The following is a 70,952-nucleotide window of genomic DNA, read 5'->3' on the forward strand; positions in this document are numbered from 1 at the left end:
CGTGGATGATACATAATCGTGCTGCAAGGAAAAAGGGCGAAGTTTTATTTACCTTATTTTATCCACATCATGTATTTTTCTTTGATCTGCTACGTCATTTTAGGGAAGAAGAGTTGGAGGGGTTTAATAGGTTTTTGGGATTGGATAAATGGAATGATGTGGACATAGAAATCACATGTCACTCACCAGATGTGTCCATAATTAACTGTGGTATTTATGTCGATAAGCAACAAACGAACATGGAGAATGTACAGTTCAAGTCTTCTGATCTGATTTCCATGAAAACTTCAAGAACTTCACTGAAACGAAGAGCCATAGCTTCTCATCCTAACGAACCACCCAACAAGCATCTAAGAAGGTTCCAAGAAAAGATCAATAATACGAGAAAGAGGACAAGGTGAGCCTCTACTTCCTCTTATTAACTGTCATTTCGTGGTTTATGATTATTGTTGATGTTCTCGCCTTTCATGTATTATTGTAGGAAAAATAAACCTCACCAGATTTTTCATTCACAGTTGAAGACAAAGATGGTTTTTCCTTTGTCTAAGCATCTTTGCAGAGCTTTGTATTCTTAGGCATCAAAATATTACAATTTGTAGGAAATTGTTAGTTAATAGAAAGGAATTCTGTATGATTGTTTTTTTTTTTTTTTTTTTGGTAAGAGGAATTCTGTATGATTGTTAATTCCGATGTGATGATTAATTTCATTTATCATATATATATATAGAAGTGGTTATATAAGTAATATGTTTACGATGTAAATATTATGGTATATCTTGTGTTCAATTTGTTTAATGACAACTGCTATAGAAATATCATTATATATCTTCAATTTTTATTTTTTTGAAAAGTTATTATGAATAGGGATATTTTATTTTAAAAAATATATACTTAGGTCAAATTTTGTATATCTATTATGTTAAATTCTCCTATCACATTAATCATGTGTTTCATTTTTTTATGTAAATTTATAATTAAATATAATATTTTAAAAATAAAACACATTGAATAAGATATGATAATTATGAATTAAGTTGTTAATAAGATACCTATGATAATTATGAATTGTGTTTAATATTCAAAATTTTTATTTTCAATTTAGAAGTTTAAATAAACTCAGCAAAGAAGTTTAAATAGTTCTATAATTTGGCTTTTTTGTTTTTGCATTATTACTCTTAGATTTACTTAAATGATATAATTCAAATAACAAATACTTATAATTTAAAAAAAATTAGACATATAGAGTGGAGGGATTAAAATCATAGAGAGCTAAAAGATCATAGAAATATAAAACAGAATAATATGTGGCGATAATTATCTTCATAGTAAACAAATTAACTTTTCCTTTTGTAGATACCAAGATGGATTTATTGAAAGTATCGTTGAAGATGCATATGCTAGGCTCCTCCTAAGCGCTACCATAACGTTGATTACATCGTCGGACTTGAGCCTTGTATAGAAGAAGTGATGTCACTTTTGGATGAAAGTGATGAAAATAGAGTTTGTATGTTGGGAATTTATGGAATTGGTGGGATTGGCAAAACAACCCTAGCAAAAGCTGTCTATAATTCAATCTTCTACAATTTTGAAGGTGCTTGTTTTTTGTTTGATGTTCGAGAAATATCAAAGAAATATCAAGGTGTTGTTAGCCTTCAACGAACACTACTATCAGAAATTCTAGATGAAAACAAGATTAAGTTTTGTAGTGTTGACGAAGGAATATCAAAAATAAAACATCGGCTCTCTCGCAAAAAGATTCTATTGGTTCTTGATGACGTTGAAGAAGTTGAACAGTTAGAACAACTTGCAGGAGGATGTGATTGGTTTGGTGGTGGAAGCAAGATCATTATAACAACAAGAAACAAGCAATTACTAATTGCATGCAATATTACAAAGACATATGAAATGAAGGAGTTAAATGAGCGTTACTCTCTTGAGCTTTTTTGTTGGCATGCATTTCGAAAGAGCCAACCTCCAAAAGTATACAAAAGTATGTCCATTGGTATTACACATTATGTACGTGGCCTTCCTTTGGCTTTAAAGTTGATAGGCTCCAATTTGGCACACAAAGACTTAGAGGAATGGAGATATACATTGACACAATATTATAAAATCTCAAGAACAACAATATATGAGATATTGAAAGTAAGCTATGATTGCTTACAAGATGATGCTAAGCGTGTTTTCTTGGACATTGCTTGTTTCTTTAAAACGGAGACATTGGAATTGGTTGAAGAAATACTAGGAGCTTGTTACTATGGGACAAGGTTTTATATTGAGGTTCTTGTTGATAAATCTTTGATAACTATTGCTGATAATGGTCTCTTGCTGATGCATGATCTAATACAACAAATGGGTAAAAAGATTGTTGAGCAAGAGGCACCCTCAAATCCTGGTAGACGTAGCAGGTTATGGTATTACAAAGATGTTCTTAATGTGCTGCGTAAAAATTTAGTAAGCACTGAAAATTTATCCATTTCCTTGTATACAATAAACTATGCAAATTTGGCAAATATCTAACTATATTACTTTTTGGAACTTGTTGTAGGGAGAAAATGATATTGAAGGAATAATACTTGATCCACCTGAACAAGAAGAAGTGAAGTGGAATGGTTTAGCCTTTGAGAAAATGGATAATCTTCGCATTCTCATTGTTCGAAATACCCACTTTTTAACCGGTCCCAGGTATCGCCCCAACAGTTTGAGATTGCTTGATTGGGAGGGATATCCTTCTATGACTTTACCGCCGGATTTTTCTCCTCCAAAACTAGTTTGCTTCAAGTTATGTAGAAGTCTTTTCAGATTTGAAGCGCCATTCCAGGTACTTTATTCACTCTTTTTTCGATGATCAAATTTCTTGAGCCATAATGTTCTTCTAAGAATTCGAGAATAAATTACTTTTAACTCTCATTGAATTTTTATTATCTTCTATAGAATCATCAACTATTTCACGATCCAAAGGAGATTTGTTAAAGATTCAGTACGAATAAGATTAGACAAATCAAAGGGAGGCTAGAATATTCTGTTCAAAAGATAATATATTTCTTGACAACTGTTATTAATTAAATAATGTTGGTTTTCTTTTGCAGAAGTTTGAATATGTGACACATATGAATTTCTCGCGGTGTGAATTTATAACAGAAGTACCTGATATGTCTCATTTTCAAAACTTAAAAACATTAAGCTTTCGCGAATGTCGCAATTTGATCAAAGTTCATGATTCAGTGGGATTTCTTTGCAAGCTAATCAAATTAGACGTTGGTAAATGTACCCAACTTAAAAGCTTTCCAAGTGAAATCAACATGCCATCTCTTGAGATGCTCGTTCTTACTGATTGCAAGAGTCTTGACTACTTCCCAAATATAGTTGGAAATACGGATGCACTTGGAAGTATTTTTGCAGATGGTAGCGCTATGAAAGAGCTTCCAAATAGCTTATTCACGCTACAAAATCTTAGCTTACTTATGCTGGGAGGCCTTCGATCTCATGGTAGAAAATCTTTGAAGAAACTACTGCAAGAGAGCCAACCATTTGTCAGTTGCACTAACCTAGAGTGCTTGGATCTCGGAAACTGCGGCCTATTGGATGAAGATGTTTACCATACTCTGAAATGTTTTCAGAATCTGCAAGACTTGGATCTATCAGGAAATCATTTTGCATCACTTGCTGAGTGCATTAAAGAGTGCGATGATCTAATGATGCTTGAAATAAATAATTGTAAGAGACTAAGAGACATACCAGAGTTGCCATCGGGGTTGCGCCACATAAAGGCAGAGAATTGCGCAGCATTAACAACCGAGTCAATAAGCCGTTTATGGTTTCAGGTTTTTCTGATTTTCCTTTATTTTGATAATATTCATTTGTCATGTTGGATTTTAAAGCTTTTGCAGGTATGAACCACTAGAAATCATGTCATAATTAGAGCTTATTAGTGTGGGTTAATAATATTTCGGCATCCAACACCCTAATATTATTTTCAAGTTGCATTTAACACCTAACTCATATTTATGATGCATCTAGCACCTTGATGTTATTATTTAATTTTTTTTTTTTTGTGTGTTTCCAGCACACTAATCCCTGTTTTTTTTGGGTGCATCTAACACCCTAATTCATAAATAAAATTAGGATATCGGATGCAACTAGAAAATAACATCAAACGTGTAGGATGCACCACAAAAACAACATTAGGGTGCCAAATGTTACTTTATCCCTTGATTTTTTTTTTGCCGGATACCCCTTGTTATGTCTTATCTATGAATAACATAAATTTCAAGCATTATTTTATATGATATTCTCGAATCTGAAAAAGCCTCTCCTGTTTGGTATTTCGATAAATCAGGCAAAAACCTTCTTTACTATGCCAGCAACAACATTTCCTGATTGGTTCGACTACTGCTGTGAAGGAGACACATTGTCTCTTGGTGTTCGTGGGAAAAATTTCCCTGCTCTTGTCATTGCAATTGAATCGGGCAAAGCTAAGGCAAAAAGGAGTCGTCTCACCTTCCAAGCTTTTATCAGAATTAATGACCGTAAAATGTCATGGACAAATCACGATGTTCCTTATGCTCTTGGTCAAAGTAGAGAATGTGATGCGTTGGTTTTCTTTGGTAAGCAAGGTCAAGTGATTTCATTTGATTTACTCCAGAATTATTTTGATGAAGAAGAATTGGAGGAGCTTAGTAAGTTTCTAGAATTGGGTTGGAATTATGTGGATATACAAGTTATGTGTGACTCGCCAAATATCTCCATAATTAAGAGTGGAGTTTATGTTGATAAGCAGCAAACAAGCATGGAGAATATTCGTTTTGTGTCTCCCAGGGCTTTCATGAATAATGCTTCAAGAACTTCACTGAAACGAAAAGTCATAAGTTCCCCTCTTAATGAACCAGCGAAGAAGCTCTTGAGACATTTTAAGGCTACAGATAAAGGAAAACTCGATAACACCAAGAAAGGGACCAATGAGCCTCTATTTTCTTCTGCAAGTTGTCGTTTATTTATTTCGAGGTTTTGGCTTATTATTAATTTTGTCTGCCTTGTATGAATCGTAGGAGAAGAAAACGACACCAAGTTTTTCGTTCGTGGTACAAGACGCTCTATCCAAGGGGCAAGCATTTTTGGAGATTTCTTTACTATTAGCTCTCTATAATTTTTGTAAATACTGTTTCTTGAATTTCTAAAACTTCAGCTTCCCTCTGCACGCCTCTTCTCTTCCTAGACATTATGAGATAGGGTGACTCTTCACCAGACAGAGCTCGTCACATAGGTTGGTTCTTCCACCTGCAAGTGTGTTTTTTGGGAATGGGTTAAGATGCAATTTTAATCTTGATCTTCGGAGTAAGATTGTACAAAAAAAAAAAAAAGAGAGTCAAAATTGCATCATTGAAAAGATTAGAGGCATAATTGCACTTTAGTTCTTTGGAAATCGAATGTCAGCTAATTACTCCTTCCCCCAACACTTGTTGGTGTTTAACGCTCCTTTATTTATTATTTGGTACTCTTTCCGTTCCTTATTATAAGAGATGAATAACCGACTTATATTGATCAAAAAACAGTTAAAATTAATTAAGAACAATCAATGTATAAAAAGTATAATTTTTTTTCAAAAATGCTCTCATTAATAAGGAGAGAGAGCATGAGAGAGAAATTAAATTATTAAAAGAAAGAGAAATGGGAGGGGGAGAGAGTGTGAGTTGGAGACAATAAATATGAGTAAAATAGAAAATCAATACAAAAAAGTAAAGACAACTTTTAAGTGTCTCTTATATATAAGAAAATGTCATAAGCATCAAATGTCTCTTATAATAAGGAACGGAGGGAGTAGTAAATATAAGTCATTTGAAGGGACGATTTTTTAATTTTATTCTTAATTTTTGTTGGAATAAGAGAAAAGAATAAATGTGAGAATAATTTGTAAATATAAAGAGAAATTTTTTTAATAAGAATAAATTTAAAATATTTTATCAATTTAAGACATATTTAATAACTTAGTTCTCATTTCTTAGCAGTAAAATGAGCGTGAACCGGGGTGGTCATGCCCAAAACTAATTTTTCTTGCCTTTCATTCTAAAATCAAGTTTCCTTCGCTACCTGCAAAAATAATTTTTTAGAAAAAATAGTATCCAATCATGAATATTCCTCCAATCACATAATGCTTGCTTAATTAACAAAGGTAACTAAATTAATCAATTCTAACAAAATTGACATGATTTCTTTGAAATATTTCTATACTATAGCATAAGATTATACTACTTCCACTTATTAATATAAAAGCTAATTGAAGGATTGTATTTAATTTTAAATATAAGATCTTAATTCATTTTGTTTTTTAAAATTTATAACTTTTTCTCTAAAATATTCTTATCGTATTGATTGTAAAGGTTTTCCATTAAAGATAGAAAATAGCATAGTTTAAGGAAATCAACACATATTTGTTACAATTAACTTGCTTAACCAATTTTTTTAATTTATTTAAATTATTTATTTAACTCTTATATTAAGAACAAGAGATAGTATGTCAATTAATAAATTAATTAATAAATTAGAGAAATAACGTGAATTAAATTATTTTCTTTGGCACCCGAGTAGAAAGCTTCATAAAAAATTCTTTTCAATTTCATGAACTCGCCTGCTGGCGCGCTGGAAACTCGAATTCCAACGGTAGGTATGACTTTAAATACTTCCCAGATAATTAAATAGATCACACAAAATTCCAAAGATGCAATTGCAAGGTTGGCAATTTTTTTTCAAACTGAAAATCCAACGCTGCAATCCCTCCACTCATGGGGGGCCCAAAAAAAAAAAAAACGCTCTCCCCACCTGCCTGAGCAAAAAAACGGAAACCATCAAAGGCTTGCTCTGCCTTTGCTGATTCATCGTTTTTGTGTAAATTTCTCTTCCAGGTTTGAGTATTCAAATCCCAATACATCGCTAGCATTCTGTGATTGTTGCAGCCACGGCCATTCGAATGGCAGCACCATCATCGGCTGTCTTCGCCGGCAAATCCAAGTACAGATATGACGTTTTCCTCAGTGTCAGAGGCGAAGATACTCGCCACTCCTTCACTGTTCATCTCTACGATGCTCTGCGTCGGAAGGGAATCAACGCCTTCATTGACGACAAGAAGCTTGGGAAAGGGGAGCGGATCTCACCTACGCTTCTTATGGCCATTGAGAAATCCAGAATCGCGATTATTGTGTTCTCTAGGAATTATGCAACTTTCACATGGTGCCTCAATGAACTCGCCCGCATCATTCGGTGTAAGAAGGAGAAGAACCAACTGGTTATGCCCGTATTTTACAATGTGAATCCGATGGATGTTCAATATCAGAGTAACAGCTTTGGAGATGCCATGGCTGCTCTGGAAGATAGGTTCACAGATGACTTAAAGAAAGTGCGAAAATGGAGATCTGCTTTGTCTGAAGCTGCTAGTTTGCCATCAGCATGGCTTTTGGGAGATGGGTGGGCTTCTTTATAGTTGTTTCTAATTGCCTTCTGCCAATGAAATATCCAAATTCTTGCTTAATAACTAGTGGTTGCCGATGATATGACACGCTTTTGAAGATTTATGAAATTTTGATCGGCGTCTATTATTCTTGGATCTCTGTAAACTTGGGGCTTCAACATTTTGGCTTTAATAATGCTCAAGTTTCAGATATTTTGACATAAAGATTTTTAATTTAAATCTTAACTGCAAATTTTTATTGATTTTTTTACTTATATTTTATTTTGTAACGTTCAAATCCTGATGTTACTTCTAATTCTACTTGTAACACAACACTATATAGGAAAAACTTTTTTTTTTTGGGGCTCATGTACAAGAAGAGTGAAATATTCTATTTTTTGCTTGTTTTTTATATATTATATATTTGGCCTTGATGATGACTTTTTTAATTTACTTAAAAGGCAGTATTATTATGGTCGCATATTTCTCATAATTTTTTAATTTCAAATATAAATACTTTTATATAGTGAACGGATTTAAAGATTAAGAGCTAATTGAGATTGAGGTTACCTTTGAAGAATTAAACGAGATTTTACTTGAAAGAGTTATGATAAATGAGAAAAAGAATAGAAAATGGCATTTTGCAACAATCATATCCACAATAACCAGAGAATCTACACTTTTGTAGATATGGATCTGGGTTTATTGAAAAGATTGTTGAAGATGCATTTGCTATGTTACCTCCTAAACGCTTGCATTGCCTCGCATAGAAATGATGATGTCACTTTTGGATCATTCTAATGATGGCATTTGTAAGTTGGGGATTTATGGAACTGGTGGAGTTGGAAAAGCAACCCTTGCGAAGGCTTTGTATAATTCAATCTTCTACCAATTTGAAGGCGCATGTTTTTTGTTTGATGTTAGAGAAGCGTCAAAGAAATACCAGGGCATTTTTCATCTTCAGCAAACATTATTAGCAGAGATTCTTGAGGAAAAGAAGACAAAGTTTGGCAGTGTTGATGAAGGAATATCTAGAATAAAACACCGGATCTCTCACAAAAGAGTCCTATTGGTTCTTGATGATGTTGATGAGGTTGAACGGTTGGAAAAACTAGCAGGTGGGCGTCATTGGTTTGGTTGTGGAAGCAAGGTCATTATAACAAGAAGAAATAGACAGTTGCTAGTTGTGTAATGTTGAGAAAACATATGAAATGAAGAGGCTAGATGATCATGACGCTCTTGAACTCTTTTGTTGGCATGCATTCCATTTGAACCAGCCTCCAAAAGGCCATGAAAAAAATGTCCATACGTGTGATGAGTTATGCAAAGGGCCTTCCTTTGGCCTTAAGAGTGATTGGCGCCAATTTAGGAATGGAGGTCTATATTAGAACAATATGAGAGGATCCCAGAAAGAACAATTCTAGACGTACTAAAGATAAGCTATGATTGCTTACAAGATGGTGCGAAGGGTGTTTTTCTAGATATTGCTTGTTTCTTTAAAGAGGAGGATTTGGAATCTGTTGAAGAAAAACTAGCAGCTTACGATTTTGGTGCAAGGTTTTATATTGAAGTTCTCGTTGACAAGTCTCTTATAACTGTTGCTGATAACGGTAACTTGGGCATGCATGATTTAGCACAACAAATGGGTAGAGAGATTGTTAGGCAAGAGGCACCGTCAAATCCTTGTAAACGCAGTAGATTATGGCATTACAAAGATGTTCTTAAAGTATTGCGTGAAAATCTAGTAAGGATCTAATTCTTGTCTTTTCTTCATATAGTCATATGCATTAAATCTATTGTGCGATTTTGCAATATCTAACTGTTATGCCTTGGACTTCCATTATAGGGGAGTAGTAATATTAAAGAAATAATGCTTGATCTGCCTCAACAAGAAGTGGAGTGGAGTGGTATGGCCTTTGAGAAGATGAGTAATCTTAGGATTCTTGTGGTTCGGAATTCACAATTTTCAACCAACCCAAAGTATTTTCCGAGTAGTTTAAGATTGCTTGACTGCGCAGGATATCCTTCTACTACCCTACCACCAGACTTTTCGCCTAAGAAACTAGTTTACACCAAATTACCTGGTAGTCTTTTTAGATTGGAAGAGCCATTCAAGGTATTTTGCCCCCCCCCCCCCCAATTTATAACTGCTTCAAGAATAAACTACTTCAACTTTCCTTCTCTACATATTCATTGTACATCATATGCAAACCTCTAATCTATTTCATGGATCTGCACAACTATAACGTCATTTTTTTATGAGAAACTTTGCTGTTAATTAAATAATTTAGTTTTTGTTTTGCAGAGGTTTGAATGTGTGACATATATGAATTTCTCACACTGTAAATTCATAACTAAGTACCTGATATGCATGTCTCAATTTCAAAATTTAAGAAGACTGTTGTTTACAAGGTGTCGCAATCTCATCACAGTTCGCGGTTCAGTGGGATCTTTGTCTAAGCTCATTGAATTAGATCTTAGTGTGTGCAGCAGTCTTACAAGCTTTCCACGTGAAATCAAGATGGCTTCTCTTCAAAAGCTTCATGTCAGTTATTGCAGGAGTGTTGACTACTTCCCATGTATAGTGGGGAAGATGGAAGCACTGAGGACAATTTATGCAGAAGGCACTGCTATTAAAGAACTCCCACCTTCCATCGGAAATCTTCCAACACTTGAATCTTTAGCTATAAGCTCCCACAAAAGTATCAGGGAGCTTCCAAGCAGCTTATTCACACTGCAAAACCTTAGTTGGCTTAATCTATGTGGTATTCAGCCTCCAAGCAGAAAATCTTTAATGAAATTAATGCAAGAGAGCCAACCTGTTATCAGCTGTGCAAACTTGGAGACATTAAATCTCGAAAATTGTTGTCTAACTGATGAAGACCTTCACCTAGCTTTAAATTGTTTTTGGAATGTTCAAAAGTTAATTCTTTCAGGGAGCAATTTTGTTTCCCTTCCTGCGTGCATCAAAGAGTGTGCTAATCTGCAGACACTAGCGCTGAATAACTGCAAGAGGCTTAGAGACATACCAGAGTTGCCGTCAAAATTGGAAAATATAGAGGCAGAGGATTGTACTGTACGTCATTAACTCCAGAGTCATTAGGCCATCTATGGTCTCAGGTTTTGTCATCCCTTTTGTATACTCGTTTTCTGTTGCTATTTTGAAGATTAAACAAATTAAATGCTAGCGTAATGGTCAGACGGATGCTGGTGATTTCCATTTGGGATATGGATTTCTCTATTTTCTCAAAGAAACCATTAATTCATTTCTTGTCCATTGACCAAAACTTTTTCGCATGAAATCCTTCTATTATCTAGTCAGATTAATTGTTTCACATTACAAACTTTTTTGCACAGAATCCTTCCTTTTCCCTTTTTTCCCTTTATCTATCCACAAAATAATGTACTAGTCAATAGATTGCTGAGTTGAACTTTTCTGCTTAGACATCACCAGTTTGAACTGTTTCATGAACGCAAGTCATCACTGGAGCTTATTATCAGTGAGGGCTAAGAACATATTGGCATTCTGTTGGCCGTTCTGGTTATGTAGGCTACCTATGGTGGTTCAATATTATAAAGGAGTATTAAATCCATTACCAACTTTCCATCCAAGCTTAGCAGTGTTTTAATGGATTTCCCAATGTAGGACTTAGATGAGCGGTTTCATATCCCATCATCATGCTAGACGCATGAGTGGTTACTTCTCCAATTGCGTTTCGTTGGAGTGAATTTGTGGCTTTAAATACTTAGGAATTCCAATTGCGTTTTGTTGGAGTGAATTTGCACTTTAATCTAAAATTAAAATCTGAATTACATACTTTGACACATCTTGATAGATCAGCATTTTAAGAACAATTTATTCATCCCTCCCAACTAGAAGTATCAGAAAATATTTCAAGGAGGATTCAGCAATGGTGAGGCTAGAGAAAGGGTATAGAAGGGAACTGCCGAAAAAAAGGGAGGAAAATTAACAAAATAATCCATCGCAAATTTACTTTGCGACGAACTATTACATCATAAATAATTTTATCTAGGGGATTGAAAGTTTAATGAAAATGAGAAATAAAAGTTAAAGATGGAACTTATAATTGTCAGTTACGCTGTCACCGTATCAAATTCAAACCCTGTTGACGAAGACTCAGCTAATCATATCCGACAAAAATTTAAAACCAAAAAAAAAATAATAATAATAATAATAATAATGGCAAACAGCGCGGGGGTTGGGTGCATTTCCAGAAAGTAAAATGTATGTGTAGTGGTTGGCTTTAATTCTTCTCATGAAAAAACAAAAGGGAGTCAGGAGAAGCTCGCGTGCGAGGAAGAAGACGTGGAAATTGGGAGAGCTAGATTAGAATAAATAATGATTAGGCCGTAGGTGTTGGGAAAGGGGTCTTCCCCCGTCCTTTTTTTAAAAAAAAATATTTTCCTCCACTTATTATCTCAACTACTTTTCAAATTGCAATTTGAATAGATTTCATATTATGTAAAATCATTTTATAAAAGATTGTTATTATTTTTTTAAATTATCATAGCCAAAATTTAATAACTTAATTTTATTTTTTTAAAAAAATAATTTATTCTTAGTTTTATAACATATAAAATTTGGATCGTTTCAATTACAATCTTATGGTTGAAATGAAAAGCGAAAAACGAAGAGTCGGGGGATTGCTTTCCTGTCGGTGTCAAGGCAGAGTTTGTCGAGATATTCCTTTTCTGTGAAAATTTTCTTGACCCCTTCGAGAAACTTGTGCACCTTTTCTGTTTTCACTTTCTCTTTCTGTTGAGCTGGATGTTCTGATTTATAAATTATCTTCAATATATTTTATTAAAGTTAAGAAAAATATTAAATCTGTTTAACATACCCTACTATTCCGGAAAAACTAGAGGTACATCTATTTTGTGATTTCAATTCAAGAGCTTTTATGCATTTTCAGACCCCTTTCAGGCCTCAAAAAATAGACAAACTCTTTTTTTAGAAACACATACAAGATTCGTCATCATAAAAAAGAAAATGGTAACCACACTATTAATATTTTAACTTTATTTATATTTAATATATATGATATATAATAAAAACCGTCTACCGCATAAAAAGCAGGGCATTTTTTTGGGTAAACTTTAATAGACATAAGGATTACTGGAAGAGAAAAAAAGTTAACATTAAAAACTGGCTTATTTGACTTCCAAGGACGCAAGACCACGCATGATGCCCCCCCACTCACTCTAAATAAATATATAAATACATAAAAAGAAACAGCATTAAAAGACTCATTCTCTCCGCTTACTCACTTTTGAACAGAAAATTCCTCGCCAAGGTTTTAATTAAAAAGTCCTAAAATGTTCAAGAAAGACTTCACGGTGATTTTATATGATGTGCCGCGCCTTCCTGACGCTCAAATAGGACATTGCAATGTCTATTTTGGTATTAAAAGGCTCTATCCGCAATCAAATGCTAGGAGGCACTTATGTTTTACTCCCTCCAATCCTTAGTATAGAGATTAGATAGATAGATGGTATACTTTGATAATAAATTTAATATATCAATTTATTTTGCCTTTTATATTTATAATTTTTTTTCAAAATATCAATATTGATAAAAAGGCAATTTCAGTGTGCATAATTATGGAGGGTATTTTGATAAATCAACACACATTTGTTATAAATGATTAACTTAACTAATTTTTTTAACATTGATTTGTGAATTAGTTATCTATATCATATATTAAGGAATGAACAAATTATATTTTATTTACTAAAATATGGTTCGATTTTCAGTATGCATTTTAAAAAAATAATCACAAAAAGAAGTTTGAAATTATTAAATTTCAAATCAAGTTTGGTTCCAATACTTTAGTAGGTTTTCACAACAGTAAACTTGTAAATAATAACACCTTTTTGTAGGAATTTCTTACTGTAAATTTTGTAATTTTCAGTTTTTTTGTAGAATTTTTCCTTAAATTTAGTAATCCCAATAATGTGTATGACTAAGGAGGGTATTTCAGTAAATCAATACATATTTATTATAAATAACTAACTTTAACTTTCTTAATATTCATGAATTAATTATTTATCTCCTATATTAAGGGTCGGATGAAGTATATTTTATTCATTACTACTTCCCATGGACATTAAAAAAAAAAAAAATTCATTCCATGAATATGCGCCATTCCACTTTTGAGTACAGATTAAAGGCAAGGGGTCATGGATCACCAAAGTTTGATGGAAATGAAGACGGTGCTTGCTGCGAATTAGCACGCTCGCGCAAATGGCCAAGGTCGTCTTTTCCTTTTTCTGCTTTATCGCTTTTTTTTGTAATAATTAAATGTTGAAGCTTGATGCAATTATTGCAAACCAAATAAAAAAAAAAAGAAAAGATGATTACATTATTAGATGGTGTGACACAGAGTAGTTGATTTATATTTTCTGGTTCAATGCATGGGAATATATGATTGTTATGAACACAAATGATCCAAAGTGAAAGCCCATAAAAAACACTTCTCTTCTTATCCTTTATACTATCTCTTATCCTAATTATAAGACCTCGTTTATAAACTATAAATAAAGTCTTATAATTAAGGCCTGAGATAGTATTTTTTTTGTCCGGTGAGATGTGTGAAAAGCACACTTCACCGGCGGAAGGTAATCACTATGATCACTCTTGTGTGCTGACGGGTAAAAAAGTAGACTTATCCTGAGTAAATTGGCCAGGTCATACACGTATAATAGTGAGGATTCAAACCTCTAAACACTTGGTTGAGTAACAAGAGCTCGTATCACTCACAAATTTCATATGAGTAAAACATTTTCTTTCATATTTTTACACAATTTAATAGTTTTATATAGTGGAGATAATAATAGATATTGGAAGAATAGGGACATCTTTAAAAAAAAAAGCATTTTAACTAGATCTTATATTAAGCAACAGAGGTAGTATATAAATATATTTATACACATGCATATATATAACTTTATTTTTGGTATAACATTCTGCTAACTCAAATTTAAGCATTAATATAACTAAGATAGGGAGACCTAAGTCACTTTAGATTTGAGACTAATCTATGTCAGGCCGGGAGAACGTTAAGGTTAAAATCCTCCTAATAAGTGCGCTTCTCAGGATTCAAACTTGTATTCTTCTTTTTGTTGGCTAATGACATGAACTTTACTTTCAAAGGGGGAGCATTGTAATTATACATAATGTAAAAATCCTATATATTTTATGCTGCAACAGTCCATTTCTTATTTGCCTTTTTTTTTTTGGGTTAAATTTCATTCTGTATTGTGTCCTGATACATAAAAAATAACTTTCATAAAAAGATTAAAGAAAATAATGATGATCCTCGACTTGTTTTTTGGAGGCATTAGAAAAAGAAAACCGTCACGCTTTCTTCCTCCGCTTTAATAATCCACTCTGACTACACTTTCCAAATTCCAACTTTCGGAGAAATTTGTTAATGGAGGATCAAACGCGGTGTTATGCTTTTTGCCGATTCACCACTTTTGTATAAATTTCTCCGCCTCGTTAGAGCAGTCAAATCCCCATACCTTGCAAGCATCCACAGATTATTGGAGCCATGGCTATTCAAGTTTCATCCCATAGCTTCACCGGCCAACCCAAATACAGATTTGATGTTTTTCTGAGTTTCAGAGGCGAAGATACTCGCCACTCCTTCACTGTGCCTCTCTACGATGCTTTGCGGCGTAAGGGAATCAACGCCTTCATTGACGACAAGAAGCTCGGCAAAGGCGAACGGATCGTACCTGCGCTTCTTAAAGCCATTGAGAGATCGAGGATTTCCATTATTGTCTTCTCCAGCAACTACGCTACGTCTACATGGTGCCTTGATGAACTAGCGCACATCATGTGGTGTAAGAATGAGAAGAACCAGCTGGTTATGCCTATCTTTTACAAGGTGGATCCAATGGCTGTTCAGTATCAAAAAGACAGCTTTGAAGCAGCCATGGCTGCTCATGAAGATACATTCAGAGATCACCCAGAGAAAGTGCAGAAATGGAAGTCTGCTTTGTCTGAAGCAGCTTCTTTGTCAAAGGCCTGGCTTTTTGAAGATGGGTATGTTTGATTATTCTATTCTTAATTTGCTGCTGATGAAATTTTAGAATTCTTTATCACCGGTATTACTGGTTGCTCATGATATAACAAAATAATGTTGGAGATGTTTGAAATTTTGACTGGTCACTATTGCTCTTACCTAATGATTGATCTACTAAACCTGGGGTCTTAATTTTTTTTCCGTGAATATTTAAAAAAAATTTTTGGTCCCGAAAATAATTTATAATTTAAGGGGTTTTTTTAAAACAATTGTTGATAAAGCTTTCAGCTGTAAAATTTTATTAATGTTTCTTAACGAAATAATAAAATTAAAAAAAAATAGTCATTGCTAATGTCATAACTGGATCCATAAAATTCGGCGATGAAAAGTTATCCTTCCACGTTATTTTTGCGTGATTTTGTTCTTAAGAATGGAACATGTAGACGCATAAATTTCTATATTTAAGTTCCCAATCGATTTCTTACTCATAATTCGTCATTACAGTACAGATCTATCCATTGCACGAAATCTGACGATTGAGTTCCATTGTTTGTAGTAGCTATTTAGTGTTTTTATATTAGATATATATACACACTATGTGTCACTAATTAGGATTATGAACAAATTCAAAATGTTTTCTTATATATTGTGTGGAATCTGAAGAATGTTTTGTGTGGCTTGATATAGACTTTATATTTCAAATTGACTAAAATTTTTTATTCAATATTAATATTTAATATTTTAATTTTGTTCTAGTTTTATTCTTAGATTTATTTTTCTTTATGCCTTAATGGAGATCATGTATATAAAAATATAGAGTAAAATACTCTGACCTACTTTGTATTTTGGTCTAATTACGCAGACCTCCTCTTTATTTTAAAAACATAAATACAATTAAGTCCAAACTGCTAAATCTATTAAGAATATTCTAAAAAATAATTTTTAAATCAAATTTTATATTAAAATATTTTATTTACTAATTTACCTTTCATAGTACTAAATCCCTAAGTTTTGGTTTAAAAGTTCTGTAGAATTTAAAATTTTGGGAAAATTAGAAAGAAGGCCCAAAAAAATAATATTTATCGGGAAGGATCTTAAAAATTATGATTGTTTACAGGGACCAAATAGTAAAATATAAATTTAAAAATAACAAATTATCTCTAATTAGATTCCTACATTTCCTCTTATCATACGTCAATTTAATATATTTTTTATAATCTTTTTAATTTATACTAAAATTCTTTATAGTTTGTTCTCATCAATATTTGGAAAAAAAAGTCAAATCAAATAAAAAATATTTATTGGTAATAAAAACTATTTTATATAACTAAACAAACAATTAAACGAAATTATTCGTCAACATGAATAATGCTAGCAATAGTTAATTTTCATTTTTGCCCTCGTGCGGCTTTTAATTGGACTTTCCTCTTTCTTTAAATATTTCTTTCTTTATTTTTTAATAAATTATTGCTATATATATTTTTATAAATATATTTAAATGTCAATAAACATATTTTAATTTATTTAATAAATACAATTGAACAGTTTATAAATATTTTCTTAAATTCTTATTAATTTTAGTTTCTTAAGATATTAAATTCTTAGATATATAATATTATTCAGAGTTATTTTTATATCTGAAAATTTCCATTTTCTTAATTTTAATAACTTCTATTTTTATTATGATTTACCTTAAGTGACATATCCAGATAAAAAAACAAAATTATGAAAAATGATTAGGGAGAAAAAAATTAAAACCATAAAAAATTTTATGAGTATCGCTAATCAATTTGATTTTTATGTTTTTTGGATTTCACCTTATGTCTACCTCAAAAATGATATGAAACTAATTTTTTTGGTGAAATATAAAATACCAACCTGTGGAGCTGATTTTTCTGTTTAACTGTTGATTTAGGTGAAAGTGATAAATTTTTACTTTTGATCCAGTATCGTTAAATTATGAAATATAATGTGTATTATAGTAGTTGATCCCCAAAACATAGAATACATGTGAGATGTGATTAGAGAAAATTTAGGGATTTAGTTAGGGACAGTTTAGTATTCTTAGACTTATATTTTGATATTTGGTCCCTCTAAATAATTATAATTTTTAAGATCCTTTTGAATAAATATTGGTTTTTTTTAGGTCCCTCTCTTCAGTTTTCTCTATAATTTCTTTTTCCTTAATTTTATTTTTTAATTTTTTAATGTTCTTATCATATTGCCATAGAAAATTAAGTAACTTAGCTAATCTAGCCAGGAAAATCTTGAATAGAAATTTTATTAATTCTTTAAATAAATATATAATTGACTAAATAAGTTACAAATGTTTCTAACAAAATTTTTATTTAAAATTTTTAAATCATGAATTTAAATGATTCCTATAATCTCTCAAGCTTAGATGATTTATATTATATGATAAAAAATATGTATTTAATATATGTTTTAGCCATTTAAAAGAAACCTAATAAACAAGTTTCAATATATGTGATGAAAAAATAAAATTATAAAATTTTACAATATAATCAAAATTAATTAATTTTATTATATATTACAAATTTTGAAAATACATGTATGAAAATTATTTTTTCTTGTATCAAAATTATTTTTTTTGATAAATATGAATGTTTAAATAACTTTTATATCAATGAGGGGTATTTTGGTCCAAATAAAAAATTAAAAGTCATACTTAATGGTTAGCTAACAGTTGAATGGATTAAAAATGAAATTCAAATATACAAGCTAAGAGAGGTTTGTGTAATATACATTTTAATTTTAATGGAGGTTTATAATTATTTTCAAAGTAGAAAGGAGGTTTTTGTAATTTAGCTAGGTAAAATAGATGGGCAGTTATTATATTTTACTCAAAAATATATGATAAAAAACAAAACAAAAGAACGACAAACATTTTTTTTTTTTGCATGAACCATCTTTGTAATACAAGAGAATTTGCATTTTTGTAGATACGAAATTGGGTTTATAGAGAGGATTGTTAAAGATGCATGTGCTGTGCTGCCTCCCAAACACTTACATAGCATTGGGTACACGGTTGGACTCGAGCGTCGTGTGGAAGAAGTGATTTCACTTTTAAATCAATCCGATGAGAGAGTTTGTATGTTGGGGATCCATGGGATTGGCGGAATTGGCAAAACGACCCTTGCAAAATCCGTATATAATTCAATATTCTACCAATTTGAGGGTGCATGCTTTTTGTCTGATGTCAAAGAAGCATCAAAAAAATACCAAGGCATAGTTTGTCTACAACAGAAACTTCTATCAGAGATTCTTGAGGAGAAGATTATGAAGATTGGGAGTGTTGATAAAGGAATATCAAGAATAAAACATAGGCTTTCTAAGAAGAAGGTTCTATTGGTCCTTGATGATGTTGATGAGGCTGAACAGTTAGAACAACTTGCAGGGCAGTGTGATTGGTTTGGCTGTGAAAGCAGAGTCATTATAACAACAAGAAATAAGCAAGTGCTAATTGCACGTAATGTTGAAAAAACATATGAAATGATCAAGCTGAATGAGTATGACTCTTGTGAGCTCTTTTGTTGGTATGCCTTCCATATGAACCAACCTCCGAAAACCTATCAAGAAATGTTTAGTTGTGTGATAAGTTATGCACAGGGCCTTCCTTTAGCATTAAGAGTAATAGGCTCCAATTTGGCAAATAAAAACTTAGAGGAATGGAGTTCTATATTGGAACAATATGAGGGGATCCAGGAAAGAACAATTCATGATATCCTAAAGATAAGCTATGATTGCTTACAAGCTGGTGCTAAGCGTATTTTCCTGGATATTGCTTGTTTTACGGATAAGGAGATGTTGGGATCTATTAAAGATATTGCTCGTTTTACTAATAAGGAGGTGTTGGGATCTATTAAAGAAAGCATACAAGCCTGCGATTTTGGTGATAGGTTTTGTCTTGAAGTTCTTGTTGATAAATCTTTGATAACTTTAGCTGCTGCTGGTGATTATATTATCATGCATGATCTAATACGACAAATGGGAAGAGAGATCGTAAGACAAGAGGCACCATTAAATCCTGAAAAGCGTAGCAGGCTATGGTATTACGAAGATGTTCTTAAAGTATTACGTGAAAATTTAGTAAGAATCTAAACCATGAATCTTATTGTGATACAACCCCCTCCCCCCAAAAACATATGGTGAGATCTATTAATGTTGTTTTTTTTTTCACCTGCATTGTAGGGATGCAATAATAATGAAGGAATAATGCTTGATCCTCCTCATCAAAAGAAAGTAAAGTGGAGTGGTATGGCATTTGAGAAGATGAATAATCTTAGAATTCTTGTTGTTCGAAATGTCCAATTTTCAACCGCCCCTGCCTATCTTCCCAACAGTTTAAGATGGCTTGAATGGGAGGGATATCCTTCTACAACTTTGCCAAGAGATTTTTCTCCGTCGGAACTAATGTGTTTGAAGCTAACTAAAAGTCCTTTTAGACTAAAAGGGCCATTAAAGGTACTTTTTAAAATAATTCTTTATATTATTTTTCAGTCAAATTTCTTTCTCTTTTTCTTGCTGGCCTGCCAAATTTCTTCAGCTGTAAATTTTCATATAGTCATGCTCCGTATGATTCTGGTTTAAGCAAGTCTCACATAGTTGTTATAAAATTGAATAGTTTATTTTGTTTTATAATTTCCTCATATATGTATATTCCAGAAACCTATAAATGTCATGTATATTTTGAAAGCATATATGTTTTAATTTTTCATTTGTGAATAATAATTATGAAGCGCATTTCACAATATTTTGTGAATTATTAACAATCCATTATGGCCCTTGAAACATTGCTGTTAAAAAATGTATCAAGTAAAACAAATTTCTAACACTCGCTATAAAAATTTCGAGGTGCAGTGGTGTGAAAAGATCTATAATTAAATGTTGAATGCATGGGAATATATGAGTATGAAAAAATTAAAATAAAATTTGAACTGTCTGGTTTCCAACCATTCGATCCATATGGATTTGCATAATTTTAGTAATTTGGACAATCTAATTAAATAGTATTGCATTTATTTTGCAGATTTTTACCAGCCATGTGACACAATTGGATTTTTCATTTTGTGAATTCATAACTGAATTACCTGATATGTCTCAATGTCAATGTTTACGAAGACTGGATTTACGATACTGTGACAATCTGATAAAAGTTCATGATTCGTTGGGATCCCTCTCTAAGCTGATCAAAGTAGACTTTAGAGGATGCACCAAACTTTCCATTTTTCCGCGTGAAATCAAGATGGCATCACTAAAAACGCTTTTTCTTGAAGGATGCACGAGTCTTGAGCACTTCCCACATGTAGTGGGAAAGATGGATGCACTAGACTTCATTTCAATAGAGGGCACTGCTATTAAGGAGCTCCCACCTTCAATTGGGAATCTCTCAGGTCTTCAAGAGTTATTTATGCGCAGCTGCTATGGTCTTAGAGAACTTCCAACCAGCTTATTCATGTTGCCAAATCTTGAGACGTTTGGTTTAGATAGCCCTCATCCTTATTACGGCAGAAAGTATTGGATGAAGTTAATGCAAGATATCCAACCAATTATCAGCAGCTGTTATATGAAGAGTTTGAGTCTCGAGGATTTGGGGCTGTTGGATGAAGATCTTCACCTAATTCTGAATAATTTTCGAAACTTGGGACAGTTAGATCTATCAAGGAATGATTTCGTCTCTCTCCCTAAATGCATTAAGGAGTGTACGAATCTATGGAGGCTAGCAGTGAATGATTGCAAGAGGCTAAGAGACATACCAGAGTTGCCATCAAAATCGTATATGATAGAAGCACGGAATTGCACATCATTAACTGCAGAATCATTGGACAACTTATATTCTCAGGTTTTTCTCGTTCTTTTGGATCTATTCTCTCTTTCTTTTGCCATTTCAAACGTCAACCAAATAAAGTCAGTCCCACCAACCAAACACTTTACCTATGCAAGATAATGATCCATAAAACTATGGGTGAACTTTAAGGTACTGTTTAATACAAAACAAGGGTAAGGATTGGGATTGGAATTCAGAAAAACTATTAAAAAGTATTTAGTGTAAGTAATTTTTTATTACATAGGAGTAGGCAATCGTATGTAGGTGAGATTGGGCAATACCACCTTCCCTCATGATATTTCCCAATGCCACATAGATGGATTTATCCAATCTCAGGTAATAAGCAATTACTCACACTGAACACTCTTAACATATTGTTTCAATCCCAATCTCAATCATTATCCCTCATTTTCAATGTCTTGTACCAAACAGGACCTAAATGCATGGAAGTGATGAATTTCTTGAGAACATTTTAGCACAGTCTCATATTTAAAATCTGAGAACGCATTTGATCTGTCTGCTGTTCTGGTAAATCAGGCCAAAAAGGAGTTAATTATGTTGAGGATGAGTCTGCCGGCGGTAACAACATTTCCTGATTGGTTCCACTGTTGGAGTGAAGGAGGCACGTTGTCTTTTCGCGTTCGTGGGAATTTTCCTTCTTTTCTTCTTGCATTTGAGCTTGCGGGGAAAGCGAACATGAGTAGGAAACAGGACTTCCCCATTTTTATCAATGGTCTCCAAATAACGAAACATGATGTTGGTGCATTAAAAAAATACCATTGCGATCATAAACTGTTTATTCATACTAGACTGGGTAATTTGTCATTTTTAGGCGGATTTTTCCAGTTCAGGGAAGAAGAGAGAAAGCGCCTCAACAACTTTATAGGGTCTGATTGGAATGACGTGGAAATACAACCTATGACTGACTCACCGGGTACATCCGTAGTTAAGTGTGGAGTTTATTTCTACAAGGAAACAAACATGGAGAATGTGCAGTTCAAGTCTTCTCATGCTTCAACAGCATCACTGAAACAAAGAGCGATGATTTCTCTTCCTAATTTTGAACCACCCAAGAAGCTCCTGAGAACTGATCAAAAAAGGAAAACTCAGTAACACAAAGAAAGGGTCAAGATGAGCCTCTGCTTTATGTACTAATTGTCGTTTCATGAATTCTCTGTTTTATTGGTAATAGGGAAAATTAATTATTTATAATAAGAATGGGATTTTTGTCTTCTGAAAATAAGAATGGGTTCCAGCTTAAATGAATATGAGACTCGAATGTATTAATGAATGGAAATGTGTTGGTACTGAAAGAAAAGCAGGGATAAATGAGGAGTGACATTTTTACAGGGATGTGCCTGGTTAGTGTTTTAGGACAGGGATGGATGGGGAAGACACGGTAAACTATGAGTATTGAATCGCGATGAGTCGAATTATAGGTACTGAGTCACAAACTCGTTGAAAGTATAAGGATTAAATAATTAATTTTTCCTTATTAATATTACTATCCCTTTCATGTATTGTAGAAAAATTAAATAACACCAAACTGTTCATTATATTCATGCTACAGGAGAAAGATGGTTTTTCCAATTAATAAGCTTGTTTGGAGATCTTTGTATCCTAGCTATCGAATAATTGTAAGCCAATTGTTAGTTATATGTGGCACTGAATGCTAATGCAAATGAATATAATAAAGAATTTATGAATACTCCTTCCGGTTTTATGCAGATGACATCTTCTAACAGATGATTTTCATCCTTTTCTTCAAGACACTTGACAGTTTTTAGGAATATTAAATATTTTAAGAGAGGGAAAATTTATATGTTCCTGGAGTTTAGTGTAACTCATACATATAATATGGAAAACCACTAAAATTTTATATTAATTAAGGTTAATGCTTTCGACTTTTTTTAATACATGTAAATTAATTAAAAATTACTTATACAAGACATTGTAGAATATATGAATAAATAGAATATTTTAGGCTGGGTAGTTAATTATTGAGCTACTATTGGGCCTCATATCTCATATGCATAATGTATATGAGCTTATTTGTGTCTGTCTTAGCAACTCCCTTCGTATGTTTATTTACAACCCAAAAAAGGAACACTTATCCTTGCTCTAAATTCAAACAATCTGAGGCTTTGATAACTTCTTGAAATTCCCATCAATTTGGCTCATTTTAATACTCTTTTGTGATTTTTCAAAACTAAATATGCATGCTTACTCCCATTAAGTAGAAAAATATAATTTAAATGTGTGAAGATTGGTTTGAACTAGTTTTTGGGGATTATTAGTGCAAATTCTTCTAAGGTTTGTTATGCAGAAAGAAGCAAAAGTCAGAAGATGAATGACAAGGGGAAAAGCTTAGCTTGTTCTAGCTTATTAGAGGAAGATCATGGAAGCAAGGAGAGGAAAGAATGAAGTTCCAAGTTGCAAAGGTTGTAATTGCATCATCTGCCGTGGCAATGTTCTAATTCAGCATAGCTTCTCAGCCAAAAAGGAAGGAAAGTTAGAAGATGAATGACAAGGGGAAAAGCTTAGGTTGTTCTAGCTGATCAGAGGAAGATCATGGAAGTAGAGAGAGGAAAGAATGAAGTACCAAGTTGGAAAGGCTGAAATTGCATCATCTATCGTGACAATGTTCTAATTCAGCATAGCTTCTCAACCAGAAAGGAAGGGAGACCTTCATTGTCAAAGGCACCTCTGCCATAGCGCCTGCCCATTTCTTAAAAGTGCATTCTCTATGTAATCCGCTGCAATGTCTATTCCTGCGCCTTTGCTCGTTTTGTAGGGGTGTTTATCAAGCCAGTTGGCCCGATGTGCCCGCTCGAGCCTGAGAAAACATCAGCCAGCCTAGCCCAAAAACACAGGCATTTTTGGCCTGGACATATCACAGGCAAGGCCGGGCTGCGGGCGCAGTATGCTACCCTATCCATTTGGCCCTGTCCATGATATATATATTTATAATTTTTTTTGCCAGGAATATATATAATATATATTATTCTCCCCTCTTCTATTTGCCCTAGCCCCCACTCCTGCCGCTTTCTCCTTCCTCCTCCTTTTGTTCTCCCCAGTCGCTCATCGCTCCCAGTCTGCTCTCTCTTTCAGCTCTGTTTGGTTGGAGGGTTGTTGAGGGGAGGGGAGGAGATAAGTGTATTTGGTTGGGAAAAATAGAGGGGAGGGGAGGAAAGAAATTTGTCTTTTAGTGCTCCCCTCCCCTCCCTATACTCCCCTCAAAATTTGGGGGTTTTTGGACGGGAGAGAAATATTATGTCTCATATTAACCAAACTACCCATACTAACTTTTCAATATTTCAACTGGAAACGAATTTTTTTCCTGATAAAAAATGTTTAGTTGAAGTCAATCCTATCTGATAGGTACTATTTGCAATTGTGATTGTGTTAAATGGCACAACTTGAACTAATGACTAGTTTAGATGGTCAAGAATAATTAAATTTCTTTTTTAATTGGAGTTTTAATAAGACCTCCTCTACCTATTATGCAAATAAGAAATTGTTTGATGCATTCCGACTAGTATTCTCCAACCTTTTTCATATTTTAAAATAAATTTCAATTTGCTTTTCCTTACAAAGTTGTGACTATTTTATTTCTAGATTGGTGATGGTATCATTTTAGTGAAAACATTTGCATATTTTCATCACAGCTTGTTATGTTATTATGTTATTATAATCTTTTGCGCAGCTTTTGACTTTCAAGCACTTGTTATGTTATTTGTTATGTTATCAAATTTCATATTATTGTGTAATGTTATTCTCATTAGTAATTTATTTGTGTTTTATCTTTTTAAAGCTATGGATATTCAGCAATCACAAGTATGAGATCATTTTACCAAGTTACCGTTGGAGGATACAAATAGAAAGATTAGAGCTGCATGTAACTATTGTAATACATATTTTGCTTGCGGCTCAATAAAGCAAGACACAGTGTCTTTAAAGAGACACTTACCAAGTTGCTGCAAGAATCCACACAAACCATCATGTTATGTTATACTTGAGAATCTTGTTTATTCAGTTGCTGCAATCACATGCTTGAAAGTTTCATTGCACGTTGTTGTTGAAGGCTTTGGATTGTTTTTTTTATTATTATGTTTTTCTAATTTTGTTTAGTATCTTTTAGTTAGTTTTCATTGTTGGTTGCTATGCAAAATCAAGCTCATTTTGGTGTTATATTAAAAGATATATTGGTTTAAAGCAAATCAAAGCTATTGCTTTGTTGAATTTATTATTTATTTAAGTATTCATTTCTTCATAGTTGTCATAAGATTACCTTGCTTTGACTAGAAAATTTTTCACCAAGGCATCACCATTTAGGCTTGGAAGCTGTCCTGCCCAGTCTACTATTGCCCAGCCCAAAATGGTTAGGGCTTCCATGGGCAAAGTTGCAGCGTGCTCATCTTTCGGCTGAGCATCGGATAGTAGGCATACCTTGCCCAACTTTGCCCATGAACACTCTCGCATTTCGTGCTTTAACTTAAAAATTAAGACATATAAAAGAGGAAATCCAATGCCTACCTTTACCATATAATAATAAGGTTAATATAATGATTGTGAACTACTGATACCAAGTTTCTGACTTGGGAAAAATTGAGCCAAATTTTTTTTTAAAAAAAATAACTTTTCAAAACTAATATTTTTAAAAACCAAATTCCAATACAGGAATTGAGCCTGTAAACAACATTGGAATTCACTTTTTAGAAATTTATAGCTTTCAAAAATCCTGGCTAGTGATTCACAATCAAGCCTTATCTTCAACTGAGTAATAATAAGAGACTTGGAATGATTATTATTCACAATCAAACCCTATTTTCAACTTGGTTTTGACTTGAGAAAGCTTAATCAATATTTTTAAACCTTGGGCTAACTTAATTTATCATTAAGCACTAATTGAGAAGTTGCTAACCAAGTTTTATGAAGTACAAGAGTGAGAAGTAACTCTAGATCGTTATTTGTCTCCAAATCAAGTTTATTTTGTTTCGATTCTAATCTTTATTTTCAAAGTACATTAAACAACTTCATTTATGACAATTATTTTACTTAAACTAATCATGAGCATAATTGTGATTTTTAACTCGACTACCTTAATTTATGAAGGAACGATAGTTTTTATACTACTTGTGACTCATACACTTGTAGTCAAGCTAAATGACGAACAACAAGACTTTAATTCACTTTGTCTTTCAAAATTTATAACTTTTTTCCTTCAATATTCCTATTATATTAATTATAAAGGGTTTTTACCAAAGATAGTTTCAATGCATGTGATTAAACAACGTAGTTTGGATAAGTCAACACATATTTGTTATAATTAACTAATTTAACAAATTTTCTTAATCATTTTAAATTAATTATTTAACTCTTATATTAATAACTGGAGGTAGTATATCAATTAACAAATTAATTAGAAAAAAATTAATAAATTAGAGAAATAATATAAATTAAATTATTTTATTTGGCACACGAGTAGCTAGAAAACTTCATGAAAGATTCTTTCCAATTTCATAAACTCGCCTGCGGGCGCGCTGGAAACTCGAAATCTCGAACTCCAACTGTGGCTGCTGGGGTACATGACTTTGAATACTTCCCAGATCATTAAATAGATCACGCAAAATTCCAAAGATGCAATGGCAAGGTTGGCAATTTTTTTTTTGTTAAAAGAGAAAATCCAACGCTGCAATCCCTCCTCCGCTCATGGGGCAAAAAACAATGACGCTCTTTCCACCTGCCTGAGCAAAAACGGAAACCATCAAAGGCTTGCTCTGCCTTTGCTGATTCATCGTTTTCGTGTAAATTTCTTTTCTAGGTTTGAGTATTCAAATCCCAACACCTCGCTAGCATTTTGTGATTGTTGCAATCACGGCGAATCGAATAGCAGCACCATCATCGGCTGGCGTCGCCGGCAAATCCAAGTACAGATATGACGTTTGCCTCAGTTTCAGAGGCGAAGATACTAGCCACTCCTACACTGTTCATCTCCACGATGCTCTGTGCCGGAAGGGAATCAATGCCTTCATTGACGACGAGAAGCTTGGCAAAGGGGAGCGGATCTCACCTACGCTTCTTAAGGCCATTGAGAAATCCAGAATCTCGATTATTGTGTTCTCTAAGAATTATGCGACTTCCACATGGTGCCTCGATGAACTCGTCCGCATCATTCAGTGTAAGAAGGAGAAGAACCAACTGGTTATGCCTTTGTTTTACAATGTCGATCCGATGGATGTTCAGAATCAGAGGAACAGCTTCGGAGATGCCATGGCTGCTCTGGAAGATAGGCTCAGAGATGACTGGAAGAAAGTGCGAAAATGGAGATCTGCTTTGTCTGAAGCTGCTAGTTTGTCATCAGCATGGCTTTTGGAAGATGGGTAGGCTTCTTTAAAGTATTTTCTAATTGCCTTCTGCTGATGAAAATTTCAAATTCTTGCTTAATAATTAGTGGCTGGCTGGTTGCTGATGATATGACACGCTTTTGAAGATTTATGAAATTTTTATTGGCGACTATTATTCTTGGATTTCTGTAAACTTGGGGCTTAAACATTTTGGTTTTAATAATGTTCAAGTTTCAGATATTTTGACATAAAGATTTTTAATTTAAATCTTAACTGCAAATTTTTATTGATTTTTTTTACTTATGTTTTATTTAGTAATTTGCTATTATAATTATCACTGAATGGGTGAAGTGCTGGAGACAAACAGTATCTAACTATCTATTGTCAAGCCAAAGAGGGGGGAAACTATCTTTTCTTACCGTCAATTGCTCACAAATATTTTTATTTTTGTAATTTTCAAGTATATTGGACATTCATATCTGACTACATAACGAATACTCTTTTGTTTTTTTGTTTTTTTTTTGGCTTATGTACAAGAAGAATGAAATATTCTATTTTTTGCTTGTGAACAATGTAGTTTTTTATATAATATATATTTGGCCTTCATGATGGTTTTTTTTTTTTTTTAATGTACTTAAAAGGTACTATTATTATGGTCGCATGTATCTCATGATCTTTTAATTTCAAATATAAATGAGATTGAGGTTATCTTTGAAGAATTAAATGAGATTTTACTTGAAAGAGTTATGATAAATGAGGGAAAAAAAGTAGAAAATGGCATTTTACAACAATCATATCCACAATAACCAGGGAATCTATACTTTTGTAGATATGGATGTGGGTTTATTGAAAAGATTGTTGAAGACGTATATGCCATGTTACCTCCTAAATGCTTGCATTGCCGTGAGTACATGGTTGGACTTGAGCCTCGCATAGAAATGATGAAGTCACTTTTGGATCATTCTAATGATGGCATTTGTATGCTGGGGATTTATGGAACTGGTGGAATTGAAAAAACAACCCTTGCAGATCGGCTTTGTGTAATTAAATCTTCTACCAATTTGAAGGCGCATGTTTTTTGTTTAATGTTAAAGAAGCGTCAAAGAAATACCAGGGCATCGTTCATCTTTGGCAAACGCTGCTAACAGAGATTCTTGAGGAAAAGAACACAAGATTTGGCAGTGTTGATAAAGGAATATCTAGAATAAAACACAGACTCTCTCACAAGAGTTCTATTGGTTCTTGATGATGTTGATGAGGTTGAACAGTTGGAAAAAATAGCAAGTGGGCGTCATTGGTTTGGTTGTGGAAGCAAGGTCATTATAACAAGAAGAAATAAGCACTTGCTAGTTGTGTGTAATGTTGAGAAAACATATGAAATGAAGAGGCTAGATGATCATGACTCTCTTGAACTCTTTTGTTGGCATTCATTCCATTTGAGCCAGCCTCCAAAAGATTATGAAAAAATGTCCAGATGTGTGGTAAGTTATGCAAAGGGCCTTCCTCTGGCTTTAAGATTAATAGGCGCCAATTTGGCACATTAAACTTCAGGGAATGGAGGTCTATATTAGAACTATATGAGAGGATCCCGGAAAGAACACTTCTAGACATACTAAAGATAAGCTATGGTTGCTTACAAGATGGTGCTAAGGGTTTTTTTCTAGATATTGCTCGTTTCTTTAAAGAGGAGGATTTGGAATCTGTTGAAGAAAAATTAGCAGCTTACGATTTTGGTGCAAGCTTTTATGTTGAAGTTCTTGTTGACAAGTCTCTGATAACTGTTGCTGATAATGGTAACTGGGGCTTGCATAATCTAAGACAACAAATGGGTAGAGAGATTGTTAGGCAGGGGCCACCATCAAATCCTTGTAAACGCAGTAGATTATGGCATTATGAAGATGTACCTAAAGTATTGCGTGAAAATCTCGTAAGGATTTAATTCTTGTTTGTTTCTTCATATGGTCATATGCATTAAATTTATTGTGCTATTTTGCAATATCTAACTGTTTTACCTTGGACTTCCATTATAGGGAAGTAGTAATAATGAAGGAATAATGCTTGATCCATCTCAACAAGAAGAAGTGGAGTGGAGTAGTATGGCCTTTGAGACGATGAGTACTCTGAGGATTCTTTGGTTCGGAATTCACAATTTTCAACCAGCCCAAAGTATTTTCCAAGTAGTTTAAGATTTCTTGATTGGACAGCATATCCTTCCGCTACTCTACCACCAGATTTTTCTCCTAAGAAACTACTTTACATCAAATTATGTGGTAGTCTTTTTAGACTGGAAGAGCCATTCAAGGTATTTTTCCCCCCTTTATAACTACTTCAAGAATAAACTACTTCAACTTTGCTTCTATATATATTTATTGGATATCATATATAAATCTCGAATCTATTTCATGGATCTGCAAAACTTTAACGTCATTTTCTTCATCAGAAACTTTACTGTCGATTAAATAATTTATTTATTTATTTTTAGCAGAGATTTGAATGTGTGACATATATGAATTTCTCACGCTGTAAATTCATAACTGAAGTGCCTGATATATCTCAATTTCAAAATTTAAGAAGATTGATGCTTACAAGGTGTCGCAGTCTCATCAGAGTTCACGATTCAGTGGGACCTTTGTCTAAGCTTGTTGAATTAGATCTTAGGGAATGCAGCAGTCTTACAAGCTTTTCACGTGAAATCAAGATGGCTTCTCTTCGAAAGCTTCATCCCAGTTATTGCAGGAGTCTTGATTACTTCCCATGTATAGTGGGAAAGATGAATGCACTGAGGGCAATTTATGCTGAAGGCACTGCTATTAAAGAGCTCCCACTTTCCATTGGAAATCTTCCAAGACTTGAATCTTTAGCTATAAGCTCCCACAAAAGTATTAGGGAGCTTCCAAGCGGCTTATTCACATTGCAAAACCTTGGTTGGTTTAACCTAAGTGGTATTCAACCTCCTCGAGCAGAAAATCTTTAATGAAATTAATGCGAGAGAGCCAACCTGTTGTTGGCTGTGCAAACCTGGAGACATTAAATCTCGAAAATTGTTGTTTAACTCATGAAGATCTTCACCTGGCTTTAAATTGTTTTTGGAATGTGCAAAAGTTAATTCTTTCAGGGAGTGATTTTGTTTCCCTTCCTGAGTGCATCAAAGAGTGTGCTAATCTGCAGACACTAGTACTGTATAACTGCAAGAGGCTTAGAGACATACCAGAGTTGCCATGGAAATTGGCAAATATAGAGGCAGAGGATTGCACATCATTAACTACAGAGTCATTAGGCCATCTATGGTCTCAGTTTTTTGTCATCTCTTTTGTATACTTGTTTTCTGTTGCTATTTTGAAGATTAGTCAAATTAAATGCTAGTGTAATTGTCAGACAGATGCAGGTATTTTTCATTTGGGATATGGATTTCCCTACTTTGTCAAAGAAACCATTAATTCATTTCTTGTCCATTGACCGCAACCTTTCTGCATGAAATCCTTCTACTATCTAGTCAGATCAATTGTTTCACATTACAAACTTTTTTGCATAGAATCCTTCCTTTTCCCTTTTTCTCATTTATCTATCCACAAAATAATGTAATGGTCCACAGATTGCTGAGTTGAACCTTTCTGCTTCGATGTCGCCAGTTATGAACTATTTCATGAACCCAAGTCATCACTGAAGCTCATTATCAGTGAGGGTTAAGAACATGTTAGCATTCTGTTAGGTATAAAATTGAAGTTTTGAAAAGGTTAAGTTATTTGAAAATATTTGTAAGTGATTAAATTATAAATGCTCCTATCTGTTAGGGATGAAAATGAGAATTCTCCTTTTATTCTTTTATATGTTGTTTTCAAATCTGAAAATACCTTTGGCCTTGTTGTTCTGGTACATCAGGCGAGAAAGGAGTTTTCTCACTTGAACATCACTATGCCATTAACAACATTTCCTGATTGGTTCAACGAATGCTGTAAAGGAGGGACACTGTCTTTTGAGGCTCGTGGGAATTTCCCTCATGCTGCCTTTGCATTTGAGTTGGGGAAAGCAAACACCAGTTCAAAGCACTTGCTCCATGTTTCTGTGAGCGTCAATGGTCATAAAACACAAAGGAGACAAGATGCTGCAAATTATGGAACTAGGCAAGGCCATCTTTTTTATTTGATCTACAAATGGCTATTGAACCAGAAGAGTGGGAGAGGCTTGATAGTTTTCTGGAACTGGATTGGAATGATGTGGAAATAGAAGTCCTATCTCTAATCCCCCGCAAGAGAAAAAAAGTGATAAAGTTAACACCAGAAATGCCTGTAGTGAGCTGTGGAGTTTATGCGTACAAACAACAAACAAACATGGAGAACGTCCGGTTCAGTTCTACTATGCCTTCCTTGAATGCTCCAAGGACTTCACTGAAGCAAAGAGCGGTTACTTCTCCTCCTAATGAACCACCCAAGAAGTCATTGGGAATGTTCAAGGTTGCTGATTACTCAATAACAAAGAAGGGGATAAGGTGAGCTTCTACTTCCTACTAGCTTTCCCTTCATGGTTTTCATCATCATTTTAATTAAATTTTCCCCTTTCATGTATTGTAGGAGAATTAAACGACACCAGATTTGTCATCCGTCTTGCAAAAATAAAGTTGGTTTTTCCGCTAGGTAAGTATGTATGCTTGGAGATTTTTGTAAATTATTCAACGAGACGAATGGTTTATGATGAAATAAATGTTTACGATGGAAAAAATGTCATGTCACCAACTGAGGCATGCCTTAGTGGCTTTATGATGTATCTGAAACCACAAGAGCTTGGGTTCGACAATGGCATTTATTATTGAAACTGCCAGGGGCAAAAAAAAAAAAAAAAAAAAGGCCTCTGGATTTGCATGGATCACTGCAAAATCTAAACCATATATTTAGCTGCAGGTGATAATCCTACAGTAGTGTTTTAGTTAGGGGTTGAGTAGTTTTAATTTAAGAACTTTCCACATGAATCATTGACTTCTATGTCGCACATGCAAAGACCAAATGTTCCCACAATCTACACAGCCTCTTGTGGCACGTATTGGTGGACTAACTTTATGTAAGCTTGTAAGTTGTAACCACCTGCCACCAAATAAACTCTTTTGTTGCTCTGCCAAATGAGTTTGATCCTTCTCACTAGTCAATGAGAATGGGATTTCTAAAATGAAACCTTCTGCATTGCTTGATTAGAATAATTTTAGGTGCTCAGTACGTCAATCATGAAATGTGTGTGTGTGTGTGTGTGTGTGATCGCCCACTGTAATTAAGATTGTCGGGCGTTCTGGTTGTTGTGACGGGGGAAGAGATTTGAACCCGTTAGGCAATCCAGTGGGAAGAAAAGTGAGGTAGATGTCACATGCGCATAATATCCAGATATAATTGGATACTGCTTGTAATTATTAAATTTGAGCAGCATTACACTGTTGTTCCATTTGTTACAAAGTATTAAAAATGAGATATAAGTATGAGTAATTATTTGTTATATAGGATTAGGTAAACCCATAGAGTGGGCTTGGAGAATACAATTTCCTCCCATGATATTTCTCATTTCTACATACATGGGTTCGGCTAATCCCATGTAATAAGTAATTTTTTATACTAAATACTCTTTTAATATATCTTTTGAATCTCAATCACAATCTCAATCCCTAATTTTTAATGCTTCGTACCAAATGAGGCATGTGTGTTTAGGTTTAAATAGCTATTTAGATAAGTATTCACATTTAGTGTTTAGTGCCGAACGATGTTTCAAATATGATTACTTTTAATAAAAAGATATATACTCTTAACTAGCAAAAAAAATATGTTCAAAAAAAATTTGTGCCTTTGCACTTTAACCTAAAATTAAAATCTAAATTACATATTTTGACAATCATAATTGATTAACATTTTAAGAACAATTATTATTCAGCCTCCCAACTAGAAGTATCACGAAATATTTCTAGGAGGATTCGGCAATGGTAAGGGTAGAGAAAGGGCATAGAAGGGAACTACAACCAAAAAAAGAAGAAGGAAAATTAACAAAAATAATCCATCGCAAATTTATTTTGCGACGACCTATTACATCATAAATAATTAATTAAGGGGATTGAAAGTTTCATGAAAATGAGAAATAAAAGTTAAAGACGGAGCTTACACTTGTCAAGTACGTTGTCACTGTATCTCTATCATTCTCCATTCATGGAGGGGATTGAAAGTGAGAACAAATTTCCATTTTTTTTGAATTAATTCTTTTTCAACTCTCTATATTGCAATTAATGTTCACAATTTCCTGTAGAAACAAAAATTTCTTGTAGGTGCTAATTAAATGTACAGCATCAGTCAAGAAAAAGCAACCAACAATAAGAGAAATGTGGATCGTGGGGATAAGAAAATACAGGAGTCTCTTTTGAAGAAATGTGAGAAAAAAACGCAAAATAAATAAAAAGAAAAACTAGTGAACTTTAGATTGGACAAGTTGATGAGGATGCTTTAGATTTTTTATCTAATTCAAACCATGTTGACGAAGACTCAGCTTATCATACACGACAAAAAACTTTTTAAAAAAAAAAAATAATAGTGGCAAACAGCGCGGGGGTTATTAGGTGCATTTCCAAAAAGGAAAATGTGTGTGTAGTGATGGGCTTTAATTCTTCTCATAAAAAAAATAAAAGGGAGTCAAGAAAAGCTCGCGTACGAGAAAGAAGACATGGAAATTGGGAGAGCTAGATCAGAATAAATAACCATTAGGCTGTAGATGTGTTGGCAAAAGAGTCTCTCCACTTTTTTCTCTCTTCATTTCCTTTTACTTCTCATCTAAATTTTTAAAATTACAATTTTAACGAACTTCATATTGTACAAAATAATTTTATAAAATATTTATTATTATTTTAAATTATTATGGCTAAAATTTAGTAGTCTAATTTTATTTATTTATTTCTAAAAAATAATATTTTATTTATAAGTTTATAAAATATAAATTTGAACCCTTTGAATTACAATCTCATAATTAAAATAGAAAGTGAAAAAAAAAGAAGAGTGGAGAAATCCCTTCTAAGTGTTAGGGTAGAGTTTGTTAAGATGCTCCTTTTCTCTCTGAAAATTCTCTTTGATCCCTTCGAGAAACTTCTGCACCTTTTCACTTTCTCTCTCTTTCTGTTGAGGTAGATGTTTCGATTTATAAATGATTTTCAATATATTTTATTAACATTAAGAAAAATTTTAAATTATTTAACAGATCTTACTATTCCCAAAAAGTGCATCTATTTTACTAGTTGGGTTTTAAATATAAAATTTTTTTATAATATATATAAGGATATTATATTTAAGACCGGAATAATATTATTTTAATTTAAGAGTTTTTGTGTGTTTTCCAGCCTCTTCCAGACCCGAAAAATTGAGATTTTATAATAATTCTTTATTTGAGATTTTGAGATTCAATAAGTATTTTTTGAGCGGCTTTTCATAATTAAAATATCCTAAAATGTTTAAGAATGGCTTGATCGTAATTTAATCGGACGCGCCACGCATTCCTGGCACTCCAATGAGCCATTGCAATGTCTATTTTGACATTAAAAAGCTCCATCCGGAATCAGATGCTTGGAGGCACTAATGTTTTACTCCCTCCAATCCTAAGTACGGAGGTTAGATAGATAGAGAGTATACTTTGATTTTAAATTGAAGATATCAGTTTATTTTGTCTCTCCCATTTATAATTTTTTTTTCAAAATATTTATATTCATAAAAAGGACAATTTTAATGTGTATAATTAACGAGAGTTTTTCGATAAATCAACACACCTTTATTATTTAATTTAGCCAATTTTTTAACATCTATAAATTAGTTATCTATATCTTATACTACCTCCGGTCCTTAATATAAGACCCATTTTGACTTTTTGTTTGGTCCTAATTATAAGACCCCAATCCATTTTGTCTCTCATATTTATACATTTTTTCCAAGATAGTCCTTCTAATAATGATAGTTCTAGCCAATACACTTAATTAGTAAGGATGTTTTAGGAATGACAACACTTATTTATTACAAATAACTAACTTAACTTACTTCCTTAATCTCCTCAAATAAGTCAACTGGGTCTTATAATTAGGACCGGAGGTAGTATTAAGGATTGAAGGAAGTATATTTTATTTATTAAAATATAGTTTGTTTTTCAATATGCATTAAAAAAAATCTCTCAAAAACAAGTTTAAAATTACTAAATTTTAAATAAAATTTGGTTCTAACACTTCAATAGGTTTTGGCGACGCTAGGCTTACAAATAATAACATACTCATCTGGTCTTAAATATATGACCCTTATACATACTATAAAAAAGGTCTTATATTTAGGGTAGAAGGGGTATTTTTTAGAAAATTTTTATTTAGAATTTAGTAATTTCAAACTTCTTTTTATAATATTTTTTATTAAAAAAATTTTCATTTCATGAATATGCGTCGATCCACTTTTGAGTAGAAATTAAAGGCAAGAGTCAGTGGTCACCAAAGTTGGACGAAAATGATGAACACGGTGCTTGCTACGAGTTAGCACGCCCGCGCAAATGGCTAGGTTGTCTTTTTCTTTCTCTGCTTTATTGTTTTTTTTTATATATAATTAAATGTTGACGCTTGATGCAATTATTTCAAACCAAATAAAGATATTTAAAAAAGACAATTACCTTTGATGGCATGACACAGAGTAGTTGATTTCCTAAGACGTTCGCGTCTATATGAACACGCACAATTTATCCAAAGTGAAAGCCCATAAAAAACACTAGTCTTTTTGCCCTTTATACTCCTTGGGTCCCTAATATTTAACTTATCTTATTTTATAATTTACATTATAAAATAAATTTTATATTAATAATAGGATAGAGTAACTTTCTTTGCTGAAGTGTGTAAAATCAGACTTCACCAACAAAAGATAACCAGTACTACCTACGATCTTTAATATACAAGGCCTAAACTCAGGTTTTATATTTTTGATTTAGGCTCAGACCTATTTAACTAAAATCTAATATAGTCTATTTCTACACCTATTAAAAATATTAGATGCATGAAAAATTATTAGGTCTAAAATATTAAGCACTACTAGAAAAATATTTTAAAATAAGATCTTATTTATAAAAACTCGTGGATGCATCGAGAAGTATTTTCATTCACCCTCAATATTTTTCAGATTGTTTATTATTGCTTTTAAAAAATACTTTACGCTGCAAAGTATCTCTATTATTATTTTAGGATATTAAGTGTTGATATTGAATGTTACTCAAAAAAATATTTTAGGATACACCTAAAATGCTGAGTCTATTAATACAAATATAAATAATGAACAATAGTTATATATTGTTTATTAAAAAATTCATTCATTATATTTTATTAATTATTGTTACTATAGAATATAAAAGTAAATGAGCTCGCTATTACTTGGAGGCGAAAAAAAAAAAAACCGTTATTAGTGTGGTTTTTTTATTCATTTAATTGCCTTTCTTTTTAATTTTATAAAAATGTGAATCCTGTTCAGGAAATGTTCACTGTTATTGTCTGTTGCTCCGCCGAGTTGACATAATTCCCACCGGTGAAAACCGCGTCGCATATGGGGTCGCAGAGAGGAAGCGGACGGGAAAGAATAGCCTATTGGAGAGAAGCCAAACGCCCCATTTTGGCGGCAGCGGGTGAGTTTTTTAAAAAAAAAAAAAAATTCAAAATTTGGAGGGCATTTTAGTACCTACACATTTTAAAATTTTTTTGATTAAAAATTAAATTATATTTCTATACTCACACCAAGCATGTTTTTAAACCCCAATTTATTCCTATTTTCATTTTCATCTCCGTCAAAATCAATTATATCAGGCCAAACTTGCTCCAGTTAAACGTCTAAAAAGAATCCCATTTGAATATATGTTTCAGTATGTTTAAAGATTTAATTGCACGGATAAAAACTGATATAAATTTGATCTAATAAATATTATAAACTATTTGATATAAATTTTGAAAAGTCTTCATTTATTTTCAACAGTCTTCAATATTCTTCAAAAGTCTTTAAATAGATTTTTTTTAAAATTTTTTTGCCAAGTATCTTTTTTATTAGACATAATACTATTCGAAGCATTATTAAATATTAAATATGGGCACATAATCTTTTAGCAAAAATTTAAAACTTAATTTGTTACGTTATAAGGAACTAATCCCTTCTACCAAATCCAATCTCGTGTTGGTTGTTTTGTTTAACATATTTTAAGTAATTTTATATTTTACAAGATAAATATGTAAAAATATTATTTTGTAAGGTGCAAAAATAACTTTTTGGGACAATTGTACTGAAGTCTCATACAATACAAAATACAACAAAAAAGTCCCACCAAATTTAATAATGCATTAAAAGTTTCAAAAGGACCTAATTGCATTTACAGAAAAGATGAAAATACTCTATTGCCCTTGGCTAATAGAAACACTAAATCTTATTAGGTTTTCCCCTTCCCTACCATTCTCCCCTTTTCTATTTATGTGCACAGCAGTGAGAGGAAGAAAGTTTCTAGAAAAAATTTTATATGCTCAATCCATCTCCTGCTTCATTCTTCTTCTTATCGCAGGTGTGAGTATATCAATGATTGTTCGCTATCTTCTCTTCTCTCTCGATTAATATCTCTCTCACTTTCTTCTTCCTTAGACCAACACGATAGCAAAGAGACAAGAAAATATTTTAAGCTTCAACTAACTCCTCCAATGGTTGGCGTCCATTCTTCTCTTCTATCACTACTCCTTGTTTATTTTCACCGTTCCTCTTTTTCAATGACGACATGGTTTATCAGGGGTGCGTGAAGCTAGAGGAGTTAGAATATTATTATTTTTTTAGAATGCATATAAAGTGTTTGATAAAATGTTTTGAAGAGGAATTGGAGGGATCGGGGTAAGAGAACTAAGATTTTGAAGCTTAATGCTATTGTCTAAATGTTCTTGCACTCAAGTTGTTTGTTAAAATGTAGAAAGGAAAATCTTGATTAAAAAGAAATAGTTAAATATATTCAATATGATGGATATTATGCTCTAGAAATTTTTTCAACTTTGCAGGACAATAAATAAATGGAAATAGATCAAGAGATTATGTACCATGCAATTTAGTTAGATTAGATATGTTACACTTTTATTTGACAGTATTCTTAATAGTAGGCTACATTAATTTGATAATTATTTTCTTATTTTGATATAAGCTAAAATAGATCATAGGACTATGTGCCATGCAATCATAATCATAACCGAATTTGTTTTGTGTTTGTTTCACTTTCAATTGCACTATTTTTATTGCCTGGTTTTGGTAAGCTAAGTTGGACGCGGATTTTACCAGAGCTGTATGTATGTATGTATCAAAATGTGGAGAGCTATATATGTTTGAAAAATCTTCACTTTTTTGCTTTAAAAAAATGGTAGATTTTGGTCTAAAATATTGAATACACACAAAATTGCCTACCCATGTTTTAATTTTCTACTCTATTAATTTAATGTTGTCGAAATGATCTTTTGCTCTGGTGAAAGATTCGTTGATGCTAATGGGTACATGTGAAGTAACAAGGAAGCTATTTGGGTTTGCAAAGGAGCTAGCCATTCACTTGGGTAGACATCACAATTTGTTTTGGTTTTTGACTCAAATTTTGAGTAGTAATTTGTCCAAATATTCTATGGCTATCATGTTGATATGTTGCATGAGTTTAACATGATTCCTAACTGTTTGTTTAGCTTTATTTGTTTGCACAAATAATGGGCTAAACATATGGATTTACTATCGATAATACTATTGTGAATTAGCTTTTTTGAGCTAAAATGCTAGGTTAATATAATAATTGCTATTATATTCATGTTATGATTTAGTCTTTCTTTTAATTAACCACAAATTTATGCTAAATAATAAGTTTGTGTATATAGTAATTGCCTGTTGTTATAATTGTCATTGCTTGTTGTCATGATTTCACTGCCTACTATCGTAGTTGTCATTCCTTGCTATCATAGTTGTTATTTCTTATTGTCATGGTTGTCATTGCCTGCCATCGTAGTTGTCATTCCCTACTGCCATAGTTGTTATTTTTTTATTGTCGTGGTTGTCATTACTTGCTAGCATTATTGTCATTCCCTGCTGTTATAGTTGTTATTTCTTACTGTCGTGGTTGTCATTGCCTGCTATCGTTGTTGTCATTCCCTACTGCCATAGTTGTTATTTCTTATTGTCGTGGTTATCATTGTTTGCCATAGTTGTTATTTCTTATTGTCGTCGTTGCCATTGCCTACTATCTTAGTTGTCATTTCCTGCTGCCATAGTTGTTATTTTTTTACTATTATGATTGTCATTTTCTGCTATTGTAGTTGTCATTCCCTACTGTCATAGTTGTTATTTCTTATTGTTTTGGTTGTCATTGCCTACTGCTATAGTTGTCATTGCCTGCTGTCATAGTTATTATTGCTTACTTTTTTGTTGTGGTTTACAATAAGAATTACTTGATGCTTACATATTAAATTTTGTTTACAGTGATTCTTGCAGTTTGAAGGGAAACTAAAAGCTATAGAAAATGACAAAAGACCATAGAAGGACAAGAGAATATAATGCGAGGCTTGGAGAAAAGAATGAAAATTCTTTGAAATTTAATTTTGAGCCATTTGTGACTATATTAGTTTTGCATGTTATGATTAAATATGCTGTAATGCAACTTCAATGAGATGAAGAGGAGATAGAGTAGTTAATTCATTTTTTGTTTTGTTAAACCATGATATGTGTTGTAAGATGATTGGCAACTAATGGTGTTAGCAATGAGTAGTAATAGCTTAATGGTTAACAGGTCATTTTGTAACAAACTGATTAAATTATGTTTATAATATTATTACCTTTGTGATCACATGTTATAATACCAATTTCTTAGAATTTTATTACATTTTTAATAATATATGTTTTATGTCTTTATTGATATTGACAAATTTATGTAATATTAATATTGTAAGGATTATGTTACCAATATTACTCTGTGCAGAGATATTGACAAGTGGATGTGTATAGATCAACAGCACCCAGCATAGAAATTAACAACCTGAGTTATCCAAAATAACAAGCAATATAACAAGAGTTAATGACAAGTGATATAATAATTTCATAACAAATGAATGTGTCGATATTAATAATTGATATTCAAAATTTTTACAACTGAAGATGTTGTTTATTTATAATGTTAAGTAATATTTATATTAAAATATAATTATTAAGAAGAAGGTGTTATTCAAATTTATGTTAAATTGACAAGGGACAGTGCCTTCATTAACAAGTCACAGTATTCCATTGACAAGTCATAGTACAGCTATTGATAAGGGACAGTGTCACCATTAACAAGGAACAGTGTGACTATTGACAAGTTATAGTGCCACTACTAATAACGGACAGTACTACTATTGACAAGTCACAGTGCTACCATTAATAAGTCACAATGCCACAATTGACAAGAGACAGTACAACAATTGACAAGTCATAGTGCCACCATTGATAAGGGACAGTGTAGTTTTTGACACTTTATTAATAATGATTATATATGACAATATAACCAAAATATAATATGACAGAGTGATTGAAAATATTATATAATACGAAAATAAGTTATGTAACTTGAATTCATATTATTAACAACTTACATCAGGAAATTAATTGACAAATCTACTGCAATGATTGACAAGTCATAACAGGTCTAATGATAATGCAAGGTGCATGTAATGACAACTGAAATGACAGTAGAATCTAATATGCTAATTCATAACCAACTTTCATTGACATCTTCATATACATGAAACTACACCTATTTTACAACCCATCCCAAAAAAAAACATAGGGGTTGCATGTAATTACGAAACTAACTATTGGTGTGTATCCATTTACAAAAAATTCCCTTCACACTGATTTACAAAATATTCTCTTCACATCCATATACAAAAAATAGCTGACTTCAATATATTTCAATATGTTCTCAGCTAGGACTTGGGTTCTTGCATGTCTTGACAGTGTGTCCAAGCTATTTGCATCTTCCACAATGACTTCAATATATTCTCAGCTGAGATTTGGACTCTTTGCATGATGAATGTGTTCACTTTTGTATGTTCTGATAGTTAAAAACTCAGTATCTTGATGTGCTTCTATTGAATATGCACCCGTATACCATGGACAACCATCAACCTTACAATTCATAATGATTTTTTGCTGATTATTCTTAATAAAAAGGTATGAAAACTTCTGGGATAAGCTGTACTTATATAATATTTTTCGGAGGGCAGTGGCATTTGGAAATATTTGTCTTTCTCCAATAATCAAATCCTTCCATTTTGTGGAATTCATTTGTGGTGTAGGTGTTGGGATTATTTTAATAGCACAAGGAATTGATGGTGGCTCTCCAATCTCATCAAATAAGATAGGTGGAGACAAAGACAATCTCTTGACACCTCCAAATAATTGATCAATCTTGTAGGAAACGACAAGTCAAGGTGTATGTATTGACAAATTAGTAGCAAGATAGTAACAATTGACATACTAAGAAATGACAATGACAATAACAATTTTGTTAAACTAAACTTACACATCTTGCTCCTCTATTGCATTATTCCTTGTTGGTTCTATATGGTCCTTATTTCTATTCTCTTCTACATACACATGACTACTTTTTTCATTAAACTTTATCAAATGCTCTACCTCATCATCATCTACCAAATCCACAAATGTTTTTTTTATCAAACACATTTGAGAATTTTAAAAAAAATGAGTTACTTTCTTTTCCAACAATTGATGATATAATTTTCTTCAATTCTTCATAACTTGTGCCCTCCTTTATATTTGTTGTTCTTACACTACCTCCCACATATCTCATATCATCTTCCCTATTATTTATAAACTTTCCCCTTATGTGAACAAAGCAAAATAAATGCTTTTCAGGTATACTCGCCATCGGTAATATAAAACTGCATCAAGAATCACGCAACTGTCATTGACAAGTTAAGCAGCTACATTGACAACTGTCACAGCACACATTAACAACTATCGCAACTTGATTGGCAATATAATATCTCATTTCGTGCTAAGGGTTTCTACCCACACTAACCTTTATCTTTTTCTTTCTCTTCCACTAAATTAATGTCAAAATAGAGCAAAACTAGCCACAATATACCCAAAAATAGAGCACCCATGATTATCTTACAAACCCAACTTAAATCACTAATACACAACAACAAAAAACACAGCTTTTTCATTAATTAACTTGTGAATCCTAGACCAAAAACAAAAGCTTTGCAGTTCAAAGGCAAAAATGATTTTCTGATTTCCTATTCCCAAACACAATCAATCTGTCAAGAAAAGTAGAAAATGAGAGAAAAGAAAGTTTCAGATCTGAAGATTTGTGGAGATTCAAATGGAAGCTCTTTGGAGTTCATTAATGGCAATAAGGAAGATACTTTATCATCAACGACTCCTTCTTTCTTTCTCCTCGTCCTCTCTCTCAACCATAACAGAGCCACTGCGCAGGAAACTTAGCTCAGCGTCTTTGTTTTTGATATGCTAGGGCAAGATAGTCATTTTAACCTTCTGAAAATTGTAGCTAAGTCCCTTTGGGACTTTAAAAGAATTATGAGATTTCAGAAAACCTTTTTGCTATATATTTGTTTGTGTGGGACCTTAATATCATTTTTCCAAAATTAAAACATGGGCAAGCAATTTTGTGTGTATTCAATATTATAGACCAAAGTCTGCCATTTTTTAAAGCAAAAAAGTGAAGATTTTTCAAACATATATAGCTCTCCACATTTTGATACATACATACATACATACATACAGCTCTGGCAAAATCCATGTCCAACTTAGCTTACCAAAATCAAGCTGAAAGTGAAACAAACACAAAACAAATTTGGTTATGATTATGATTACATGGCACATAGTCCTATGATCTATCTTAGCTTATATATCAAAATAAGAAAATAATTATCAAATTAATGTAGCCTATTATTAAGAATACTGTCAAATAAAAGTGTAACATATCTAATCCAACTAAATTACGTGGTACGTAATCTCTTGATCTATTTCCATTTATTTGTTGTCCTGCAAAGTTGAAGAAATTTCCAGAGCATAATATCTATCATATTCAATATATTTAACTATTTCTTTTTAATCAAGATTTTCCTTTCTACATTTTAACAAACAACTTGAGTGCAAGAACATTTAGACAATAGCATTAAGCTTCAAAATCTTAGTTCTCTTACCCCGATCCCTCCAATTCCTCTTCAAAACATTTTATCAAACACTTTATATGCATTCTAAAAAAAATAATATTCTAACTCCTCTAGCTTCACGCACCCCTGATAAACCATGTCGTCATTGAAAAAGAGGAACGGTGAAAATAAACAAGGAGTAGTGATAGAAGAGAAGAATAGACGCCAACCATTGGAGGAGGCAGTTGAAGCTTAAAATATTTTCTTGCCTCTTTGCTATCGTGTTGGTCTAAGGAAGAAGAAAGTGAGAGAGATATTAATCGAGAGAGAAGAGAAGATAGCGAACAATCATTGACATACTCACACCTGCGATAAGAAGAAGAATGAAGCAGGAGATGGATTGAGCATATAAAATTTTTTCTAGAAACTTTCTTCCTCTCACTGCTCTGCACATCGATAGAAAAGGGGAGAATGGTAGGAAAGAGGAAAACCTGATAAGATTTAGTGTTTCTATTAGCCAAAGGTAGTGGAGTATTTTCATCTTTTCTGTTAATGCAATCAAGTCCCTTTTAGACTTTTAATGCATTACTAAATTTGGTAAGACTTTTTTGTTGTATTTTGTGTTGTATGGGATCTCAGTGCAATTGTCCCTAACTTTTTTAGGGAACCCTAAACACCCATGATTTTTTTGTACTCACATCCTACCTCTATTTTTTTTAATATAAGATTTATTTAAAAATTATATTTTGTCTTAAATGTAAGACCTTAATTAACTTTATCTCTTTAATAAAAAGAATAATTTTGTCTCCCGAATTTATAATTTATTCTCTAAAGTATTTTTATTGATTACAGATATGAAGGAGATTTTCATCCAAGAGTAGCCATGCTTAAAAGAATATATTAAAAAGTTTAACTTATATTTACTAAAAATAATTGACTTAACAAATTTCTTTTAATTTACTAAAATTAATTAAATAGTCATTATATTAAGTACATGAGATAACATAACATTCAAGCAAACCAAACTAAACCTAGTAATAAACTTCTTGTTATCTTGAACTAACACTAAGCACCCATGATTGAATGAAGATTGAAGACTCATAAAGAAAATCAAGAACTCTTGAAAATTATTGAAAATTTGAAGACTTATTTTTCTAAAAAGTTTCGAAAGCTTGAAAATTATTTAAAAAATATTTTTATATAAATTGAGACGAAACTTTTATTATATATATACTATAATTTGTATTTCACAAAATCATTTTTAAAAAACTAATTCAAACGTTCCATAGTCTCCAATCAACATCTTAAAAGTCCATATCTTATTCCTACAATTCATGCCACCTCAGCCATATATAATTCAGAAATGACGAAGCAAGTTTTATCACTTTCACCCGGTTGAGGGTAATGTTATGATGGAATTAAGCAATGACGAAACAAATTCCAACTTGATATATACTATCTTCGGTTCTAATTATAAAAGCTAGTTGATTAATTTGAAGAGATTAAAAAAATAAGTTAAGTTAATTATTTATAATAAATAAGTGTTATTTTTATCAAAATATCCTTACTAATCATGTGTATTGAATAGAACTACTATTGTTAGAATGATTATCTTGAAAAAAAATACATGAATATGAGAGATAAAATTAATCTTATATTTAGAACCAAAATAAAAGTTAAACAAGATTTTATATTAAGAAACGGAAATAGTAATTCAGAAATGAGACAGACAAAAATAAAAAATAAAAAGAGAAGAACAGGAGAAGGGATAATGAATCAATGATGATGGAGGGAATTTCAAATTTTGAAATTCAAATATGCCAAATGTGCTTTCTTGTGATAAAGCCACAAAAATGGAGCCGGCACTGCTCATTATGTCGTCACTGTCCATAGAACAGTAAACTAAGAGAGGAGCCGCAATGAAGAAAACATTGGCTCGGCTTGGCACCGATTTTTGTTTAATATATAGGCTGATAATACGCCGAATCCGTACGCTTGCTTGGCAGTAAAGCGTCTTCTCAAGTCAAGGACGCAGCCGCTCATGACTCATGAGGCCTTCCCCTTTTTCTTTTTTGGGTGAAAAGAAGTCAGTCGTCTTGATGAGCATTTTGACGGGGGAAAGCCGAAAGAAACCATTGGATTCCAAAAGACGGGCAACAGGAATTATTAAACTTTTGCCTTGCTCGTCCCTGATGAGCTGCATTTATGCAAATTTCTCTCTGCTTACAGAATCAAACATCAAGGTCTAGCAATCTGTAGTGGCGAGAGCGGCCATGGCGATTCGAGTTTCAGCACCATCATCCCATGGCGTCGCCCGCGAACCTAAGTATAGATATGACGTGTTTCTGAGTTTTAGAGGCGAAGATACTCGCCATTCATTCACTGTGATTCTCTACAATGCTCTACGCCGTAAGGGAATCAACGCCTTCATAGATGACAAGAAGCTCGGGAAAGGGGAACAGATCTCACCGACGCTTCTTAAAGCCATAGACAAATCCAGGATTTCCATTATTGTCTTCTCTCTGAACTACGCTACTTCCACATGGTGCCTGGATGAACTTGCTCACATCATTCAGTGTAAGACGGAGAAGAATCAGATGGTTATGCCCATCTTCTACAAGGTGGATCCCAAGGATGTCCAATATCAGAGGAACAGCTTTGGTGAAGCCATGGCTGCTCATGAAGTTAGGTTTAGAAATGACTTGGAGAAAGTGCGAAAATGGAGGTTTGCTTTGTCTGAAGCGGCTAGTTTGCCATCAGCATGGCTTTTCAACGATGAGTAGGTTTCTTTATATTACGTATTTTGTTTGTAATGCTATACTGATAGAATTGGTGGTTGCTGATAATGCAAGATGCTATATTGAAATTTTGGTCGGTGACTTTTACGCTATGTCGATTTTTAAAAGAGAGTGGAGAGGGATTTTTAGAAGAGTGGAGGGAAAGGAAGTTGCTCCCTCTCCTGTATCGCCAGTGTATTGGTGTTTTTTTTAAAGGAAGTCCTCTCTGTGTGTGGTCGAGATATTTTTTTAAGGAGGGAAAAATGCTCTTTTTTTTTTTTTCTCGTCTCTTTTTCTTTTTAGGATGGTTTTTAAGTAAGAAAGATAAGACATAAAATTTTAAATTTTAAAAATAGTCTAAATAAAATATTTTAATTTTTTTGTATATTTTTTAATTTGTTAACCCTTATCAGTCATAAATTTTTCTATACAATATAATTTTTTTAAATATCAAGCGAGAGACTGTTGAAATAATTGATGAGTGTTGTTAGATTTTTTTAAATTTTTTTTCTAGTTTTATTGTTTTATGGGATAATTTCTTTTCTTCAACACCTCTTCTCATTGAAACTCATCATTCATAGTTTATCTTGTGTGTGTTAAGCTTTTGTAAGTTAAAGTTAATAAATTATATTATATTATCTTCGGTTCTAATTATAAAAGTTAGTTGGCTAATTTGAGGAGATTAAAAAAATAAGTTAAGTTAATTATTTATAATAAATAGATGTTATTTTTTCTAAGATATTCTTGTTGATTAAGTGTGCTGGTTAGAATTATTATTATTAAAAAGACTATCTTAAAAAAATACATAAATATTAAAAATAAAATGAATTGAGATCTTATATTTAGAACTAAAATAAAAATTACATAAGGTTTTATATTAAAAATTAAAAATAATATATATTTATATCTTAATAAAATAAAAAAAGTAAGAAAATCTAACAAAATAAAATATCATTAAAATTTCTCTTCTTTTTTTTTTGCCCCCCTTTCAATCAATCTAAACAATGGATTGTTAAAATTCTTTTTCTCTTCATTCTTCCCTACCCTCCATTTTGCAGCTATCCTTTCCCTTCTTCCCCTCCTTTTTTTTTTTAATTAATATCTCTCCTCTTCCTTCTAGTCAAGCCAAACACACTGTTATTATTGCACTTGAATAGGGCAATTCTTGTAAACCTGAGGTCCTAAGAAATCGTCTAGAAGATATGTTACTAAACAAAGTATCTGTTGTTATTAAGAGTTGTACCTTTATTTTCTTAGTTTCTGAATCCAGCTCATATTTCTAATAATTCTGCTTAGTTTGAAATCCAATATTGTTGCGGACATTCATATGTGACTATATTGGCCGAAAAAAATACATGGCTATAGAATTTTTGGTTGCAAAAAAGGAGAAGATGATAGAATAATTAGCTTTTGGAGTACACTATCTTTTGCATCACATGAATGTTGGATAAGCTTCAGTATTTGTGGGGATTGGTAAGACGTTATAACTGACATTAATGATGATTTGTTTTTACTTTAGTATTTGAAAAGCATAATTTTGTCGTTTTGGATTTATAGTTTTTTGGTCTATTTCTATTTGGTGGGGCAGCAAATATTTTTAAATTAAATATTAAATATATACTGTATAATTTTTAAATACTTTTATGGTGTCGAAGGATAAAGATAATAAGAGAGCAAATTGATGCATATTGATGTTATCTTTAAAGCATCGAAGTATGATTTTTTCCCCCTCTCCTTTTCAGGCAAAAAAGATACATGGTAAACTGAAAAATGAAGACATATTTTGCATGAATATCTTCATTTTAAAAATAGAAAATTTCCTTTTTGTAGATATGAATTTGCGTGTATTGAAAGGATTGTTGAAGATGCATATTCTAGGCTGCCTCCTAAACCGTTCCATAACATTGATTACATGGTTGGACTTGAGCCTCGTTTAGAAGAAGTGATGTCACTTCTGGGTGAAAGTGATCGTAGCGTTTGTATGTTGGGGATTCATGGAACTGGTGGGATTGGCAAAACAACCCTTGCAAAAGCTTTGTATAATAAAATCTTCCATCAATTTGAAGGTGCATGTTTTTTGTTTGACGTCAGAGAAGCATCAATGAAATATCATGGCATTGTTCGTCTTCAGCAAACACTTTTATCAGAGATTCTTGAGGAAAAGAGGATGAAGTTTAACAGTGTCGATGAAGGAATATCTATTCTAAGACATAGACTCTCACATAAAAATGTTTTGTTGGTTCTTGATAATGCTGATCAACTTGATCAACTAGAGCAACTTGCAGGAGAGTGTGATTGGTTTGGTTGCGGAAGCAAGGTCATCATAACAACAAGAAACAAGCAATTGCTAATTGCACGTAATGTTGAAAAGACATATGAAATGATGAAGCTAAATGATCATGACTCGCTTGAACTCTTTTGTTGGCATGCCTTCAAGTTGAGCCAACCTCCAAAAGGATATCAAGATATGTCAAATTGTGCGAGCAGATATGCACAAGGCCTTCCTCTGGCTTTAAAATTGATAGGCTCCAATTTGGCACACAGAAACTTAGAAGAATGGAGGTCTACATTGGAACAATATGAGAGGATCCCGGAAAGAACAATTCATGAGATACTAAAGATGAGCTATGATTGCTTACCGGACAATGCTAAGCGTATTTTCCTAGATATTGCATGTTTTTTTAAGGCAACGATATTTGTACGCATTGAAGACATGGTAGAAGCTTGTGATTTTGGAAGGTTTTATTTTGAAGTGCTCGTTGAAAAATCTCTTATATCTATTTCTGATAATGGTACGTTGGGCATGCATGATCTAATACAAAAAATAGGTAGAGAGATTGTTAGGCAAGAGGCACCATCAAAGCCTAATAAACGCAGTAGAATATGGTATTATAAAGATGTTCTCAAATTGCTTCGTGAAAATTTAGTAAGTATCTAGATCTTGTCTATTTCCTAGTCATGTGATTTAATTTATTAAGCTATTTTGCCATGTCTAACACTATAACATTACTTATGTGAATTTGCATTATAGGGAAATAGTAACATTGAAGGAATAATGCTTGACCCCCCACAACAACAAGAAGTGACTTGGAGTGGTATAGCCTTTGAGAAGATGAATAATCTTAGAATTCTTGTGGTTCGGAATACACAATTTTCAACGAACCCTAAGTTTTTACCCAATAGTTTAAGATTTCTTGATTGGAAGGGATATCCTTCTGCAAATTTACCGTCAGATTTTTCTCCTAAGAATCTAACTTCCTTGAGGTTATGCAATAGCATCTTCAGACTGGAGGAGCCATTTAAGGTACTTTATTAAAAATATTTTATAATTGTTTTCTTGTCAAATTTCTTTAGACATTATTAATATTCTTTTGGGGAAAATATCAAGTTACATGTTATTCTAATTTATAAGAATCGAATATAGTTGCAAAATTGGATAGCTCATTTTGTTTTATAGCTTGTTCATATGTTAACAGCTACTCCTTTTCTTTACAAGCATATGTACATGTCCTTCCACCATAAAAAGCATATGCGTTTATCTAATTTCTGAAAGATAACTATAAAATTCATTACAATGGTATTTATTAATTAAGTCAATGATCTATGGTCTTCAATACAAGGGAGCTTTTTCAGAAATAGGAGGAGGTCTGTATATCCAAATAATATCTCTTGGTAGTTACTGTTAATTCAATTATTTAGTTTTTGTTTTGCAGAGGTTTGACTTCGTGACATACATGAACGTTTCACATTGCGAATTCATAATTGAAGTACCTGATATGTCTCAATTCCCAAATTTAAAAAGCTTGTTGTTTAGAGAGTGTTGCAGCTTGGTCAAGATACACCATTCAGTGGGATCTCTCTCTAAGCTGGTCCACTTGGATGTTAGTGACTGCACCAAACTTACAAACTTTCCACATGAAATCAACCTGCCAGCTCTCGAAGATATTAATCTTAGCCATTGTAAGAGTCTTGACTACTTCCCACATATCGTGGGAAAGATGGATGCCTTAACCGATATTTGGGCCGAAGACACTTCTATTGAGGAGCTCCCCCCTTCCATTGGAAGTCTTGCTGAGCTTGAATGTTTAAATCTAAGCTCTTGCAAAAGTCTCAGGGAGCTTCCAAACAGCTTATTCACATTGCAAAATCTTAAGTGGCTTGAGTTGAGAGACAGTCACACTCCTAGCAGAAAATCTTTGATGAAATTAACGCAAGAGAGCCTGCTAGTTGCTAGCTGTGCTAGCATAAACTTCTTGAATCTTGAAAACTGTTGTCTATTGGATGAAGATCTTGCCTTAGTTCTGAAATTCTTCCGGCATTTGCAAGAGTTAACTCTATCGGGCAATGATTTTGTGATCTTTCCTGAATGTATCAATGAGTGCGTTGAATTGTTGAAACTGGAAGTGGATAACTGCAAGAAGCTAAGAGACATACCGAAGTTGCCATCAAAGCTAAGACACATAAAGGCAGAGAATTGCACATCATTAACTGCCAAATCAATTGGTCATTTATGGTCTCAGGTTTGTTTCCTTGTCATTTCTGTTCCCCTTTTCCTTTTGTTATGGATGTGATAGCCAAATCGAATTAAATACATGTGCAACTAGGAAGACAGCTATTGGTAATTTTCGTTTAGGATATAGATACATTTTCAGCCCTCAGTTTTCCCAATGCAATCATCGATTCATTTCTTGACCTTTGACCATTTTTCCCCCCCTTACAGTCGTTCTTTTATCTGGTCAAGATTTATTAGTCCACGCGCATCACAGCTCCTCTGTTGCTGCAGCAGCGGCTATCATCATCATCATCATCATCATCATCATCATCATCATCATCATCATCATCATCATCATTATTGTATTTAGATTCTTTCCTTAAAACTTCTATCACTTTCCCCAAATTGATGTTCAGGTTAACTGATTGCTGTGTAACGCTTATTGCATTCATGTCACTAGTTAATTTTTTAATGCCTAACCTCAAATTATAATAGAACATCTATGAATGCCTAACTTGAACATGCTCTCTTTTGTTAGGAATGGAAATAAGAATAATATCTCCATTCTTTCATCTATTGTCGTTTTCAAATCTGAAATCCCCTTTGGCATCTGATCTTTGGTGAATCAGGTCAAGAATGAAACTGATCTCCTCAGAATATGTATGCCAGCACCAACATTTCCTGATTGGCTTGATGATTGTTGCGAAGGAGGGACGTTGTCATTTCGTGCTCGTGGGAATTTCCCTCGTGCCGCTCTGGCATGTCAGTTAGGGAAGGCAAACAGGAGTGGGAGACACCGCTTCCATGTTTCTGTGACCATCAATGGTCATGAAATACCGAGGAAAGAAGATGTAAACTATGGGAGTACACAAGGTCATGTGTACTTCTTTGATTTAAGATGGGCTTTTGAGCTATTGGAGTGGAAGAGGCTTGATAGGTATCTGATCTTGGATTGGAATGATGTGAAAATGCAAGTGAAATGTTTGACACCAAATATGCCTGTAGTCTGCTGTGGAATTTATGTGTATAAACAACACACAAACATGGAGAATTTGCAGTTCAAGTCTTCTCAGCTTTCCATGAAGGCACCAATATGTTCCCTGAAACGAAGAGCGACTGCTTCTCTTCCTAATGAACCACCCAACAAAGTTCCTGAGAAAGTTCAAGGCTGCTGATAAAAGAAAACTGAATTCCATCAAGACAAAAAAAGACAAAAGAAAACTCAAATGACTCAGATAGGGACGCCTCTACTTTCTACCAGTTGTTATTTCCAGGTTTTTGCTTGTTATTAATATTGAGTTCTTCGCCTTTCACGTATTGTTGGAGAATTAGACGAAACCGAACTTTTCATTCGTGTTACAAGAGAGTATTTCCTATGGGTAAGCATGTTTGGAGATTTCTGTATTTTTGGCTATCATATATTGAAGAAAGCAGTTTTTTTCCCAAAAATGATTGTTAATGTCAATAAGATTGGTGGGCAGTCTCTCTTTCTTTCCCTGGTTTTTAGTTTTTAACCTGAGAGATTGTTGTTGTAAATTGGTTATGTATGTTTATGACGAATGGGACAGGTCAACCTCTACTTTCTACAATTCTACTGGTTTGAAAATTTTTCAAACTAATCCGTCAGTCCTCCACATAAGTAGTGTGTCTTAAAGCCAGTAGGATCTTGGAGTGTCAAGGGTTGGGCCTGAAGGGTTTGTATTATAATAATTCTTCTGATTTCACAAAGACTTGTCATGACAGGGAAGAATGGGAAACAAGCACAATTGGAGAGCTATTTCTTCAATCCCCTGTTTTGGTAAAGAGAAAAACAGAGCCTCATGGTACTTTTGATATCCCACCATGAAAAATTCCAATTTTATGCCGTTTTTTGCCAGAAAATTCACGTTTTATTTGCAATTTTAGATTTGTGTGGGTCTATGAGTTTATTGGATGGGATTTCGGGGCCGTGGGCAAGTGAGGTAACCGCGTTAGGCCCCAAAAAAGTTGTCAATACCCCTATTATGTATTTGTGTCATGTATTTATAAATGAACATGTGGTATGATATATTGTTTGTTGTCAATTATGTTAGTAAAATTTTACAATCTAATGATATGCATATAAATATTGTTATGAATCATTTGAAAATTCCTGTTACTCTCTATCTTCGATTCTTAAAATAAGAATTAAATAATTAATTTTCAGAATATTAAAAAAATAGTTAAGTTAATTTTTTTTTATAACAAGGAAAGAAACAAGCAAAAAGGAAAAAAAAACAAGTAAAAAAAAAACTAAGTAATGCCCTTATCAAAGAATAAGCTTCTAGTGGTCTCATTGGAAAGAACTTGGAGACCGAATCCTATGCACAGAGCTTTTTTAGCAAGTAAGTCTACTATCTTTGGGGATGAAAATAAATTTGGCGACCTAACTTACTTTAAGTAAACAGACTAAGCTATTTAGTAAATAGGCTAGGCTTAAAAGCTCAACCTTTTCATTCGTCAGTCATTCCCTTTTATATCTCTTCTCTTTGACTGCTCAAGACAGCAATACTAGCTCGTTCCCTCTCCCTTGATTTGCATTGTTTGTTAAAGCATAATAATTTTTATAAGTTTATTTTAGTGATGCTCAAATAAAATATTATAATCTTTGTATAAGGAGTTTGTCCCAATTTATGTGAGAAAAGCAATAGAGGTAAAATCCAGTTTGACATGCCATTTGTTATGCTTGATTAATTTTAGAAAATGAACCTCCTCAATCAACATATGATTGATTTTTTGTATTCCTTCCTATTCAGACAATTGTTCTTATTAGACATTTTTTCTTACTAATCTCTTATGTTGGAGGTGATCGAGAAAGAATCCCAGGCTTTAAAATATAACAAACTTTTGGATAAGTTTGAAAGATTATATATGAATTTGGAGACATGAGTATTTAAGCCTATTTAAAGACCCACATTTTAAGTAGGCCTTTAAACAAGTTTCAGGCCTTGTAAGGCTTTTTAAAGGCTTAGGTTTGAACCTAAAAAATGGCCTACATACAGGCTTAGGCCTAAACTCAGACTTTAATTTTAGTTAAAACCTAGCTTAGCCTAGCATATTTTCACCCGCAGCCATTGATGTGTCTCATTTGAATGGTCCAATCCCTACTTATAATGTTTTGCATTTCTGTAATGAGGGTTGCATCCCCATATATATCGACGCTTTTTGTACCACTTGCACTTAGAATTGCTACTTCGGTAATGTCAGTGAAAACTCTGACTTGTTGATAGCCATTATCCCAGGCTCTTCGTAGTCCCCAAATGCAGCCCCATATCTCACTACCCAGGCTATACGCTCCCTCTACTCAAGCTAAAAAGGATTCTATAGTCGTACAATCAGTCTTGCGTAAAACTCCTCCACGTCCAGCTGCATGCGTCAACATAGAAAAAACCGCGTCAACATATTAAAGTTAGTGTCGTCACTGGGGGGTTGGCGATTGTTTTTCCTGCGGAGTATGCTCGATGTTGCACGGGCCATACATCCGGCAATGCCATTAGCTTCTACAATGCATTTAGAGATGCCACTATTCACATTGTGGTGAAGTAGTTCACTGCGTCGTTTCCAAAGGACCCAGCACATGATGCCAAACAAGTCACACCACTTCCCACTCCCTATCATCTTATTCTCCTTCGTATTTAGGCGAACCTAGTCGTGAATTTACATTAGTAGCCCGAAAGCGGTGATTTGTCGGGGAAACGGCCAAGCTCATCCATATATCCCTTGCTCACGTGAAGCATGGAGAACAGTTTCTACTTCCTTTTTGCAAACAGTGCAAATCTCATCTAGATGTAACCCCTTTTTTCTTTTAATTTGTTAGTATTAGATATTGGGTCCGAGTTTGCCCTTGATGGGCCGGACTGCTTGATTCAAAAGAAGAAAATCTCTTAAATCAAGAAAATCAATGACAAATCAAAAGCAATTAATGATTGATTAGGAAATATTTAATCAAGTATTAAGTACTTGATTAATTAGAGAGAAATCAATCAGATATTAATTGTCGATCGTGGAATCAAAATATTATCCTGCAATAAATAAAGGACATTGTCGCTTCCTGAAATAAGAGCCACCATGACCCTATAAATAGGAGGTGCCTCCATGCATTCTCTTCACCCCAACCGTTTAGCTTTTTAATGTTCTCTTCTCCTCTCTCTGGTGCATCTACTGTACCATTCTATCAAAACTCAAGTAGTCAGCCTCACCCCAACCTAGTACATTTCTTTTCTCTATCTATATTATTTCCTTCAGTTAGCAATGGGCTTGTTCTGGGAGAGGAACCATAAGTGTGTTTTGCACTATTGGGGAGTGTTCAACTTCCATTAGCTTATTCCCCAAGGGGTTCACTAAACTCCGATCCCCACTGAGAAGAGAGTAAGCACACTGAATTAGGAAGCGACCATGCTTAGTGTGCTTCCACCTTGGTTGGGAACCTCCATTACTTTGACTCCTTCTTTCACCTTATTCCATGTTGTTGTTATACTACTCCAAACGCGAGATCCTCGACGCTCCATATCAATTGTGGATACGTAGCATATCCTCCCCACAACGCTACTTACCTCCCACTACATTCACTCGGAGAGCATCCCTGTCAGTGATCAACCCCCAACCCAATTTTATCAGGAACGCCTAGTTTTGTAACCAAGAGTGTCAAAACTAGGCCACCTGTCTATTTGGAAGTGCAGACCCTGTCCCATGCCACTAAATGAACATGTCTATTTTCATCTATTGACCCCCAGAGAAAATTTCTTGCACTTTTGTCTATATCTTCACAACAGCTAATGGCCAATAAGGTCGTTTGCATTGCATAGTTAGGCATAGCTGAAGTGACAGTTTTGACTAGAGTATGACGCCCAAAATGAGAGAAGATGGCTTTTCCAACTAGTGAATATCTGTCTTACCTTGTCAATAATAAAGTGGTACGTATCTTTAGTAACCCTTTCCTGGCGTAAGGATACTCCAAGATATTTGCCTAGATCTGCTGCTTGGGTGAATCCCAATTCATCACTCAGTTGTTGCCTAACATTATTGTGAACGTTGTGTGAAAAGAAAACCATCATTCTGGCGTTACTAATTCGCTGTCCAGATGCATCACAGAAAGAGGAAAGGCACTTGGTTATTAATGATTCGTACTGTTCAGGATTGGCTCTTGCAAAAATATCAAGTCATCGGCAAAGAAAAGGGGTGAGATTAGAAGGTCTTGTCTGTTTAATCGAATGGGATTCCATCGCTTTTGCTTAACCTGTTCTTGGATAAGATGAGCAAAATGCAAAGAACAAAGAGATATAGTGATAGCAGGCCCCTTGTCTCACCCATTGAGAGGGTTGAAAGTGTTGGATTTGCTTCCATTCCACATATTTGCATGATTGGAGAGGAAACACAGGCTGAAATAAGATTAACTATATTTTCTGGCATTTTTTTTGCACTATCTTATTTAGTCATATGCATTAGAATTACTTCTTAATTGAAAGGCCTTTTGATATGTGCAATTAATAGGGATTATTTTAGGCAAAAAAATTATAAATTTGGGGGCAAGATGAATTAAGATTTTATATTTAAAATCAAAATGAGCTCCTTGTTTATTTTGTATATTTAGGATTGGATGTAGTAATGTTACAGGGAAAATGGTTTTGCATCTACTCTGAATTTTACAACAAAAAATTGCTATTGAAATATAGTTAGTGCCTTTTCTGAAAAAAATACTTATTAATTGTCAAAAAACATTTTGATGAAAATGTTAGCAATAAGATCAAACATTTTTATATATACGTTTATTATCAATATTTTTTTTAATTGAGAATTGATTTGAACAATGTGTAGGATGCACAACCGTTTTTAGTATTTTTATTTGAATTAAAGAATGTAAAATTTTGGGTGAGGAAGAATTGAAAAAAATTGTACTACATTCTTAAAAAGTTCACAAGTTTCAATGACTAGATATGGCTTTGATCTATTACAAAAATCGAAAGTATAGCAAGCAATGTTATGAGAAGAAATTAATATTGATCCATTTGAAATATTAAATTAATATTGATCCAATTGAAATATTAAATTATGCATTTTCCAAATGTTTGCAATATTGCTTATAGAATATTGCTGGGATAGTAATTCAAAATCAGGTTGCATGTTGGTCATGTCAAATGTAATTCTAATCATTATAAAGCAATAGAAAATAAATGAGTGAGATGATTGTGCTATGGGCAGAGTGACCGCATAAGTTAAACAAAGTGAATAAAAAAGAAAAGCAATCACTCATTAGCATTGCAATTCAATTTGAAAAATCATAAGTCGTCGGTATATTCAAACGTATAAGTACAACGCAGCAATTATAATGAACAATGATGTTCTAAATACAATTTTTTTAAAGAATAAGATTAACATGGATGGATTTTCAATACCTAGCTATTCTATTACTATTTTCAAAACTGAACAATGATGTTCTAAATACAATTTTTTTAAAGAATAAAATTAGGCCGGCAATCTGTATCGTTCAAAGCTTTCCAAAAGCATCAATGGTTGTAATAAAATGCATTGGGGTACAAAGTGATGTTCCTACAGGTCCTTTTTTTTTTTTTTTAAACCTTTTTAGTATACAAGTTCATGTATTGTTTCTTGGTAATCGATTAAGTGGTGACTTTTCAGAATAGTTAGGGGGGCCTTCATAAGGTTTTGGGTTTGGATCGGAATGGTGTGGAAATATAGTTATGTGTAAAAGTTACCAGATATTTCCATAATCAAGTGTGGGGCTTATGAATTCCAAGAACTGGAAATGAGTTTCGGTGCTAAGCGGACAAATGAGTAATAAGAAGTAACAAGAATTTATCACCATTACACCTGGTCTAGATTAATTTGGATGTTTCAGATTAAATATTATTTTTTATTTTTATTCTTCAAAAAAATTATTTTAATGTATACAGAATGTGAAATAAAAAATTTTGAACTATCACTTTTTCAAAAAAAATTTGTTTATTTAAAAGTAATTAGTTAAAAAATTTAAATCTGAACCGTTGAAATAATCATCCTAATGATAAGTACTAAAACCAGTCGGCTGAAAATTTCACTGCCAGCTGGTTGTTCTCCTTTTTATCTTGACGTTTGCATGTTGATTATGTTCTGCAATTCTGGACGGCGTCGTAAAAAGGAATGGCTTTTTATTTGGAGTTGACGTAACTATGAGAGACAAGCACTGGATGTGGAAGAATGAGATGCCTATTGAGTGCTAATATACTGCAAGTTTAGTCTTTTCATTTTTCCTAACTCTAACTGGGCGTCTTTACAGGACAAACGGGATCGAGACAGCCCCATTACGTGTTGCCATGTCCCATCCCGTCTCAATTCCAGTCAGGACAGGAAAAGACCGGGAAGTCATGTGGGATTTTTTTTTTTTTTTTAATTTTCAATAAGAAAAATTGTATCACCATTTTGATTTTAATTTTTTTTACCAAAAGTAATAAACTAAAGTTACATTTCCTTTGAAATATAGTTTTAATTAAGTATCCAAATAACATGTAATTAAGTCATAGTAATGAATATTTGATTTAATCAGCAAAATAATCATGCCATTTTTTTTAGTTCTGACAAGTAGAGATTGATTAAAATTTTAAAATTACTTAATGCCGAAGAATATTGGAAAAAAGTTATGCAATATTAATTTTGAGAGTTTAGGATATTATGAAAGAGTTAATTTCTCCAAAAAGTGGCTTACATAATTTGAAAGAGTTAAAAAAAATAGTTAGAGGTCTATATTTGAGCTAAAAATTTTAGGATAATTATTTTATAAGTCAAAAAAGCTAAAGATAATATAAACCCATATAAAATATCATAGATTAATTTCTGAGCTTATCATGTAGAGAAAGGGATGAAATGGGCAGTAGGTAATAAAGTAAAGGGCGTTGTGGTCATTTACACGCCCCCACGCTTATAATTTGCCAGCATGCCTTCTTCCTTTTCATTTTTCACCTGCAAGCCGAGAGAAAAACAGAGAGAGACTGAGAGAAAACCTTGGAGTCAGGGAGAAGCACGTCGCCGGCGAAGTAGTGATCGGAGGGGAGAAGTTTACGTGTAATTGTGTTTTATGACTGGGATAAGACCGCTTAACACTCCCCTATCCTTATTTCTTTTGTTTTCTGCGTGTTGGAGGAGATGATGAGAGATTAAAATCTGGGTTGTCAAAGAAAGATAGGAATTGAATGAAATATTGGTTGGAAGATATAGTTAGAAGCTTGCATAAGTGAATTGTAGTGTTGCATGGCGTCAAACCGTGTGAGTTTGAAATAGAGGATACATATGCAAATCTAAATGATATTGCATGTGTTTAGATGTGATTCCTTCTCGGTTATTGCTGCTCAAATGACGATTTTCGTTTATGCATTATGCTGTCCAGAGGAGTTATTCAAAAATCTGATATGAGAGTGTATATATATATGTATATACGCATAACTGATAGTTTATATGTTTGTACTTGAATCTGAAACTGAATTAGAAAGATATACATCCACATATAATTATGTTTGTGTGTGCCGGAAGGGGTGAGTTTGGAAGCTAAAAAAATCAGATTGGAAGTAAAAAGCAATGATCAAGTTTATAGTGTTGGGTTTAAGTGATTGCATATGGAGTTTTGAACCTATGAAAGGTATGTTTAAATCTGGAAAGTTCCAGATTTAATGTGTATAACTGTTTGGAAATTTTTAGAGGCTAAGAGGCGTGTATGAGGTTCAAATATAGGATATACACACACATGTTGCCGTTGGCTAGGAAATGGAACTCCTTGGTTGGATGAGAGGTTAAGGGATTCAAGAAGATCGTGTAGTTAGGGAGTGAAATTAAATAGAATTTGCGGCTGTAGGTGATTAAATAAATATAAGGTTGCTAAAACGGTAATTGTTTGTGAATTAGCGAAAATAAGGAATTCACTAATTGATGTTATACAGTTATTTTAAATGATCCATTGAGTTATCTAGTTGTGTTTAGGATCATAAAAATCAAGAGTTTAGAGTTTTCCTAAATGAAGTTAGAAAGTCATTGGTTTTAAGTTATTAGAGATTTTTAGAAGTTATTAAAGGGATATTGCTTAGTTGTAATATAATGTCAATGGATATTCAAAATGTTTGGCTGAAGGATATAGGAAATAAAGGAAGTTAAGAATTGACACAAATGTTAAAGTTTGGGGTTTTGAATTGATGATAAGATTAATTGAGATTTCAAAGTGATAGCTCGAAAGTATTTCGGAGGTATTGTAAAAAGTTATTGGGGAAAAGATTAAGAGAAAAGTAAGGAATATACTAGCAATTATCGAATGAAAACAATAGAAAGTTTTGGAGATTTAATGAATGAACTTAGAACTAAACTTGGTGGCTGTTTTGGGGATGAAAGAAATTAAGCTAGGAATTGATTTGAAATTCATTATTGAGGTTTGTTTGAGGTTTCCAAATGGTGAATGGACATTGTAAATGGATTAGTGTTTACGATGTTTGGAAATTATTTTAAGATATACATATGAAAAATTCTCAATGATACAGTTAATGATTAAAGTATGGGTTAAAAATTGACAATTGATAGAGGTTATTGGAAAGGTTGTTGGAGAAAAGTTAGACCAAAAATTAAGAAGATTGGTAGATGGTTAGAAATTGAAATTTCTTAGCTTGAATTTACATGATAAATATTAGGTTGATTGGGAATAAAAGCTAAGAGAGCTTATAGAATTATTTTTAAGAAAAAATGAAATAAAATCAAATTGTTGTGATTATATAATATTTCTAACCAAGTTAACCTATTACTAAGTAAAGTAACGGTATGGGTTATGATAAGGGAGAAAACTCTCTAAAGAGAATAGTTTGTGTAAAAAATATTGTCTAGGATGACCAACTGTTAAATAATAAGAATAGAGTTCATTAATGAGTCAAGAGAAGTTATGTTTTGATAATAAAAGTTAAATGGACAAAGCATTGACCTTTTTATATGTGAAGCCATATTATAGGATTTGAGCCCACCAAGAAAGCCAGTAAAGAAGAAATCTGGACAAGGTAAATCAAAAGAAGAGACTCCAGATAGTGACTCCCTTTCTCTTATATACTTATGCAATTGTTTTGCATGTCTGTTTGTGCCATGGTCCTATATTCTTTAATGAATATATGGTGGATATGTTCTATGATGAATAATTGTGAACTCATAGAGTTGTACTCTGGGATGGTATGTGGAAGCTGTTTTGCATTGAGCTTGTAGAGTTGTACTCTGATATATAAGTATGTGGAAGTTGCTTTGCATTAAGCTCGTAGACTTGTACTAAGTTATGAGTATGTGGAATTTGCTTTGCATTGAGCTCGTAGAGCTATACTCAATTATAAGTATGTGATGTTAATTTAATCGTCATAGCCATGTGTGTTGCAAAGCGTGGGATGCATGAGCATCATTGATTTTATTTGTTCACAAAGCGCGAGATGCATGAGCATCATTGATTATATCTGTGTGCAAAGCTTATGATTTTGAGCATCATTGTTTATGCTTGGTTGCAAGTGTTGTGAATATGACTCATTTTACATATATTTATGAGCTTTGTATAATTGTATAATGGACTGTTGTCACTACTAAGATTCTTAGAATTTCACCCCTTTCTTCCATGACATATAGCGAAGGCAGGGGGCTCGTAAGGGCAAAGGTGTGGTAATTGAAGGAATTTGAAAAGTTGGGAGCATATGCGAATAAGATAGCTGGTATCTGCGTAGTCTTTTACTGCTTATATTTAGAGGTTTTGTTAAGCCATGTATGGCCATATGTATTTTGTGTACATCTATATTTCTGTGATTATGTAATGCAATTATGGGATGTAATTACCTCTGTAAAGAGGAAAGTATTGGCACCCATAACCGACAATTAAGTGCCATATGCTCTGATGGCTGTCTATTAGTAGATAGATATTTTATTATTGTAGCAAGTAGGGCTGTTCACGGAGCGGATCGGGACTGGGACAGGCCCATCTCGGTTTTGTCCCGATGAATAGTAACGGGACAAGTTTTCTGTCTCGTGTCCCGTCCCGTCCCGTCCTGGTATTGTCGTGGTTCCAATCGGGATGAAACCGGGATGGGACCAGGACGTCCCGATATTTTTTTTAATGTTTTTTAATAATATCTGATTATTTATTCTAATTGTAGTTTTTTGGGCTTAGGCCTTATAAAAACATCTTTTTGTTTTCTTTTTTATTTCTTTGGGCACCCTTAAACAAAAGCTCAAAATATTACATATAATAATCATTAATAACTCTAAACAAAAGCTTTTAACACAATAAAAACTTGTTAGAAATTCTAATCATCAATAATCTCAAATCATCAACAAATATAAAAGCTCTAAATAAATATATTCATTGTTCCATATAAGTGTCAAATCTTAAAAAAAAAATATGAAGAAAATGATATTACATAAATAAAATAAAAAATAAAAAAATCAATGGGACCGGGACGGGACCGGGACGGGGCGATCCCGTGTCCTGTCCTGTCTCGGTTTGTCTGGTTTTGAAAAATTTCAGGAGGGGCCCGTCCTGTCCCAATAAGGCCTGGATCGAAACGGGTTAGCCTTGAATACCTCTCGTGGTAAGGTTTGATATTATTGGTCTAGCTAAAGGTCTATATTGATGTTAAAGTCAGGGATTAAATAGATGTCTGAACCACTTGACAGGACATTTTGTAAGTAATTTCAAGGGTTTAAGATTTTTTAGAAAATCCTATCTCTTATACAGGATCAAACCATGTGTTTAGAAGAACCTTTAATAAAGAGTTTAGTAAAGGTATTTTTATTTTTCAGGATTAAACTTGGCTTAGTGGTTCGAAGTAAATTTAATAGGCTTCTGGTCGAGTAATTAAAGTAGGTATTACAGAAATATTATATGTAGAGGCCATTAGCCTTGATTCCAATTAAGTCTAAACATATATTGACAAAAGTGCATTACCGCATCGTATTGATTGAATTTTGCATAATTTAAATTTTTAAAAACATTTTTTGTTTTTATAAACATCAAAGTAAAAAATTTAGGCTAAAGTATACATTTGATCTTTTAACTTTTATAAGATTTCAATTTGATTTCTTAACTTTAAAAAGCATGATTTGGTTCTTTAATCCTAAAATCATTAGGTTTCAATAATGATTTTTTGTAACAATTATAAATGTTTTGAAAATTAAATTTAATATGTTACCATTTGAGAATATTTTATCAACACTTAAAATCTTAATGTCATTATTTTTTAAAAAAATTTTAGAGTTAAAGAATTAAAAGTATACTTTTTAAAATTAAAGAACCAAATTAAAACTTTGTAAAAAGTTAAAGGACTACAGATACTTTAGTCAAAAATTTATTCAAATACGTGATCTGCGTTTACTTCTTTGAACTTAATATTTATATTTTTTGTATTAATGGAATAGAAAAACAAAAATATCTATAACAAAAATTAAAATATATACATATATGTGCATGCGCGCGTATATATCTTGGGACAAGAGAGATGAGGTTGTCCCACATGTTATCTTGTCCCGTCTCAGCTTCCATTTCATCCTCTCCCGCTTTTGTCCGGTCCTAATCGAGATGGGACAGTATGAACTGGCTATAACTATGAGGTCTGTCTCTCCTTTTTCAGTGGCATGTGTTTTTACTCTTAGCTGTAACTTGTTCGCATCATTTGTTCATACGAGTACAATTGAGTTGATGCGGAAAATTTTACTTTGAGATAAAATTAAAGTAGAACGACTCATAAATTTGAGTCATAACCTGAGTCAGAATATATAGTTTCATTCACTCTTCCTTGTGTATTTGTTCTCTCCGTCCATTTTTGGGCTTGGCTCTCAATTTACAACATTATTCATAAAAAAATTAATATAATGGTCCTATATAATCTTTGAGCCCCTCATTGTGTCAGTCATTTCCAGTGTCAAATAAAGCAGTTAAGCATTTGTTTGTGCTTTTTTCAAACCAGGAGTGAAGCATCTTTTACGTACAGTGCATCTTAACTTTGAATAAGTGAGAGTATCAATTACGTTCAATAGTTGAGGGTATCGGATCCAAAAGATGGATTAAACTATCCAAATTCATTTTGAATGGTCTAGATTGAATTTAAATTTTTATATAGAGAATTCAAAATAAAAATAACTTGATAACTAACACTTGTTTCAAAAATAAATTTATTATTGAAAAAAATTGAATATTAAAAGTTTTAAATCTAAATCATTCATATCAGATTTTGGATTAGTTTGGATTGTATTATAATAATGAGCACATGGTGCATATCATTATGAAGAGTACTGAGTGATGACCCGAATTTAAAGGCATTTGGTGAATGCATCAGATAATTTTCTTTCATAATTTGCTTATGAACGACATTTCCCGAAGTTGTAGCTCTGCTTTCACAATTAAATCCCATTATATAGCAAGCAGCTTGCACTGGTACTTGTATCCCAGCCATGGCGATTCGAGCAGCAAAACGAAGTATAACTATGTAGTCAATAAATTTTATTTATTGGCCTTTAAACAACTTAAGAATTACAATAACACAATTAGAATTAGCTTACATAATCACATAATATATAACCCTTGAAGATTATAAATGTTAATAACAGAAAACTCTCATGAAACAATTGATTTTGCAGATTATGTGGTTTTATGCGTAGAACTCTAAAAGCCCTTTCTGTAGAAGTTATGGATCTCACGTATATTATTCTTCAACCTTAGCGTAGCTACTTATCTTGATTCTATAACTTGTATTTGCTGTTAAGGATCAATATATTAGGTATTTCATGCAAAAATGAAATTAAACATTGGGATTGCAAGTTTTGGGATTGCAAGTTTTAACCATTGATTGCGGGGTGTGATGGGGATGAAAGGGATGTAGAGTTGCAGTTTAAAAAAAGTCAAAGAAAAACTATTTGAGTTATTTTTCCTTAATTTTTTTTGGCATCTAAGCATTCCCCCCCCCCCAATTATCCTCTTACTTTGCTCGTACCATTACCCCGGTAACTTTAATCTTTTTAGTACTGTTAGCCCCTAAAGTAAAATTAAAGAATTCAATTACGAGAGAAAAACATATGGGTATTAAATTAAAAATTATGAGAAAATATAGGTATTTGCAATATAATTTTCCCTTATTCTTTTTTTCCCCAACAATTTTCCCTTATTCTAAAACCTTACCCGCGTACACTTTATCCTTTATGCTTTTGTAAAACTCGAGTCTATTCTAATCCAAAATATATAGTAGTACAAAATATGAAATACTGTGATAAAACAAACTAGGAAAAAAAGGATTCATCGTCTGCCGCACCATTACAAAAGTAAAAAAAGAAAAAGGGTCAAAGAAAAACAAGGCAACATCCTCTGCGCCATTCAGAGATCATAACAAGTGAACAAACCAATGAAATTGATGGACCTGAACCTTCTAACAAATTTCCTGCCATCTTGAATGATCAAAACCTTAGTTTCAGACCTCAGAACATAGCTTCACCACTGCGATTGTTGCAGCCATGTACATGGCGATTCAAGTGGCTTCACCATCATCCTTTAGCTTCACCAGCAAAACTAAGTACAGATATGATGTTTTTCTGGGTTTCAGAGGTGAAGATACTCGCCACGCTTTCACTGTGCCTCTTTACAATTCTCTACGACGTAAGGGGATCAACGCCTTCATTGATGACAAGAAGCTTGGGAAAGGGGAACGAATCGCACCTGCCCTTATCAAAGCCATTGAGAGGTCAAGGATTTCCCTTATTGTCTTCTCTACAAACTATGCTACTTCCACATGGTGCCTAGAGGAACTCACCCACATCATCTGGTGCAAGAAACAGAAGAATCAATTGGTTATGGCCATCTTTTACAAAGTGGATTTGTTGGATGTTCAATATCAGAGAAATAGCTTTGAAGAAGCCAGGGCTGCTCTTGAAGATAGGTATAGAGATGACTTAGAGAAAGTGTGCAAATGGCGTTCTGCTTTGTTCGAAGCTGCTAGTTTATCATTAACATGGCTTTTCAAAGACGGGTAGGTTTGTTTGCACCATTATTGCCTTCTGCTGATGAAATTTATTAATTCTTTGTTAGTACTTAATAGTTGCTGACAATATAGCACACAAAGGTAAATCTCTGCATACTTGGGGTCCTAAGAGTAATTTTATTATGGGCATTTAAAGTTTAATTTTGGGCCTTGTTTTATTCTTTTGAATTTACAACTTTCAGCCTGAATCTTTTGGATTTACTTAGACCGTGTCCTTTGAGCAGAAAATATTTCATAGTTTTACAATTGGAACTTTGAAACCTTTAGATAGAGATGGGATTACAAAATTTAGAGACCTTATTAATGTTGGAATTATATGATTATTCACTTTTCATTTCCTCTACTTTACTTTTTTATTTTTTTAAAGAATTGAAACAATATTCTATTGATAACTGTGTATTAAAAGAGGAAAGAAATACAGTAGAAGACACCATGCGCAGATAAATAATCTTAACAGTGAAAAGGAAATATGCTCTTTTGCAGATGTGAATCTGGATTTGTTGAAAGGATCGTGGAACATGCATATTCTATGCTGCCACCTAAACGCTTCCATAACGTTGATTACATCGTTGGACTTGAGCCTCGGATAGAAGAAGTGATCTCACTTATAAATAAATCTGACAAAGGCGTCTGGATGTTGGGGACTCATGGAACTGGCGGAATTGGCAAAACGACCCTTGCAAAAGCTCTCTATTATTCAGTCTTCTATCATTTTGAAGGTGCTTACTTTTTGTTTGATGTCAGAGAAGTATCAAAGAAGTATCAGGGTGTTGCCCGCCTTCAACAAACACTTCTATCAGAAATTCTTGAGGAAAAGAAGATGAAGTTTGGCAGTGTTGACGAAGGGAAATCTATGATTAAACATAGACTCTCTACCAAAAAGGTTTTATTGGTTCTTGACGATGTTGATGAATTTGAACAGTTAGAACAACTAGCAGGCGGCTGTGAGTGGTTTGGTTGTGAAAGCAAAATCATTATAACGACAAGAAATAAGCAATTGCTAATTGCACGAAATGTTGAGAAAGCATATGAAATGACGGAGCTAGATCATTTTTACTCGAACTCTTTTCTTGGCATGCCTTTGGCATGAGACAACCTCCAAGTGACTGTACAAATATGTGCAATCATGTTGTAAGATATGTACATGGCCTTCTTCTAGCTTTGAAATTAGTAGGTTCCAATTTGGCACATAAAACCTTAGAGGAATGGAGATCTATGTTGGAGAAGTATAAAAGAATCCCTGAAAGAACTATCCATGAGGTTAGATCTCAAGATAAGCTATGATTGCTTACAAGATGGTGCTAAGCGTGTTTTCCTAGACATTGCTTGTTTCTTTAAAAGGAAGACATTAGAATTCATTGAAGACATACTAGAAGCCTGTGATGATGGAGCAAGGTTTTACATCGAAATTCTTGTTGATAAATTCTTCATAACTAATGATGAAGTTAACAAACGCTTGTACATGCATGATCTAATACAACAAATGGCGAAAGAGATTGTTAGACAAGAGGCACCATCAAATCCTGGTCAATGCAGTAGATTATGGTATTATAAAAAAGTTTTTAAAGTACTACATGAAAACTTAGTAAGACTCTTCTTTCTATTTGCTTGTATTTATATTATAAAATCGTACATGTATATTGTCATATGCATCAAATTTATTTTGCTAATTTGGCAATATCTAATAATGTCACTTCTTCAACCTTGCATTACAGGGAAACGATAATATTGAAGGAATAATACTTGATCCACCATATCAAGAAGAAGTGGTGTGGGATGGTATAGCTTTTGAGAAGATGAATAATCTCAAGATTCTCATCATTCGAAATACTCAGTTTTTAGCCAGTCCTAAGTATTTTCCAAAGAGTTTAAGATTACTAGATTGGAAAGGATTTCCTTCAACCACTTTACCACCGGCATTTTCACCTTCGAAACTAATCTGCTTGAAGTTATATGGAAGCCATTTCAGATTAGAAAAGCCATTCAAGGTACTCCACCCCCACGCCCTTTCTTTATTCTTTGGTCTAATATCTTTAGCTATAATTTTCAGCCGAGAGACAAGGATCAACTATAATTTAAGTTTCTTCTATTTTTTGCAAATATTCGCACAGATCTCCTTGTATTTTTTTTTAATTTTTCTCAAGTGTTTTTATTTCTCTTATAGGCAAAAGTACATCTCTAGTCCTTTAACTCTACATAATATTTTATTTTGATTCTTTAATTTTATAAATTTTATTTTCTGCCCTCCAACTCTAATACTATTAATTTTATTAACAAAAAGGCTGACATTGAGATTTTTAATATTGACTAAACATCACTAATGTTGGCATATTTAGTATACTTCTTTTAAAAGGGACAATGATTGACACAAAAAATCATCATTTGAAATTAATTATGTTAAGGTTAAAAGACTAAAAAGATTCCTTTTAAAATTAAGAGAGTAAGCCGAAACTTGTATAAAGTTAAAAAACTAAATGTATACGTTTGTCTTATATATATATATATATATATATATTCTTTTAAAACAGATATATTTGTCTTTCTACCACAAAAGGCATGTCCATATGCATACATCCATTTCTATAAATGAACAAGATTATAAAAGTGATTATATTAATATGGTATTAATTAAGTTTTGAGAAAATGATTAAAGGAAAGAAAATAGATAGCGCAAGGAAAAGTACCAGGTCGGTTCTGGGTCATGATGCTGGTAGCTCACGCAGTATCTTGACTACTAGAGTATTGATAGAATGGCACAGCAGATGCACCAGAGAGAGGAGAAGAGAACACCGGAAAGCTCTATGGTATGGGGTAAAGAGAATGGTTGGAGGCACATCCTATTTGTAGGGCCAAGGTGGCCCATATTTCAGGAATGTGCAATCTTCCTCATTTATTGTGGGATAATAGTCTGATTCTACAATCGATAATTAATGTCTGATTGATTTCTTTCCAATCAATCAAGTACTAAATGCTTGATTGAATATTCCCTAATCAATCACTAATTGCTTCTGATTTGTGATTGATTTTCTTTATCCAAGAGATTCTTTTCTTTTGGATCAAATAGTCTGGCCCATCAAGGGCGGGCTTGAGCCCAGTGTCTAACATCTCCCACTCGCACTTGATGGGTCGTCCATAGTGTGATTCTCCTTTCTCATTTCATACTTGGTGCTCTGCCGTGACCGCATTGGCACGATGTCTTCTACTTTGGATGCTTGTTCACTAGAAACTCTTGAGGCGGAGCTAGTGTACAAGGACATCTCAGGTGTGTTTGGATGTTGCCTCAAATGCCCCAGATTTACCCTTGTACTTTTCTTATGGCATGTCCAATCCCTCTCGAGTCAGGTTTATCTAACTCAAACCGCCCGCTTATATGCATTGCATCCACACTTGTGAGTTACTCAATATGCTCACAAGGGACATGTCATAGATACCAGCATGATTGTGTAATTCAGGGTTAATCTTCCTTCTGACCAGTTATCATTCAAGTGTAACTTCATCGATTTCTTGGTATTTGGCCCATTAGACTGGATCTCTCATGATCATAGGGTGCAAGCCAAGGTAGCAGGCACTAGGTTATCCCTTCATAATACTGTTTAAATCTTAAAGGCATCATGAAAGGTTTATTCCTTTTAGGGACTCACATTGAAGTGGGACAAGGGATCTTCCCACTCGCATCCCAATTGCGGTTGATAGAAGCATATGTAGTATGAATTGCACGTCATGATGTTCGTCTTAGTTTGTTAAGAGCGTGTGTTGTTTTTTCTTTATTAACATCATGCAGACTTTAGTTCGAGGCATGCTTAGTGCCTAAAACCAAAACTCTTCACTTGACATATAATGATGTTTTTCAAGATGAGTTCTTTATCTGGCTACAGGGTCCATGAATTGTGTGGACGTTCATGATTCGACCTATTTCATGCATAGATCTCATCCTCAAGCTCACTTGAGGTAGCATGTGTGCAGTGATACTTCTCAACCATTCCATGGCTCTTGCTTCATGGCTGGAGATCACGCAATGTCTCATCTTCTGTGTTCCTTATGAACACTTAAAGGCGATTACTCGTGTGAGAGAGTCAACCTCATCCTATACGACACTACAAGTTTTGCATACCATTGAATAATTTGAAAAGAAAAAAGTAAGTGCATCACTTTATTGAATGAAAGGAAAAATTCAATACATCAGGTTCTATGTATGCCCATAGCCTTTACATGTTTAATGAAAGGGTCTCTTGCTATGGGCTTTATAAGGGGATCAGCTAACATCTTTTGAGTGGAAAGGTATTGAATAGTGACCTACTTTTTAGCAATAATGTCTCTTACAAAATGATACTTAATGTTTATATGTTTGGTCCTATTGTGATATTTTGGATCCTTAGCATAAGCTACTACCGCTTGGCTATCACAATGTATGAGAACTAGTCCCTTATTCGCATCGTTCACTGGTAATTACTCCAAGAACCTTTTGAGCCACACAGCTTCTTGGATGGCAACAGAACACACCACATATTCTGCTTCCATGGAAGATAGAGACATGCATGTTTGTTTATTGCTTCTCCAAGAAATTGCTCTGTCACCTAGGAGGAATGCATATCTTGAAGTAGAGTGGCACTCATTGAGATCTCCAGCCCAATCAGCATAAGAGGATCCTTTTAAGTATAGGTTGTTGCCATCATAGCACAATTCATAATCCATGGTTCCCTTTAGGTACCTCATGATTCTCTTTATGGCTTCCTAGTATTTCACGCCTGGGTTTGATTAGAAACAACTTACAAGTCCAACTACAAAAC

General features: G+C 33.2%; 9 protein-coding genes across 9 annotated transcripts; all 9 read left to right on the forward strand.

The window, feature by feature from the left end:
• Positions 1-1,458: 1,458 nt before the first annotated feature.
• On the forward strand, positions 1,459-7,474 carry LOC114727235 (TMV resistance protein N-like). Its single transcript, XM_028913935.1, has 5 exons — positions 1,459-2,454; positions 2,549-2,821; positions 3,090-3,824; positions 4,340-4,982; positions 6,951-7,474. The coding sequence occupies exons 1-5, from the start codon at positions 1,468-1,470 to the stop codon at positions 7,472-7,474; spliced, it is 3,162 nt and encodes a 1,053-aa protein (XP_028769768.1). The 5' UTR covers positions 1,459-1,467.
• Positions 7,475-8,213: 739 nt separating this feature from the next.
• Positions 8,214-10,529, forward strand: LOC114727236 (TMV resistance protein N-like). Its single transcript, XM_028913936.1, has 4 exons — positions 8,214-8,559; positions 8,923-9,185; positions 9,288-9,557; positions 9,747-10,529. The coding sequence occupies exons 1-4, from the start codon at positions 8,214-8,216 to the stop codon at positions 10,527-10,529; spliced, it is 1,662 nt and encodes a 553-aa protein (XP_028769769.1).
• A 4,486-nt stretch (positions 10,530-15,015) lies between these two features.
• On the forward strand, positions 15,016-22,453 carry LOC114727237 (TMV resistance protein N-like). Its single transcript, XM_028913937.1, has 6 exons — positions 15,016-15,512; positions 18,456-19,584; positions 19,705-19,977; positions 20,543-21,355; positions 21,878-22,073; positions 22,173-22,453. Exons 1-6 carry the CDS (start codon positions 15,016-15,018, stop codon positions 22,451-22,453), a joined length of 3,189 nt encoding a protein of 1,062 aa, XP_028769770.1.
• Positions 22,454-22,721: 268 nt separating this feature from the next.
• Positions 22,722-28,933, forward strand: LOC114727238 (TMV resistance protein N-like). The gene is made up of 4 exons (XM_028913938.1): positions 22,722-22,739; positions 27,197-27,723; positions 28,517-28,727; positions 28,802-28,933. The coding sequence occupies exons 1-4, from the start codon at positions 22,722-22,724 to the stop codon at positions 28,931-28,933; spliced, it is 888 nt and encodes a 295-aa protein (XP_028769771.1).
• Positions 28,934-29,161: 228 nt separating this feature from the next.
• On the forward strand, positions 29,162-32,177 carry LOC114727240 (disease resistance protein RML1A-like). Its single transcript, XM_028913939.1, has 6 exons — positions 29,162-29,614; positions 29,718-29,821; positions 30,286-30,629; positions 30,803-30,974; positions 31,479-31,762; positions 31,855-32,177. Exons 1-6 carry the CDS (start codon positions 29,162-29,164, stop codon positions 32,175-32,177), a joined length of 1,680 nt encoding a protein of 559 aa, XP_028769772.1.
• Positions 32,178-46,140: 13,963 nt separating this feature from the next.
• LOC114727241 (TMV resistance protein N-like) lies at positions 46,141-46,650 on the forward strand. Its single transcript, XM_028913940.1, has one exon. It carries the CDS (start codon positions 46,141-46,143, stop codon positions 46,648-46,650), a length of 510 nt encoding a protein of 169 aa, XP_028769773.1.
• A 1,906-nt stretch (positions 46,651-48,556) lies between these two features.
• On the forward strand, positions 48,557-49,582 carry LOC114727242 (TMV resistance protein N-like). The gene has a single exon (XM_028913941.1). The coding sequence runs from the start codon at positions 48,557-48,559 to the stop codon at positions 49,580-49,582; it is 1,026 nt and encodes a 341-aa protein (XP_028769774.1).
• A 17,217-nt stretch (positions 49,583-66,799) lies between these two features.
• On the forward strand, positions 66,800-67,255 carry LOC114727243 (TMV resistance protein N-like). The gene has a single exon (XM_028913943.1). It carries the CDS (start codon positions 66,800-66,802, stop codon positions 67,253-67,255), a length of 456 nt encoding a protein of 151 aa, XP_028769776.1.
• A 165-nt stretch (positions 67,256-67,420) lies between these two features.
• LOC114727244 (disease resistance protein RPP2B-like) lies at positions 67,421-69,762 on the forward strand. Its single transcript, XM_028913944.1, has 3 exons — positions 67,421-67,663; positions 67,881-68,153; positions 69,640-69,762. Exons 1-3 carry the CDS (start codon positions 67,421-67,423, stop codon positions 69,760-69,762), a joined length of 639 nt encoding a protein of 212 aa, XP_028769777.1.
• Positions 69,763-70,952: the final 1,190 nt, after the last annotated feature.

This window comes from Neltuma alba, unplaced genomic scaffold (assembly GCF_004799145.2).
Source record: "Neltuma alba isolate B1F8T4 unplaced genomic scaffold, ASM479914v2 tig00012454_pilon, whole genome shotgun sequence".
Classification (NCBI taxonomy): domain Eukaryota; kingdom Viridiplantae; phylum Streptophyta; class Magnoliopsida; order Fabales; family Fabaceae; genus Neltuma; species Neltuma alba.

Excerpts from the sequence above, each read along its gene's own strand:
- LOC114727235 (XM_028913935.1), top strand. The coding sequence starts at position 1,468 with ATGTCACTTTTGGATGAAAGTGATGAAAATAGAGTTTGTATGTTGGGA. Across the intron at positions 2,455-2,548 it reads ATGTGCTGCGTAAAAATTTA|GGAGAAAATGATATTGAAGG; the intron begins GTAAGCACTGAA and ends AACTTGTTGTAG. Across the intron at positions 4,983-6,950 it reads GCCTCTATTTTCTTCTGCAA|CCACGGCCATTCGAATGGCA; the intron begins GTTGTCGTTTAT and ends TGATTGTTGCAG.
- LOC114727236 (XM_028913936.1), top strand. The coding sequence starts at position 8,214 with ATGATGATGTCACTTTTGGATCATTCTAATGATGGCATTTGTAAGTTG. Across the intron at positions 9,186-9,287 it reads AAGTATTGCGTGAAAATCTA|GGGAGTAGTAATATTAAAGA; the intron begins GTAAGGATCTAA and ends CTTCCATTATAG. Across the intron at positions 9,558-9,746 it reads GATTGGAAGAGCCATTCAAG|AGGTTTGAATGTGTGACATA; the intron begins GTATTTTGCCCC and ends TTTGTTTTGCAG.
- LOC114727237 (XM_028913937.1), top strand. The coding sequence starts at position 15,016 with ATGGCTATTCAAGTTTCATCCCATAGCTTCACCGGCCAACCCAAATAC. Across the intron at positions 21,356-21,877 it reads TGGACAACTTATATTCTCAG|GCCAAAAAGGAGTTAATTAT; the intron begins GTTTTTCTCGTT and ends CTGGTAAATCAG. Across the intron at positions 22,074-22,172 it reads CTTCCCCATTTTTATCAATG|GCGGATTTTTCCAGTTCAGG; the intron begins GTCTCCAAATAA and ends TGTCATTTTTAG.
- LOC114727238 (XM_028913938.1), top strand. Across the intron at positions 27,724-28,516 it reads GCATGGCTTTTGGAAGATGG|ATATGGATGTGGGTTTATTG; the intron begins GTAGGCTTCTTT and ends ATACTTTTGTAG. Across the intron at positions 28,728-28,801 it reads CCCTTGCAGATCGGCTTTGT|GGCATCGTTCATCTTTGGCA; the intron begins GTAATTAAATCT and ends AAGAAATACCAG.
- LOC114727240 (XM_028913939.1), top strand. The coding sequence starts at position 29,162 with ATGTGTGGTAAGTTATGCAAAGGGCCTTCCTCTGGCTTTAAGATTAAT. Across the intron at positions 30,630-30,802 it reads TGGTTGGTTTAACCTAAGTG|GGAGTGATTTTGTTTCCCTT; the intron begins GTATTCAACCTC and ends TAATTCTTTCAG. Across the intron at positions 31,763-31,854 it reads TGTTTCTGTGAGCGTCAATG|AAGAGTGGGAGAGGCTTGAT; the intron begins GTCATAAAACAC and ends CTATTGAACCAG.
- LOC114727241 (XM_028913940.1), top strand. The coding sequence starts at position 46,141 with ATGGCGATTCGAGTTTCAGCACCATCATCCCATGGCGTCGCCCGCGAA.
- LOC114727242 (XM_028913941.1), top strand. The coding sequence starts at position 48,557 with ATGGTTGGACTTGAGCCTCGTTTAGAAGAAGTGATGTCACTTCTGGGT.
- LOC114727243 (XM_028913943.1), top strand. The coding sequence starts at position 66,800 with ATGTTGGGGACTCATGGAACTGGCGGAATTGGCAAAACGACCCTTGCA.
- LOC114727244 (XM_028913944.1), top strand. The coding sequence starts at position 67,421 with ATGAGGTTAGATCTCAAGATAAGCTATGATTGCTTACAAGATGGTGCT. Across the intron at positions 67,664-67,880 it reads AACAAATGGCGAAAGAGATT|GGAAACGATAATATTGAAGG; the intron begins GTTAGACAAGAG and ends CTTGCATTACAG. Across the intron at positions 68,154-69,639 it reads GATTAGAAAAGCCATTCAAG|TTATCATTCAAGTGTAACTT; the intron begins GTACTCCACCCC and ends CCTTCTGACCAG.